Consider the following 64,393-nt stretch of genomic DNA (forward strand, 5'->3'; position numbering starts at 1 on the left):
AACCCATCTAGATAAGCGGTGGGGGAGTAATATATATGGAAAGACAGAAATCGCGCCTAAGACTAAATTTTTCAAATCCCGCTTCCCGAGACAACGGGCCATTTGTTTCAACAGGACACATATGTAAATATCATTTTATTTTACATATTTTGTGTCAAATATTTATCTGTTAGTAGAATTCTATATCTGGCGAGGTCTGGTATGTACATATATATTTGTTGATTTATTCCACACCTTATAAAAAAATCAACATTGAACTTCTTGCGTTTGAGTCACGTTTTATGCCAAAGAAAATCATTGTCGGATCTTATCATTTTAGCCTCGTTTCAATTTCCGCAATCCAAAAACCCTTATCAAATGCTTATCATACCTCACATAGACTCGCGTTTATATTTAGAATACAAAATATCTATATCAAATACATATCGTACTCCATCCAGCCTTACATGTAATTTCATTTTCAGGATTAAAATATCAATTCTTTTTTGTACTAGAAGTAAAACAGTTCTGGCAAAATATGAAGAAGAAAAAACAATGAAATTTATAGAGGTCATCATACATTGTTGAGAACAATACTGATATCTATATATTGGACTCGTATACAGCTGCAAAACCTATATCAGACTCGGCTCTCAGTATTGTACTCATCAATGTATAATATCCGCATGATATATAACAATGTAATAATGTGTAGGTATTTTATCACATCATCAGGTAGAATATTCTATGACTTCTGTATGTCACTATAGGCTTGAATCCCACCCTTGATTTATTGAATATATAGTAGCCATCCTCGAAACAGACTGAACTTATCGAAGTCTTATTTGAATAATCATTAGTAAGGCACTTCAACATAATGTAGATATCTCCCGGAACAGTATCATAATCTTATATACATGTTGGTGTTAGAAAACTGGACAACAGTTGACAACAACAGACGTTTTATAATTATACATGTAGCGCAATATCGGAGGACATTTTAATATCTATCTTCTTTTGTGATACACTTTACTTAACAGAAGTAAATTATTTATAGCGTGCCACTGCCGAACAAGCTAGAGATATCAGACATTCATTCTTAGATAACAACACTGAAATAGCATCAATAAAGACCTCCACATTGTATCTATATTGTTCAGTTAACATAAAACAGCTGAATCTATGAAATACTGACAATCTTGGAAGCTCCAACATGTAAAAAGCTATCCACATGATTATATATAAGTCTTTATCTAGACGGATTACAAACAAATCAACAACATTTCTTTCTTCAAGATTGTAGTTCTCTGCCAATTAAAAACAAAGTCAAATATATTGCTTATACATCGAACACTTTTAGGTTGACTTATAAAATAAACAAAATAGCCAAATAATTAGAACAATTTAGTCTAAGACTCATAACAGCAGTTAGGTTGGCTGCTTGGTAAATTACGATCTGCACAGGATAATAAAAACTTAACGAACTCTATATTAATTTCAGTGAGCTCTTAAGTATGATATAACTCATTTAACAACTATTAATGAATATATACAGAATTTTATGTTGTAGTAGCTTGCTGAGGCTATGTATTTTTCTACGAGCAGCGGTGGAAAATTGATATCTCGCGAGACCGAAGATCGAGCGAGATATCAATTTTCCAACGTTGCGAGTAGAAAAATACCCAGCCTCAGAAAGCTACTGCAACATAATTTTCCTTTTATTATATACATTTTCGTTTTATTCAGAAAATGAAATGTTGCTGTCAAGAAATAAATTCATGACTAACGGATGAATACGTATTTTTTTTGCAAAACCGGCAGGGGGGGGGGGGGGGGGCATAATTTTAAGAGGTGTAACGGTTCATCAATTAATTGTAACATTGTGATTGGCCTCGACGTCACTATACATTAACAAACGTTTAGATCCTTTATGACACGAAAAATTGGGTGTTAAATCAGTTGAATGTGTTTGTGAATCCCTTAGGTTCAAATGATCTGCCACCAGGGGATTCTTAAGCTTTTCTTTAAATAGTACCTATTTTATTTTTGATATAACGGGAATTCTTTTTGATGTCAGGAAACAATAACTTTAATCCGTCTCTTTGAAAAGGTATACAAACACGTGTTACAATTTCTAAAATTATTTTGCTTAAATTTATTTGATGAAAATAGCAGCATATATTATGACACAAACAACATAAACAATACATACTAGTATTATCCGTATAAATATAAGATCTACTCGTGACAAATATCAAGATACATGTGTACACGGTGCCAATACCACGTGACTTTATGTGATCTGCGTGAGGCAATACAAAATACGGTTCAATTAGTATTTTCTTTAAAATCTGTCAGAACTTTATATGTTTTTTTTAAAGAAAAGCTGTTTTTTCTTTCGTAAAGTGAAACTGCGTGTTTGAACATTCAGAAATTCACGCCGTTTTACTTTACTAAACAAATACTGATTTTTCTTAAGAAACAGAACAGAACATATACTTTATTTAGAATGACACAGATTACAATCTACAAGTATAATGTAATAACATGTGAGCAAAGTCAGTAAACAAAATCAAATCAAATGAATATGAACAAATGACAGTTATATCATGGAATGCAAATAATCTTTGAAGTTATTATTGTTATATGGGCATTGCAGTTAATAGTTTTATCAAATTGTTAAAGCATACGAAAACATGTATAGAGATTCGCACGAAAATTTCCCTTTTTTTTGGTAAATGGTAATAGACACGGGTTACTTGCTAAAATGAGCGGCTTCTACACTTTAACCCGAGTAAAATAATTTAACATTTACAAAGTTATAGAAGAAAATACTACCGTCATCCTATTTGTATTGGTTTCCGGTCACATATATAGATCACAGACTGTCACGTGGTATAAACATCGTGCGTTTATAAAAAGAAGAATATAGGAATATTCTGGACAAATATTTGGTAGAAGAAGAAGTTTAACTAAGGGTATTATTTTCAGATTGAAGTTCTCAGACATTTTTGTTATAACAATAAAGAAAAAGCGTTTTCATTGTGAATATAATATAACGTATATCGAAATTGTATTTAATATTTAAGATATTCTGATCTCAGTGAACCACATATGGAGTTCGCCAGCTATAGTCAAAGTCTCGTTCAATTTAATCAAATGTAAAAAGTTATATGATGTTCTATGAATGGGAAATTCTATATGTCACATGATCTATATCTGTATCATTATCGTGAATGTAACATTATCGTGAATGTATCGTTATCGTGAATGTATCATTATCGTGAATGTATTATAATGTTCTAATAGTTACACGAACATACTCGAGGAGGGCAAAATCCAAAACGACAATTTGTGTTACACCATTTTGCCATGAATGGATTATGAGCGAAACTAATCGACGCCGTACATAACATAATCTTTGGTTTAATCACTTCCTGTGATGGTAAATGAACAATCTTATCTGGATCTAAAGTCGACCTAAAGTCTAAACCCTTTGTTGTCATAAAATTGGTCAAATGTCTGTTTCCAATGTTGTGTTGTACACCGTACAATGGTAGGAAGCTACTCTCTTGTAAAGCTTTGGTTGACTTTCTATCATCATGAAAAATTGGCAAGTGATTTTCTGAATGTTTAAACACTTGCATTTTTCCTAGTCGAGGTATATTTGTCTGTCTCCCCTCAGATTCAGGATATACGTTATGCCCTCTGAAATCTTTTTCTATCACATCTGCTGGGAAATTTTCAACTAGTCTGTTTTTCGATATAAGCTCTCGTGCAAAATTCTTCAAATGATTTCTATCTAATTTGTGCTGCTTTATTTGGTAGGTTTGTCTATTTTCTGCCCTAGAATTAGTATTTTGTGAACAAGAACATAGAATATCAGGACATACTGTTAAATCATGCGAACACACTTTAATACAAAACTCATTGACGATTGGGTTTTTCTCATACTTTACTGTTGGTCTACAGCGAAAGGCTTTACTTTTATCTTTAGGTCCGTAATAACTAAACAATGCATTTAATGTTAATTCTTCCAGAAAATGTCTTAAAGTCGCCATATGTTTATTATGTCTGTGACTCAAGGTGCGCCGTGTATGGGATTCTATAACCACTTTTGTATCTTTGACAAGATTGCTTGTTTGATAGTTTGCTGGTACAGTCGGCTTGATACTCCAAATTACCGTATGTGATTTTTTGAAAGCCCCGAGATGGTTTTGTCCCTCTCCAGATTTTGTTTTCAAGTCGGGCTCATTGTAAATTATTTTTGACACATCTTGTATGGAAATATCCGAGCAGCCATAAAATTCTTCTTGCGGACCTATGCCTTTCCCGCATATCAAATTTGAGTCGCAACCCCAGCGAGTACCTGAATGATAAATGATATTCAAAGTACTTTACAATAATAAATCGTTGAGACAAATAAGTGATTTCTATTTTCATATATTTTATCTCAAATATAATAATTAACCTGCATATACATATACGAATACGTATAATGGACACTGTAACTGGCTCAGAACACTTAGAATTATTTGTTGAACATGTTTACTAATTACGACAAGAGTACTAGAAACACACGCTTTTCTCAAAATAACTATAAAACTTAAGAGAATACAACTGACAAGAGAAAAAAGAATGTACATATGTCGGGTTTTTTTTATATATGAAAGTGATAGAATAAATACAGGCCATAAGTCAATGTACTTGAGTCATACAGAATAAATCAACAAATTAAATATCTGAGATATGTACATAATGAAAATAATTTTTAATTAGAACCAATTCCGCTTTATTTATCAGAACTAAAGATGCGAACAATTTTACCAAAACAACAATTGACTTTAATACAGACTTTAGCATGAAATCTTAATAACTTACTTATATTAAAAAAGAGAAAAAAAGGTGTTTATCAATTTATTCACCAAACCTCAAAACTTTAAAAACATTCAAACTGATTTATAAATTCCAGTTCATAAAGACATTATTTGCAACACAACACGAGCATTTATTTATATTTTCAAGAAAATTAGATTAATGGCATAAATCAAAATAACAAGACATATACCAAATACATCAAGTTAACTGACTTACCAAATAAACCAAGGTCAGTAGAGATACCCAATAAATCAAGATAAATAGACAAACAAAATTAATAAAAAAACTAGACATACCAAATAAATCCAAGTAACTAGACATACAAAATAAATCAAGATAACAAGATATATAGAAAAAAAACCAACAAGATAACTAGATATAGGAAATAGATCACGATAACTGGAAATAACAAATTAATTAAGGTAAAATTAATTAATTAGATAAACCAAATAAATCAAGATAACTAGACATACTGAATAAAATAAGATAACTAGACATATAGAATAAATCAAGATAACTTGAGATATGAGTAAAACTACGGAAGCGTATCAGGGCCTACAGTTGGTGAGATGTTTTGCGCTAAGTCAACTTATTTTTATTCGCAATGATAAGATGTTTTTGCATTTCTCAATAAAATTTACTGATAAAGATGAGAAACTTTTAGGCATTGCAACTGAATTTTTCTCGATATGCTTAAAGTTTTTGTCTCTTCGACAAAAATCCTATCGACACTTCTTGATTTCACGACTTTGCTGTAATATTTAGTATGACGCAAAGACGTTACTCACATTGATAAAAAGCTCACGTAATTAAACAAAGTTTTTTTGAAATGATTAAAAACTTCTACGTATTACGTATTAATCATAACGTCTTCATGGAATGTGTTATGTTTTACGTATTAATCATAACGTCTTCATGAAATGATTTTGGTCAAAACGAGAAGAAACAAGTTGACATGACGTGAAACTTTCAGATAAGTGGAGGCCCTGATAAGCTTCCGTATAAATCAATGTTACTAAACATACTGAATAAAACATGATAACAAGACAACCCAAATAAATGTAGGTAACTAGACATACCGAATAAATGTAGGTAACTAGACATACCGAATAAATGTAGGTAACTAGACATACCGAATAAATGTAGGTAACTAGACATACCGAATAAATGTAGGTAACTAGACATACCGAATAAATGTAGGTAACTAGACATACCGAATAAATGTAGGTTACTAGACATACCGAATAAATGTAGGTAACTAGACATACCGAATAAATAAAAATAAATGAAAGCAAACAACAATAAATTGTATGTACCTGTATGATATTTCCATTGTAGTACACAATGTTTACAGAGAAAGTTTCGTGGAAGTTTTAGTGTCATGTCAATAAATCCATCTAGCTTCTGATCCCGGATGTAAAATCTATACCCGTTGTCTTCTGAAATGTTTATACATGTATTGACATAAATGATCTTATATAATTTTCAAATTTTTTATTGGCATAATTATTAATGAAGATTCTATAAAGAACTTTGTCTTGTTGCGAATAATGTTATATGAATGCCCTCTGATAATTTATGTCGTTACTGCTGCAACTAATTCGGATAGTTTGCTACCACCATGTACCAATTATCCACATGTGCAACAAAACAAAGGTCCAGAAAATACAGGGTCATATTGACATATAGGAAGTTTATTATATAATCCCTTATATTACCAAATTTGTAAAGACCAGTGTTTGGTAATTAACTACATAGTCGTATTTAATTTCATACAATGGTTTTGTTACACACATTTTTAAGTTTACTTCCGATTTATCACAAATTATAATAAACAAATTAACTCATGTTCGGGAGTTGAAAACGGTAAAATATCGTATTTTTACTATTTGTCAACGTCTGAAATTAACTATTAATTCCTGTTTAACCTGGATTGTGAAATATGCTTTTTCAACATATTATATAAAACTTCCGGTGCCAAACTAGATCTATACGATTGTCATGTTAGGAAACAATAGAAGATCCTTAAAGCTACTGCTTGAATTACAAAAAGAAAAAAAGAAGAAAAAAATAGATCTAATTCTAAGATTTTCTTTAAAAGAAAAGATGTTAAGAAATAGCTTGTTAGAAATAAATTTACCTCCATTTATTATTTTCAACTGATGTTTGTCCATGCAATATTGTGACTCGCCAGTTGCTGGGTCAAGTATAGGACATAATCTGAATTCAAAATATCCCATATGATTGGCTGTCAAACCTATTGTGACGTCAATTGTTCCACCAATCGGATAGGTTCTTGTGACGATACCAGAAGCATATTTCCCGCCAATTTCGTTATCACGTGGGTATTGTTGATATGGGTCTCCACACACACCACACAGTCCACCATATTTTATCCATTGATTCTTAAAATGATAAACGTGAAACAAACAATATATAAACTCATTGTAAATAATTTAGATATTTGCATAATAACAAATAGGTGCTTTTGGATATCTAAGTTAAAGGGCATATATAATATGAACGATTTTCATTATAAGAAGATAAACGATATTTTCACGAACAGCGGAAATAGCTTCAGCTTCTGCTGTTTATAAGATTAACCATTTACTTGCTGATATTTCAACGTATTTATTTTGCAACCCAATTTGTAAGCCTTATTTCTTGGTATGACATTGGCATGCTCAATTATTTTATTTTATTTACCACATCGTATAATATAACGATTTATATTACATGTACATTGTTCTATATATTACATATATGCTCCATTTTTGATATGATATAATTTAAAGCTCATTATGTCACAGAAACGTTTTGGTTTATTTCTTAAAAAACTTTTTAATCTTAGTCTCATGTAATAGTTTCAAAAATGTTACTAATTGACCAATTATCTCAACCATCTTTTGCTTCTGTTCCCTTTTGGCACTAAGTACAGTAACATTGTTTTAGTATCTTTTATGGAATAGATAAATACAGAATCCCTAAAGAAGGCCCAACACGGCTAAATTGAAAATGTTGTAGGCTCGGTTTGATTGAGCCTGTTCATGGACGGTACTGGAAAGTGCAAGTTACCGTCCACGCCCCTTAGCACCGGCTTAAGCAGAATTTAACATTTAAACATGAAATAGTAAAATTTTGAATTTAGAAACATCCGCAGAAGTCAAAATACTACTTTGTTAACATTCCATTACTTTAATTACTAATATCTTCACATTCAGTGCTACTTTCTTCTAAAAAAAGTGAGTTTAACGATTTCCGTTTCAATATACTTTTGGTTCAAGCAGGTGATGGGTGCAAATCGATAATTAGCTAATAATATCATTTTATTCTGTTTCCGAGAAGCCGTGTTCAGTTTTATGAACCTTTATAAAAAGGTGAGAAGGTAAGTGGTAGAAATGTAAGACAGATATATACAAGGTGAGAAGGTAAGACAGAAATGTACAAGATGAGAAGGTAAGACAGAAACGTACAAGGTGAGAAGGTAAGACAGAAATGTACAAGGTGAGAAGGTAAGACAGAAATGTACAAGGTGAGAAGGTAAGACCGAAATGTACAAGATGAGAAGGTAAGACAGAAACGTACAAGGTGAGAAGGTAAGACAAAAATGTACAAGGTGAGAAGGTAAGACAGAAATGTACAAGGTGAGAAAGTAAGACAGAAATGTACACAGTAAGAAAGTAAGACAGAAATGTACAAAGTGAGAAGGTATGACAGAAATGTACAAGGTAATAAGGTAAGACAGAAATGTACAAGATAATAAGGTAAGATAGAAATGTACAAGATGAGAAGGTAAGACAGAAATGTACAAGGTGAGAAGGTAAGACATAAATGTACAAAGTGAGAAGATAAGACAGAAATGTACAAGGTGAGAAAGTAAGACAGAAATGTACAAGGTGAGAAGGTAAGACAGAAATGTACACAGTAAGAAAGTAAGACAGAAATGTACAAAGTGAGAAGGTAAGACAGAAATGTACAAAGTGAGAAGGTAAGACAGAAATGTACACAGTAAGAAAGTAAGACAGAAATGTACAAAGTGAGAAGGTAAGACAGAAATGTACAAAGTGAGAAGGTAAGACAGAAATGTACACAGTAAGAAAGTAAGACAGAAATGTACAAATTGAGAAGGTAAGACAGAAATGTACAAGGTGAGAAGGTAAAACAGAAATGTATACAGTAAGAAAGTAAGACAGAAATGTACAAAGTGAGAAGGTAAGACAGAAATGTACAAGGTGAGAAGGTAAAACAGAAATGTACAAGGTGAGAAGGTAAAACAGAAATGTACACAGTAAGAAAGTAAGACAGAAATGTACAAAGTGAGAAGGTAAGACAGAAATGTACAAGGTGAGAATGTAAAACAGAAATATACACAGTAAGAAAGTAAGACAGAAATGTACAAAGTGAGAAGGTAAGACAGAAATGTACAAGATGAGAAGGTAAGAGAGAAATGTACAAGGTGATAAGTTAAGACAGAAATATACAAGATGAGAAAGTAAGACAGAAATGTACAAGATGAGAAAGTAATACAGAAACGTACAAAATGATAAGGTAAGACAGAAATGTACACAGTAAGAAAGTAAGACAGAAATGTACAAGGTGAGAAGGTAAAACAGAAACGTAAAGGATGAGAAGGTAAGACAGAAATGTACAAAGTGAAATGGTAAGACAGAAATGTACAAGGTGAGAAGGTAAGACAGAAATGTACACAGTAAGAAAGTAAGACAGAAATGTACAAAGTAAGAAGGTAAGACAGAAATGTACAAGGTGAGAAGGTAAAACAGAAATGTACACAGTAAGAAAGTAAGACAGAAATGTACAAAGTGAGAAGGTAAGACAGAAATGTACAAGGTGAGAAGGTAAAACAGAAACGTAAAGGATGAGAAGGTAAGACAGAAATGTACAAAGTGAAATGGTAAGACAGAAATGTACAAGGTGAGAAGGTAAGACAGAAATGTCATAACTGATAATTTGTGTCACGTTTATTTATATAAAAAACTAAAAAGAGTAAAAAACAATATAAACAGTTCATATAGAAAATAGTGTAGATAAATATAGGCTTATGCATGTATGAGTGGAAATGATCATTATTTTTTCCACATGTACCATGTTCATCATGTATTTACAATGTTTTGCTTTTTTCAAGACCAGTGTGAGCTAGGTTTTTTATGTGTTACTAAAGGCTATGTATGTGTTATAGTTTTATTTTCTTCTTTGTTAAAATACTGATTTCCGCAACAATAACAATGAATGTGAAGAAACTTTCATGACTTGACTGTGTTCTTAATCCTTAAGTACCTTAAAATTCTGTTTGAAACATACCACTCGATTATTATTCAACACTTAACCCTACCATGTTTTTACAGACAATGCACCATACCATATTTTACCAACAAAGCACCACACCACCATACCATGTTATTTTTTACCGAAAATGAACCATGTTATTTTTTACCGAAAATGAACCATGTTATTTTTTACCGAAAATGAACCATGTTATTTTTTACCGAAAATGAACCATACCATGTTTTTACCGACAATGTACCATGCCATATTTTATAGACAATGCATCATGCGTTTCAGTAATCAACATTAAACCTTAACACTAAAGTCTTCTAACACCAGGCATTCTCTTTAACGTGTTGACGAACAATAAACCTTATCACTAATCAAACTACACTGGTTCCTATTTCACGTTACCAAACGTAGACCCTCAACTATAATTGTATTATAGAGAATTTTATGCCCTTAAAATAAGCTTGAAGATACCATAACATGAACTTTGCTCTTCACCGTTTTGTAGTCAGTTGGAGAAGATTATAATAATAGTCCAGTCAATTTGTGAAAAAATACTTCAGAAAATGGGAAAAGCACCAAACTTGGTACAAATGAACTTTGATATATGTAAGAAAAATTGAGCATGGGACCCATTTTTTAAAATCCAATATGGCGGGAAAAATCCAAAATGGCCGCCATACGTGTTAAAAATTTCAAAAACGCTTGTTTTTACTAAGAGAACTTGATAAATAGCTGCATATTAGGGTATTGTAATCAGAAAAATAGTTGTTATTAGTATTTAAACATTGCTTTGTCTTTTTAAAGCTATTACACTTAACATATTTTATTATTTCTGTTTGTCATTAGTTTTCACGACCCTGGAAATCAGATGAAATAAAATATTGTAGAGGTCTGTCATCGCTGTCTCCTAAAGATGTTAAGACATCATTTTTTACAACATTTCTTTTTGTTTACAATGTTAATTTATCACAAGGAAATACTTATCAAACAGATTAAACAAAAGTATTTAAAACTTCTAGCATAACTCAAGCAAACGAAAATTAAATATCTGCCCATCAAGTCAGGTGTACGCCTTGCAATTTTATCTTGTTGATCGCTGTGAAAGGGATTAAGCAAAGAATGTGTGAATAACAGAATTATAAGCTAACATGTGTTAAATTTTAACAGTCATTTGGTATTTGAATTGTCATATCAAAAAAAGAAAAAGAAACTTTATAAAAGTGCATTTTTTTAGAATATGTGAAAGAGAAAAAACGAAAACCTGGCAGACATAATTATATAATGTACATTTTGTCAAAGCAGAGATGTAGATGTTATCTATGTCTCTGGTCAAAGTGTGCGTTACAAAAAATAAATTCATTCTAAACTATCCCTTTTCTTCATATGAAAGAACATGACTGTCAATTTGTTGATATGGAATGATAATTTTGTAGAAATTTGCAGTTTACAGGCTAAGATTTTGATACACCTTTGATGAAATAACTGCTTTTAAACACTACGCATTGGTTTTGATTGATTAACTGCTAACTTGACATCAACTTCAAGACTAATCTAGTTAGAAGTTACACTAAATCATTATTGTAAATAACATCAACCTTTATTTACCTTCGGGATGTATCAACAATTGATATATATATAATACCCCTCTTCCTTCTTTAATGCCACCACCACCCTTAAATATATGTCAACTTCCATTTTGGTGTTCCTAAAGGGTGCCCTGTGCCACAAAATTTTATATTTAGTTGCTGGGTTTCATTACGTTTGGCCTCCGTTTGCAATCATGTTTTCTCATATTTTTAAACAAAATTCCAAAAGGCATGTTTTTATAAGTTTTTATATTAGACATTACAAAGTCAACAGCCCTTTATGTGAAGACTCCGCATTTCCGTGCTATTATCAGATCAAGAAAAACAATAGACGAACGTGCTAGATAATTTGCTATATCTTAACACTGTTTTTCTTCTGAGGGCCTCAAATGTTTGTAAGATTCAAGATACGTTACCATGCACGTGTAAGGTTTAGAACGAATGGCACAGACATTGACAATAATATAAGTACACCTTGCTGCCCATAAAACATCAGATACCTAGGGTATTTCTCTCTTAATTCTGACAGCTCTTGGTCATGCTATTGAGAACAGACTTTGTTATGAATGTGTTGTTTGATATTATTGAGAGTCTCTGTCAGTATTTTGTGCTGGTTTTGTTGTAAAGCTCAGCAGTTTCCAGACTTGACAACAAAAGTGGCATTGACCTTGCTCCTAGATATCTAAATAGCAATCCAAAGATGCATCTTAATATAAGCTAATTTAAGTTTAGAGTCAATACGTGAAATCAAACTCAAATTATCACGTAAAAACTGAGTTTATTTCTTAAGCAACAGTGATCTTTACGTTGTGCCTGACGACTTCGCACACCTTGGTAGCAATACAAAGTTGCATCTTGATATAAGCTACCCACATACTAAATTTGATGTCAATAGGCCGTAGCAAACTCAAGTGATTGAGCGGAAACTGAATTTCTATTTTTGTGCAAAAGTGACCTTGACCTTAATCACAGACACCAAGGTAGCAACCCCAAGATGCCTCTTGATAAAACTACCCATACACCAAGTTTGTTGTCAATAGGCCAAAGCAAACTCGAACTATTGAGCGAAAACTGAATTTCATTTCTATTTTTAGCAGCAGTGAACTTGATCACAAACACCTGGGGAGCAATCCCACGCTGCCTCTTGATATAAGCTACCCAAAAAGCAAACTCAAGTTGAGCGGAAACCAAAAGTTGACGTCCGCTCACCTGCCCGCCTGACGACTTCGGCAAAACAATTACCGGTTTTCGTTGAAACCTGATAAACAAATTTATATGACTTACAATTTCAGGACTGCATTCCATGAACGTTGGTATCTGTTGTATTCATATTTTGAGATTACTGTGATTGATAAAGCATGTTAAGTCAGGTTGTTATTGTTGTCAAGTCTAAGGCTGTCAATCCTTTCAGGACTATGTTTAACATAAACTTCAGATAAAGTCTTACCTCAGACAGACTTCCGTCAACTAAAGAGATACTTGATATCATTATAATACATGAAATAGGACACTCAGAATAACCCATAAAATTTAAATATTCATAAAGCTTGCAAAGCGCAAACACTAAGATTTAATATTGAATGTAAATGATGAAATTAAAAAAAAAAACTTTAAGGAATACGCAGGCAAATTAATGACAATACCAAAATTATCTTATGTACTCAAATCACGCTAAAATAACATTTTGTAAAAGCCCAAGCATAAATTTTGGTATCAATTCTATTTATTTTGAGTTTGAAGCGTAAATATCAACAAAATTAAGCCGCCGGCAGAATCCTCGATGACTGTCAATTGTATATATTTTGAGGATTAACAGATTAATGAATGAAAAATTCAAAACTAAGAAATGAAAATGTTGCCTGTGTCTCCCTTTAAAAACATGAAAATAAATATTTGGGTTATATCTTTAAGGTTGTAATCACTCTCAAATTGAATTATGAATAATCCAACATGAAAATGGTGTTACATTTAATAGATCTGAGAGCTCAATGCCTACAGGACCGTCTGTGTATTCTATGCCTAATGAGGGTCAATCCATCCTTTCAGGCACTTTATAGTACCTTGGATACATACGCTTTTGTTCTTTCATTTTCATAGTATCATAAGATTTGTTTAACATGGAATTTAGGTAATATTTGGTGCTAGCAAAATATTGTTGATTAAACTGAAGGGAATATAAAATAATAATGGAATATGTTAAATCATCCTATTCTGTTTGTAAATTATGTAAATTCAGACATTACAATTTGAATACTTTTTATATGGTAAATTGCTCCCAATCTACACATAAAGCATGCATGATATCTCATAGTTATTTCACATGATCGTCTACTTAGGATTACAACAAATAAACTGAATATGAGAAAATAATCAAAAAATGTTTCAAAGTACAGAAATAGACTGTTTAGTAATTTCAGTAACTTGTTACCATATCAACAGAAACAATCAATAGCTTTATAATTGTAAACTTATATCTTTGATTATTAGTAATGCAAATATATCATGTTAAGTGTAAACTGGGGTAATTTCCAGTATAATTGTAACTATAAATAGCCTGTACTGGATTAGAAAGTTGATAATTCCATGTAATGGCGGCCATTTTGAAAAATGGCTGCCATGGCAACCATCTTGGCATATATGAAATGGGTCCCATGCCCAAAATGTTTCTTTTGCCTTTATTAACATCTGTGCCAAGTTTCATGCTTTTCCCATTTTCTGAAGTATTTTAGCACATTTTGTTACAAATTGACTAGACTAAAAGCTGAATGAAAAATTTAAATCATTAACAATTATTCCTCACGCCGATCATATGTGCCAAACACATTCATTGTCACGTCAACCTCTATATGCACACGTCTAGGCACGAGTTGACGCCTAATTTTCACGGATTGTTATATACACACGTCTAGGTATGTGATAACATTAAGTTTGTACTGACGTTCCATTACCTTTTATAAAAACAAAATATAAAGTCTGATGAACGAATTTACCTGTCAAATTTAGTATGCATAAAGCGTATATAAGAAAACAATTCTAAATTGATATATTGACTTTCGTAACATCGACAAAAGCCAAGACAATTTGAAGTTCAATAAAAGTGAAATGTCGTTTTTGATAAACGTATAATTGAATTTAATAACTTGTATAACTCCAGTATTGGTACAATGGCCAAACATAATCGCTGTCCTATCGGGGTATAGTTATAACACTATAGTTATATATTATAAGATATATTGTATATTTATAAGAGCAAGAGATTAAATGCGAGCTATGATTGTTGAGGGTGAGAATGGGTTTAGATCAGGTCAAGTACTGTAGATCACATAAAATCTTTAACCAGTATTATTGACACTAGAAAAAAAACAGCGTCTGTCTACTGTTCGCTGCCTTTATAGATTTTAAACAGGCATTTGTCTCAATCAGAAGATTGGCTTACATTGTCAACTGATAAATGCTGTTAAGTCAGTTTATCAAAATGTACTTTATTCTGTCAAATTGAATAACTTTAACACTGATTTGTTTTATGTTAAAACAGGGATGTTCCTTGTCACCTGAACGATTTAACTTGATTATAAATGACCTGACATCAAAATTGAAAGCCAAGTGCTGCGGGGTTGATATTGATGGTGAAAACGTACCAATCCTGGAAATTTTTTAAATGTAATAAAGAATATGTATAGTGAAATCAAGTCATGTGTATCTGTAAATGGCAAATTTTCAAATTTTTTTGGTTGTTATAGGGGCTTAAGACAAGGAGAAAATTTGTCACCGGTAATTTTTTCTCTGTACCTAAATGACTTAGAAAATTACATGTTATGTAATAACGATGTTTCAGTTATACTTGAAGATAATAACATTGAAATATTTTTGAAACTTGTTGTTTTGTTATATGCTGACGATACCATTCTTTTTGCTAAAACAGAACAAGATCTTATATCTGTGTTGAACACCTTTTCTAACTATTGTCATATCTGGAAATTAAATATAAACTTTGATAAAACAAAAGTAATGGTATTTGGTGATAAAAGAAATAGAAACAGGAATATTACGGTAGATAATCAAGTTTTAGAGATCGTAGACACGTTTAAATATCTTGGTGTAGTTTTTTCTAAGAACAGACAATTTGCGGTTGCAAAGAAACATATTGTTGATCAAGCAAGACGGGCAATGTTTGGTTTATATAAGAAAATAAGAAATCTAGATTTACCTATTGATTGTCAGTTAAAGTTATTCGATCATACAATTGTACCAATTTTAACTTATGGGTGTGAAGTGTGGGGTTATGGTGACTTGTCGCTTATAGAAAAAGTGCATACAGATTTCCTTAAATATGTATTACGTGTTAAGAAAAGTACACCGCATGTTATGGTTTATGGCGAACTTGGGCGATTTCCATTATCAATTATTATTAAGAAACGAATTGCTGGTTATTGGTATGATTTAGTTAACAGTAATTCACTACAAAAATTATCGTCAAATATTTATAAGCTTGTATATGAAGATTTTATAAGAAATGGTAAGGAGTACAAATGGTTATTGAATGTTAAGAGTATTTTTGACGAAACAGGTATGAGTTATATTTGGTTAAATCAGAAGTTTAGTGGTTCTAAATGCTTATTGTTAAAAACCATTGATATATCAATGTGTAACCAATATGTACAAAAATGGCGTAGTGATGTCGACTCAATGCCAAAATGTTTAAATTATAGAATGTACAAAACTGATCATTGCTTTGAACCGTACCTTTGTTTACTGTCAGACAAATATTTAAAAACATTTGTTAATTTTCGATTGTGTAACAATCTCCTCCCTATAGAAAGAGGAAGGTGGTTAGGTATTGTTAGAAATGAAAGAAAATGTAGTCTTTGTAACTCAAATGATATAGGTGATGAATTCCATTACATTTTTTCATGTAGTTATTTTGAAAATAAACGAAAACGACTTTTACCACAAATTAATCAACAAAACAAAAATATGTTTACGTTAAGAAAATTAATGAGTGAAACAGATCCACAAAAATTAAGCAACTTAGTTAAATATGTTTATGTTATACTTGAATACTTTAAGAACCCACCTGGCTAGTCACATTGTTTTTGTTTTTTTGTTGTTTTTTTTTAAATCTATAAATATTTTTCTATTTTGCAAAATATAGCATGTACACAATGACATAGTTACATTGTATGTTATGAAATATTGTAGTTATAAATACCTTTTTAAAACTACTGTAGTTCATTTAATTTGTATACACAACCTGATTACACATTTATTAATTTTGTTTATATATTATTGTACACCTCTTATCATATGTAAATATGCTGAGTGTATCAATAAAACTTGAAAAACTTGAAACTTGTTATATGCCGATGATATTGTACTTATAGCAAAAACTGAAAATGACCTTCAAGGTATGCTAAATGTTCTTCACAGAAAGTTAACCCACTAAAATCCAACATTCTACACTTTCGAAATCCATCATAAACTTGTTCAGATTATTTGTCCAGACTTTAATCTTAGTTACACAGTACAAATATATTGGTCTTATATATATTGACCGGATACCTTGATTATTCTATTTCTGCTAAAACTACAAATAATAATTCAACTTTTGAGTATCTTTTAAATCTAATAGACTGGCAATGTGGATTCATATTGTATTTTATATGATTGTATTTTAATTGTGTCAATTTGTGAAAATCTAATATTTTTTTCTTCTTTAAAATGTCAGTCACTTAGGCGAGGTTTATCTTATATATCAAATGAAATGTTAAAAATATGTTTTATGGTCAGCAAAACTAACCAGTATTCTGTTTTGACGTTGTATATATTAATATAAGTAATGTATTTGACATTTGTAGGGATAGGTAATTACACCAACAATGAAAAATGTAGTAAATGACAAATAGCTACAAGTCTTTCGTGTCATATCACACATTAATTACATATAGTATATCATATAGTAGAGGCGGACATATACAGTTGACCGATAATTAAATATATGCTTCTAACTTGATTTGATCTAACAATGTAAGAAACTACAAATTTCCAATATGCATTCTAATAATTATAGTTAAAACTAAATCAACAATTCAATGTTTGTTGTCGAGTGTTTTGATGTTCATCTTTGTATTATAGGCGAAAATAAAAACTCCCTCCCTGTCGACAAAATATGTAAACCTAAGAAAAATGAAATCGGGTACGAGCATATGGATATGACTTTTTTCATTATCCCTTTTCCTATCGTCACAATAAACGCCAATTAACGATCATGCTGTACTGTAACAGACCGAGTAGAGTACAATACTGATTCTATTGAACTAGTCCAATATAGGTTTTAAAGGTATACCGTCCAATATAATTCATTATTGTACTCAACAATGTATAATAACACCATAATGAATAACAACTTATTAATATTTGTTTTTATACTATAATGTTTTACATATAAGATTAATTCAAGTGTAAATCCTATTATATTTCTACAAGTAGTAATTATATAAATACATAAATTCTGTTCTCGAACATAAGCACGTGTCCATACAGCAATAATTTTATAATTATATCGACATTATACTTTCACTTGATGTTAACTGCACTTGAAGGAATAAAACTGCAATAAAATAATAATTAAATTATTGTTAAAGGGCATTATGCGATATTATATATGCAATAAAACTTTATGATAATTATTCCTTATTACCTACATGCAATTATTCAATATAAAAAATATAAATAAAAAATATAACTACAGCTGCAATTTTGTATTAAAGCTTGACGGCAGTAATTGCCCTAATGATATTTTATGTTAGAGGACATACCATTCTGTGTCCTGTGTCAACGTTATAAAACTTTTTATTGATATAGATATCAAAGATAAAAATTAAAAATAAATAAATAAATAAATAAATAAAATAAATAAATAAATAAATAAATAAATAAAAATAGATAAATAAATAAATAAATAAATAAATAAATAAATTAATATAATGGAATAAGTGAATGAATGAATGAATGAATGAATGATAAAACATAATAAATAAATAAATAAATAAATAAATAAATAAATAAATAAATAAATAAATAAATAAATAAAAATATTATATCGGAAACTGTAACAGGACACCAGAAATAAAAGGGCTTTTGGGAAATAGGAATTATATTTTATTTTGAGGCTTCATGTTATGGGCCTTTAACGAAATAGTTGTGTAATATTATAATGTTTTATAATTTTATCTTTTTTTATTTAAACATGACTTTAAATAACATTAAAAACTGTATCTAGACATGATAACATGATAAAGGTTTACCATCATCTTATTTGTATGCTACAGTTGACAATGTCGTGTAGAAATGTGCACAGTAAAACATGTTATCTTTTAAAGCTTCGTTTTTGCATAAAAATGGACTCATAAAATGTCTAAAGTAATTAGATTACAGCTGATATATGTGTGCATCTTGCGCTTTGTTCTAAATTTGAAAGTGGAAATTATAAACACAGAAAATTCATATTACTGCACAATAATGAGAACCTACAGAAATAACTCATAAAAAACAAAATAACTCATAACAAACAAAATAACTCATAACAAACAAAATAACTCATAACAAACAAAATAACTCATAACAAACAAAATAACTTATAACAAACAAAATAACTTATAACAAACAAAATAACTCATAACAAACAAAATAACTCATAACAAACAAAATAACTCATAACAAACAAAATAATGCATAACAAACAAAATAATGCATAACAAACAAAATAACTCATAACAAACAAAATAACTTATAACAAACAAAATAACTTATAACAAACAAAATAACTCATAACAAACAAAATAATGCATAACAAACAAAATAATGCATAACAAACAAAATAATGCACAATTTCGTTAAACTGAATGGCAAAATCGAACCTAAAGAACATTTTTAAATAATTATACTGTTTAGAATGCATCGACATTTATTACATGATTTTTATAAATTAAAATATAATGCTATAATTCTAAAACAAATCTTCGTTTTAAAGTGGTATTGATGTTTAAATATGGAGATAAAGTCTAGAAATAATGTTCCAATCGTCACAGTTTGTCATAAAGTAACGTACTTACTAATTGTATTTTAATTTGTTACACAAACACACCAGTACCTGTCCATCACTATGTCACTTTATTAAACTTGCTGACAAAACATAAACTTATCAAACTGTCATTTTCTTCTTTTTTTAGGAAAAAATAGAAAAGAATAATTTACAGCATGTCATCATAAAACGTTCTCTACTAAAATAAATATTTCACTCATAATTTTATAATATCTTGATTTTATTTAAATATATAAGAATGTCTTAAATATGTTAAAAATGACATTTTTTAACGTATAGATCTACAAACTTGACAAATTTCACCCAGAAACATCCCACTGTACCAGCACAATGTATGCCCAATGAACGCCCTATGTACCAGCACAATGTATACCCAATGTACTCCCTATGTACCAGCATTAACGCCCTATGTACCAGCACAATGTATGTCCAATTTACGCCCAATATACAAGCACAATGTATGTCCAATGTACGCCCAATATACCAGCACAATGTATGCCCAATGTACGCCCAATATACCAGCACAATGTATGCCCAATGTACGCCCAATATACCAGCACAATGTATGTCCAATGTACGCCCAATATACCAGCACAATGTATGCCCAATGTACGCCCAATATACCAGCACAATGTATGTCCAATGTACGCCCAATATACCAGCACAATGTATGCCCAATGTACGCCCGATGTACCAGCACAATGTACGCCTAATGTACCAGCACAATGTATGCCCAATGAACGCCCTATGTACCAGCACAATGTATACCCAATGTACTCCCTATGTACCAGCATTAACGCCCTATGTACCAGCACAATGTATGTCCAAAGTATGCCCAATATACCAGCACAATGTATGTCCAATGTACGCCCAATATACCAGCACAATGTATGTCCAATGTACGCCCAATATACCAGCACAATGTATGCCCAATGTACGCCCGATGTACCAGCACAATGTACGCCTAATGTACCAGCACAATGTATGCCCAATGAACGCCCTATGTACCAGCACAATGTATACCCAATGTACTCCCTATGTACCAGCATTAACGCCCTATGTACCAGCACAATGTATGTCCAAAGTATGCCCAATATACCAGCACAATGTATGTCCAATGTACGCCCAATATACCAGCACAATGTATGCACAATGTACGCCCGATGTACCAGCACAATGTACGCCTAATGTACCAGCACAATGTATACCCAATGAACGCCCTATGTACCAGCACAATGTACGCCCGATGTACCAGCACAATGTACGCCTAATGTACCAGCACAATGTATACCCAATGTACTCGCGATGTACCAGCACAATGTATACAGAATGTACGCCCAATGTACCAGCACAATGTATACCCAATGTACTCCCGATGTACCAGCACAATGTATACAGAATGTACGCCCAATGTACCAGCACAATGTATACCCAATGTACGCCCAATGTACCAGCACAACCATTAACAGTCAGCAAAGTGTTTCCAAAATTATGTATATTTATATAAACACGTATTCTCTTAGCCAATTTTCGGTCATCGTCACATTGTTTATCGATAGAAACTGAGCGATATAGTTGTATTGAACGTGATTATAGATATTGTCAATTTTGTGAATGTGTACAAGAAAACGAGTACCATTTTGTACTCATTGTTCACTCTACTCTGATATAAGACACAGTGATTATTTCTTGAAATCTTTCATATATAAATTTTATAAGCTAATGTCATCTGAACATATTGACACTATTAGGAAATTAACAACCTTTCTATATGTAGCGCTTAGGGAACGAATACTTTTTTTGACAATGTTAAGATAATAAGTACTGCTAAATGAATTCTATACTTTTTCTATTATATACTCTGTCATTTTGCTAAACGTAAATTTATTATGTCTTAAACATGTCTGATTTGTAACATCCATAGAAATGTATTTATATTATAATTATTTATGTGTGTATGGGTCTGTGGCCTTATAATTGCTGTCATTGTCTCTGCTGTCTCCATGTTTTGTTTGAAATATTTGCTTTAAAAAGAAAAATTCATGAAATACCTGTATGAAAGAAATTTGTTGATATATTTATGAGCGAATTGTGATTTCACGAGATCCTACTTAAAAAAACCTGCAAAATATTTTATTCTGGAAGATTTTATTCTATATAAGTACAGTAATCATGTGTGTTAAAAGCTTTACAGCTCAGCACCAAATATCTTACCACAAAATTCTGAAGAGTCAACTATTTATAAACACTCAAACCGCGAAACCCTAACAAGTTGTTAGTTGTTAGTCAACTCATTATAAAAAGTCTTATCACAAAATATCCACAACGCAACTCATTATTAACATTCTTACCAAAAACCCCACAACGCAACTAATTATAATAATTATTCTTACCAAAACCCCCACTACGTAACTCATTATTAACATCCTTACCACAACCCCCTTCCCCCCTACAACATAACTCATTATAAATATTTTTACCACAACCCCCATAACGTAACTCATTATTTACATTCTTACCAAAACCCCACAACGTAACTTATTTTAAACCATTACCAAAACCCCCACAACGTAGCTCACTATTAACATTCTTACCACAACCTCCACAACGTAACTCATTATTAACATTCTTACCACAACCCCCAAAACGAAACTGATTATTAACATTCTTACCACAACCCCCACAACGTAACTCATTATCAATATTCTTATCACAACCCCAGCGACATAACTCATTATTAACATACTTACCACAACCCCCACAACGTAACTCATTATTATCATTCTTACCACAACCCCCAAAACGAAACTCATTATTAACATTCTTACCACAACCCCTACAACATAACTCATTATTATCATTCTTACCACAACCCCAAAGACGAAACTGATTATTAACATTCTTACCACAACTCCTACAACGTAACTCATTATAATTATTCTTACCACAACCCCCCCCCCCCCCACAACATAACTCATTATGAATATTCTTACCACAACCCCCACAACATAACTCATTATTAACATTCTTACCGTGAATCCCCCACAGCTAAGCTCATTATCATTAATATTTATTGTTGTATTATATCCTCTTCTCCACATAGATGATCTAGACGGCGGCTCCCATAATCTCCCATGTCCACTTGTAAAGTCAAACACGCCAACTAGCAGCTGAATCACGTTCAGCACAGCCAGTCTTAACATCCGATGTCTACAACCACCCATGTTCATCATTGATACGTTTATAGATAGTCCAAAGTTAAAAACAGAAACATTCAATGTTCTGTTATCTTATAATCTTATTTTATTTTGTCACACTGTTTCAACTATATATAAATAGATTTCACTGTATTAACCCATTATTTCTTATTTTATATATTTATCTTTACTCTGTTAACTGCTGCGTATTTGTGTTTCCTGCATTTTCTCAGTTTGTTTAAATCAAACAAAACACTTTATTTAGACTTTATAGTAATTAAATGTAGTTTCTATATTATGATAAATTGTACAATTAATGTTAACTGTGCTGTCCAAAAAGTTTAAATTGCTTCGCAGTCTGTGGTCTTGAGGCTCTAAAGTTTCAACTAATGCAACGTCTGTTTGGTGTAATTGCAAAAAAACCTCTTTCCATAAATGTCTGTTGTTAATCAGGAAATATATCCTTACTTAAAAACCTGCAAACTTTTTTTTTTATAATTCATTCTGACACATGAAATAAAACAATATTATTTCCATGTTAAATCAATTTAAATTGTTATTAAATGTTTAACTATTATTCTAACAGTGAAATCAAAGTTTATAATTAAGAATATCATTTAAATGTTTTAAATAATCCATGTATATCATTATAAATCAATTAAGTTATAATGGTTTAATCAAGTCCTCGTATATACTGTGCTGAGATCACAAACGTTACAGATATAACTCACAAGTACTCGCCATAAAACAAAACAAATTAATGTAGTTGTAACGTTAAAGTCAGTCAACTTTTGTTTACGGGAGTAAACACTTTACGATAATTAACCCCACTATAAGTTAGTTCATTAGTGATGCTTAATTAACGTGGAGATTTTTTGTATAAGAGCTAACAATATTTGATTTATTGAGATACACGAGCCGAATACAGAACAAAAACAATAAAAATAGTAAAGAAAACAACAAAAAAACCGGTTACTTTTAAAGCATCATTCCTCCATATTCATGCTAATTTTAATGATTTTTTTTTGAAAATGTATTTATTTTTTAATGTATAATGCTGTGAAATATTCAAAGAAAGTAATTTATATATTGCAACAACTCTTACAATCAACATTAATTACCAGAAAGAGTTAAAATACGCAAAAATAGCCCAAACAGCGTTAGTCGCGAAGTAGAAATCCGGTGATGATTTCTACAATTTCATTAATCGCACACGACATGTAAATTATTACTTAAACTCATTTTTTAAATTTTTTTTCTCAAAATTTTAGTACATTTTTCTCAAGTTTGATTTTCTTCTCATAGAGGCGTGCGGTTTTAACTTTTTAAGGGAAATGTCAAAAGTAAATTATCCAGCATTTGTGAAATAATGGATAAAGAATTAAATTCCAATAATTATGATCATTTTAGAATTTATCTAAGGTACAAAACTTTCAATACTGATACGCAAGTTCATCCGGAAATTGTGTAACAAAATTGATGTGAACATATTATTGGTGAAATACATGCATATTTTCCAAGAAGAACAGGACTTGCAACAGTGCATGCTATTACTGCAGAACTTCAGTGATGTTTTCTTTCATATATTTATATTATTTTATATGTTTAAACATGTGAAGCCAGGATCTTTTTTGTATAGGTTTACGCCTGGTATTTCAAATGATATAAGTTTAACAGTAAATTTATATACATGTAGTTACAACGTATAACTTTGGGTAATATATATGATATAATTTTTTATGAAGGAGATACATTTCTTATTTTATACATGCACAAAGAAAAGAAATACTGAATGTAATATTCCTGAATATTAAAATTATTCCTAGCGTCTGATGTCCGTGTTTTAGACATTTTATATATTATTACTTATATTTCTTATAAGCCCAGTTTTATGTTTTATTTAAATAAACATTCGTATGCATTGGAGAACAGGGGTGTCTTATTTTTTAAGCATAAACCCTAACCATAAAAAATGTAAGCGTTTTAAAAAAAGTGAATAACGATGAAAGTATAAAAATAAGTCCCGATGGCTGTTTTAACGGTTATTTCTAGTAAATGTTTAAGTATCAGAAAGTAGCACTTTCTATTTTGTAAGGTACATTTATTGGTACATATTATATAAACTCGGGGAAATATGTATGAATATAATTTCAAAAAAGGAGAAAGAGATGAATTTCGTAATTTATTTTTGTAATGTTCGTAAACAAGAACACATTTATTTGACATGCTTTTCTAATGTGTGTGTTAAATTTATGATGTACATAAATCACGTATGCACGTTTTTGGCCGGACTGCCAAATATGACACTTGTTTGTTTAATAGATCATTTATCATTATAAAATATTTTACTGGCGGTGGTAGGGGGGAGGGGTGGATTTGTTTAGATACTAAAACCGCTTATATGAAGCTTCAGTAATTTAAATATTTTGTAAAATTTATATATCAAATGTTTCCAGAACCATTGCTAGACTTCACCTATCATGTGCGCAGTAACGTAATGGTCATGACACAAATTATCTTCTATGATTTGTCGAATTAATTGTTGTTGATGATGATCTTTATTATTGACCAGAACACCAAATTTTCAATACAGATATTTTATTTGTATTTTACTATGGTATATTTTCATATGCTACCTTCTTAAAATAAAGTATGACTAGATTAATGTTTAAATGGTATAATTAGGGGGCAGGGGACATATCCGAATGATGGCCCCGGTCAATTTTTTTTAATAAGTCAAACATGATGTTTTGAAGGTACTGGAAACTTCTGACATTTCTCTGTCATTGTAATTCTTTCTTGTTTGTGTGTAGGAAATGAGAAGGTTTTTTTTGGTTTTTACCCGAAACTAAGCATTTTGGTAGCTTTGTACGTATTTGTGACTCTCCGAATGGAGGTGAAAAAGTTAAAAATCAAGGTTTGACAGTTGGCACCAAACAAGTAAGAAATTTCGGATAAATTTTGTGAAAAATCTAAACATATGACAGACACTTTATTGGTCATTTTTGAAAATGCCATAGATTGCACAGCGTGTTAGTGATATTTTAAATGAATCGGGCGGATTCTGGAGTATGTTGCACCTTCATGAAGATTGCCCATATTGGCATATTTTAGGTGTGATTTTGGCTGGGTGGGGGTAAATATAAATTGCTGTCAGTCATTTATGTAAGGAGCAATGCATGCAAACAATTATTTCTTCAATATATGTCATATATCATTGAATAATGCTTTGCAACTGGTTATCTGCCTGTGAAACAGATTTTGAAATATTTGGAATTGTGTTTCTGGCAACACTGAAATACAAAAGTGTTAATATACGAGTAAATACAACGGCTTCAGGAATACTCATTCATGCCAATTCAGCTTCTGCAAAATTTGTAATTACTGGATAAAACTCCGTTCGCTTAAATCGCCATTTCAGCTGAAAGAATTGGTTAGAGGTTTTGTCTATTGGGATAATTTTTGTACCGTTTCTGTAATGGTTTATTCATGATATTTTGCCTTGGAGCACATATTTCAATAAATTTCCTCGGCTTTCGGTGCGGTTGCATATGTACAGGTGGTAAATTATAAATTCGCTATTATTAAATAAATTAACAAGATGGTTTTTATCTATTTTTTATTGTGAATATGTTTTACTTATTCAAAACTAAGAACTTCAGAATTTTGGAATATGGTGCAGACGTCATCTTTGAATTAACTGAATTACATATAACCGGATAAAATGTTGCTACCAAACACTCTTAAGGTATATTACGTTAAAACGCTATATTATTTTAATATTTGAATTAATACATTTTTCAACACCTAAGTTCCTTTAGTAAGTAAATAAATTACAAAATACATCTTTTATTACTAAATTCTACATTTTGTCGACAGTATCTGTTCATCAACTAGACATTTTTTATTTTAAACTTTCACTTTTAAATCAAGTTTTTGTTTTGTCAAACGACACCTGTGGAATAATGACAGAGCGTAAAGTATATAACTGGGTCACTAGATAAACTATTCTGTTTTATGTAAAGTTCCCGGACATTTAATTAATTAAACATTTACTGTCATAATGGAGGTAATGGGGTTAAACTTTAATTATTTGTACTTAATAACGTGACAATGTACACCTGATCACCACGAATAAAACTAGTTACAAGTTACAACAGTTTTAATTTTAGCTTTTTTTTATCAAACCAAGGCGTAGCCCCTGAGTATAAATCACATTGCCGAGTGTTTTGATGTTCTTTCTTTTTTGTATCATTGGCAAAAATAAAAGCACGTACCCTGTCGACACAATATGAAACTCGGTAGCCATTTTATCAAGTTTGCCACGAATTTTCTCGCTTGAACATTTCACGTCCTGTCCCTTGAATATCTGCATTCCTGTGTGGGACTCTGACACATTTTCAATAGCAAAAATCTCCAGACTATGATAAAATTTCCTATTACCTGCACTGTATTGATATGTTATTATATTTGATACATTGGGGAGCACTTGACCTCTTTTTGATACATGGAGGGAACATGAAATATGAAAACCGTACATGATTGGAAAATTGATATTATATAAGTTTCTTTTATAACTATTTGTAAATAATTCTATAGAGAAATATACACGGGGAAAATCTCTATAAGATAAAAGAATATAGTGCTGAAATAAAAGAAAATGAATAAAAATAAAATAAATACAGGAAATTTCATCTTAGTCTTATATATGAGTGGTCAATTCATCATGCCATTATTTTGATTTCTGATAATAAAGTTAAATAATAAAAACGGCTTTATTTATATAAATTTAGCTTTATCAATCACCCTCAGATTTATCAGACACCTCATTAATATTGAAATAAAATAAAGTGCATGGAATATGTTTACCTCTTACAAGTTTGGAAATATTAAACTGATAAACTTTGAATATACTAGAAGTTTTCAATATTAAAATCTCTCTTACATATGACTGAAAACATTTCGAATTATTACTTACTGATAAGACCTAGGCATATTACTGCGCGTGGCATTTTAAATAGATACGTTCTTGACAGGTATCGGTTTCATTTGAAATTCAAACGCATTTTGAAATTGAAAACATGATAAATAGAAGGACAGGACAGGACAGGGCTCTTTCTTTCAAATTTGCCTGACAAATTTTGTGCAAGGTATTCCCTACTTCTCCGGTAATTGATAGTTTACTTTCTCACGTTACCAATGTTTTCTTATCAGCGTTTGTATTTTATAATGTTATTTTTAACGTTATTTTTTTCGCTGCAAGAGACTTTTAGCTTGTTGTTAATAAGAAGCCGTTTCTTTGGTTTAATGGAGATGAGTCATATTGTAAATTATTGTGAAAAATGATGCATATACGACTGTAAAAAAGGTTATTTCATCGCAGAAATTACTAGATACATTCCAAAAATGTCAACGTAAATAAACTATACACAATTACATGTTGGATTCGCATCACATCAGAAAGAATTTGCATCACATAATATCATAATGGATTAATTATTGTTATATCATTTACATCATTTAAACGTGATTGGAAGTGAAATTTCTTATGTTAAAACTATTTAAATGTTTTACTTCCAGTCAATATTGTCCGCCTAAGTCTGCGAGCGACATTTACCTTATTCAAAACATCTTGCTAATTATCAATAATCTTCTCGGAAATAGAAGTTCAACCACGTGACTTTTTATGAAAAATGAGTAAAATATACGTATATTCTCATGACAATTGTTGAAAAAATGCGCCAAATCCGAAATATTGTAAACTCGTGTATGTAATTTATACTTTCGGACCTCTAAAGCACAATAATTAGCAAATAGATAATGTACTTGCAAAACTGTAACCCACTGACTCACTGCCATAACTATTTAGTTAGCTATAGGTTGGACCAATGATCCTCACGTGCCAGATCTATTTAATTAGTATTAAGTTTGTAGCTTGAAATACAGACTTGTACATTGAGAATTTGAAGCAATTCTGCTCATTAACGATGTTGTTTGAAATACAATATACGCATAACCTTTTTGCTTGATTTAAACTCAGTTAAAATAGGTCACGGAGTATATCCTCATCCATATTCTAGTATTCTGTGGTCTATATTCATTTTTGTCACAAACATCACTGGCCTTTATGATCTTTATTTACTGATTCCTTATGGTTTTATATATTGTATACCAAAATGGTATTTGTCTTACTACAACCTAGTTATGATTGCATATTTCAAGCACGGTCTACCAGTTATATATGTAATATTCTACTGTTGAAATTCTATCGTTTTAATATGTTTTCTGTTTTCCAATATGTTTATATTAAAATATTGTTTAATTCGTATATGAACTGAGAAACAAATTTTCCTTACATTTTTAAAATATTTCGTTGATGTACATTTGACCAGCTCTCCCATTTATCATATATAATTAGAGTGAAACAATTAAAGTCATGGGCTGGCAAACAAGGTCATTTATAGCGGCTATAAAGTTCAGATTCTGTTAGATACTATTACTCTTATAAATGTAGCTACTGTAATTATTTCTCTCGGATCACTTACCACAGTCAATATAATAACTCAGTATGATCATTAACAACACCTTTCTTATAAATCTTTATTGTTACAACTCATAAAAATGTACATAAATTATCATTTAAATATTCTAATATTAGACGTTAGAAATTTTTACAAAACCATCAAATATAACAAAAACTAAGACTACGTGTACAGCACAATAAGGTGAATAATCGTTATGTTGTAACTGACTTTACATCGTTCACACGAGAACTGGTCAAACTTTATATTAATATATTGTTATAATATAACACATTATCAAAGTAGGTTGCTGGATAACATTTCAGATAATAGGTCACTGGGCAATGCACGTCATAGCTAACTGGGTCACTATTCAGATAATAGGTCACTGGGTAATGCACGTCATAGCTAACTGGGTCACTATTCAGATAATATGTCACTGGGCAATGCACGTCATAGCTAACTGGGTCACTATTCAGATAATAGGTCACTGGGTAATGCGCGTCATAGATTACTGGGTCACATTTAGATAATAGGTCACTGGGTAATGCACGTTATAGGTAACTGGGTCACATTTAGAAAATAGGTCACTGGGTAATGCACGTCATAGCTAAATGGGTCACTATTCAGATAATAGGTCACTGGGCTAATGCACGTCATAGTTAACTGGGTCACTATTCAGATAATAGGTCACTGGCTAATGCACGTCATAGGTAACTGGGTCACATTCAGGTGATATGTTGTTTTATTTAGGTCAAAGGTTACTAGGTCACATTAAGGTCATCTAATTTCCAGTGTAATTCCCGTGACTTAGTTCGAGAACGTGATCTCAATTTGAAGGTCATAGATAGAATTCTCTATGTTATTAGAACATACTCACGTGATCTATTCAAGATTCATTTACACGTTTAAAAATGCATCTGATTACCAACGTTAACCATCCATAAAGATTTTCCAGCTTTGATAAAAGACAATAATACAGGCATAAATGACTCCTGTGAAATTTTTGACCCCGGGGACTTCCGGAGAAGAGTTTAATTTGACCTAAGTGACAATATTAGAAATCAAGCCCCTACTTCTTTCGTTTTACATGTTTTAGATTCTCAAGTCAAGATAATACAAAACAAAATGACCACGGGAAAGAAACGATTTGGACCCGATAATCATGTTCCAAAATTTGTAGGTGATTGTTAGATGAATCAAGTCCTGGTTGATGCGGTTCAAATAGTTCTATATAGTTCTATAGGAAAGAATAACCGACGCTTTTGGTAATACAAAATTTCATTTCAGTTGCAAATTAATAAATTTGGTAGACAAGAACAATGCCAATTATGAAACTTTTTGACAGTGGTTTAAGACAAAAATAAATTCTTGAAAGATTTTCAACTTTTAAGTATATTCAAACTGTTTACCTTCGTCGATGTGTCAATATAGACATTGCTGACCGTCGTGGCCGGAACATATTAGAAACTTGTGATCCTCGTTGCAGAATCTTTATAGAAATAACGGAACCACGATGATGAAAACACGACATTATATCGAGTTTTCACCATTGCGGTCTCGTTATTTCGACTTTTCATCATCGTACTCTCGACTTTTCCTCATCGTATATCCGATTTTTCACCATTGTGGTTTCGTTATTTCAATTTTTCACCATCGTATCTTAGTTGCTCCCAGTTATGTATGTGTCGCGATGGCCCTAACGAGACAACTTACACAACATGATTAAAAATACAATGTTCTTAATAGTTATGACATCATTCTGCTGTGAAAATTTCGTATAACTGATAATAACACGATTTGAAAAGATGCAGGACCAATATATATGTTATATTATACATATCATAGCTGTAATACTGTTTAACTGAGAATATTTTTCTTCAGATTTTATCTATATTAATCTACATTAATCAGGTAACCCTCGGGACTGGTGCCGGGCGGGGTGTGTATTTAAAAAACTTTTTGAAGATGTTGAGAAAATTCACATTTTCACCGATAAAGGTGACTGACCTTTACCTTTTTGGACAGCCTTATTTCATATTCATGCACGTTACATGCTGGGGAAATTTATCAGGTTTGTCCGAGAAATGTAACAGTAAATATCATTTGAAGTAATCGAGTATTATCTCCGATATAATATAATTTTATATTACTTTATATGATAATAATTAAGACTGTTTGAATGCATGTACCCATGGATAAAGGAACGTATACCCGAGAAATGATAGCATATTTCACAAACTAGTATGTCACCAATTCCTTTTAATGATGTATTTTGTATTATTTTCGTCATAATATTTTTCCTGTTGAGATAGATATGATATTTATTTGAAAGTGATTAAATGATATACACAAACGTACATTTATTTTTTGTGAATGGGTCAATGCACAGACTGCGCTATTAACGAAAAAAAGTTTATTATACAATTCATAAAATAATACAATTTTTTTCCTTTGTTCGATATACTCCTTTTATTTTGTACATCTTATATAGGTCCAATGTATACGACACAGTACTTGTACACCTTACACTTTAATTGTCGATTGTACACCTACTAGTTTCATTGTATACAACGTCGTACTGGTGTATACCACATCGTACTGGTGTATACCACATCGTACTGGTGTGTACCATATCGTACTGGTGTATACAACATCGTACTGGTGTATACCACATCGTACTGGTGTGTACCACATCGTACTGGGTGTATACCACATCGTACTGGTGTATACCACATCGTACTGGTGTATACCACATCGTACTGGTGTGTACCACATCGTACTGTATATACCACATCGTACTGGTGTATACCACATCGTACTGGTGAATACCACATCGTACTGGTGTGTACCACATCGTACTGGTGTGTACCACATCGTACTGTATATACAACATCGTACTGGTGTATACCACATCGTACTGGTGTATACCACATCGTACTGTATATACAACATCGTACTGGTGTGTACCACATCATACTGGTGTATACCACATCGTACTGGTGTGTACCATATCGTACTGGTGTATACCACATCGTACTGGTGTATACCAAATCGTACTGTATATACAACATCGTACTGGTGTGTACCACATCGTACTGGTGTATACCACATCGTACTGGTGTGTACCATATCGTACTGTATACCACATCGTACTGGTGTATACCACATCGTACTGTATATACAACATCGTACTGGTGTTTACCACATCGTACTGGTGTGTACCACATCGTACTGGTGTGTACCACATCGTACTGTATATACAACATCGTACTGGTGTATACCACATCGTACTGGTGTATACCACATCGTACTGGTGAATACCACATCGTACTGGTGTGTACCACATCGTACTGGTGTATACCACATCGTACTGTATATACCACATCGTACTGGTGTATACCACATCGTACTGGTGTATACCACATCGTACTGGTGTATACCACATCGTACTGGTGTATACCATATCGTACTGGTGTATACCACATCGTACTGGTGTATACCACATCGTACTGGTGTGTACCATATCGTACTGTACACCCTAACTCATAACATAACCGTTCAAGTGTACACGGTAGTGTACTATTGTACACCTAACAATTCTATCATATACCACAACTAATGTCACCTCACAGTAAAAAACACTGTCCTAATTTCACCTCACAGAATACGTCACTTCCCATGGTTCATGAACTCAGAGTTTTTGCATATCAAACTCCTACACAATGCATGTTTTACTTATTTACAAAGTATACAGGTATAATGGATAGTAAAAATATATCTTTCAACAATATAACAAATATAAATAAATGACAAATAATGGTTTAAAAATATGAAATGTTGTAAAAACATTTGGCATAGTTATCATATCTAAAACAAGTAACAACAAATAAATACGAACAAAACATGGTTATAGGATAACATATCTCAATTTAATAATTCATTGCTGCCCCTCTTCCTTGATCTCAAGTTTTTCTCTGAAACCAGAAACAACAATAATGTTATTGCCATTTCCATAGAAGATTTGCAAATAAAAATCTGTAAAAAAAGTCATAAACATGATATGTGAAACATTCAAACTGCTTCATGTACAAAAAAAACGGAAATATATCACATTACAAAAACTCTATATATTACAGAAACTCTTTAAATTACAGAAACGCTTTACATTAGAGAAACGCTTTAAATTACAGAACCACTTTACATTAAAAACCTCTATAAATAACAGAAAACTATATATATTATATAAACTCTATATTTTACAGAAACTCTACATTACAGAAACTTTATATATTACAGAAACTCTATACATTACATAAAGTAGAGGAACTCTTTATATTAAGAAACTGACAACTTTGATTGACGTGTAATAGGGAACACTGCTTCCCACACATAGTTTCTTCATTCAGATCAAAAATATTTTGTAAGATTTGCAATAAATATTCGTGATTAAATTACTTTACTTAAGGATGAGCATAGTACATCTTTATAGGTGTACTTAGTTAAAATGTTATATATCTTGAGTGAACAGATAAGTCGAGATGTTATATAAGTGTACAGATAAGTTAAGATGTTTTATAATACTGCACGTTTGTAACGTCATTTTTCATTGGATAATCGTGACGTTTATATGGTTTTATATACACGGCTGCTGTTGATTCATGAACAAATCTTACTTTTTTCTCAAAAAAATGATGCTTGCTGTATTATAAATTCGTTATAAAGATTGTTGACAGGTTATATGGCCGTATATAAACGGCTGTTTGCAATATAACCCTCGCCTTACGGCTCGGGTTATCTTTACAAATAGCCGTTTATATAGGGCCATATAACCTGTCAACGATGTTTATAACTAATAATATATATATGTACAGATAAGTTAAGAAGCTTTATGCCTGTTCATATAAGTTGTTATATAAGTTAAGGTGTTATACACCTGTACGGATAAGTTAATATGTTATATACCTGTACATATAGGACAACATTCTCCTGACGGTCTGTATTGTTGTTTACAATCTAAAGGTTGACATCTTTGTTTTCTACATCGAGCTTTTCCATTCTAGAATGTATGATGGGTAGATTACTTTATAATTATAACTGTGACTAAAGGTTGATTATCTTAAGGTAATTCCTATGTCGATCTTATAACCATATAACTAACTAGTTAATTAAGAGGTTACCTTGTTACGTAACTAGTTAACCACTTAATATCAAGCTGGTAAAATAATAAAAGGATGGCAGTTGGAGGCAATAACATGTATTTATTTCCCGTTATGATCTTTTATTTATTGAAAAAAATAACTAGTAACGGAACTAGTCAACCACATAACTAACTAGTTAATTAAGTGGTTAACTAGATACGCAACTAGTTAAACTCTTAATTAACTAGTTAGTTATATGGTTTTCTGGTGGCAGAAATATGCCACCATACGATCTGGCACATCTGTAAATAAAGATTGTACGTAACGACACAATAAACGTACTGTAATTTTTGCGCCATTAATTACTGATGAATTGAATAAATTAATTGACTGATTTACATATGTTATATACGTTTATATACGTTAGTGTAGATTATATATGCGGCGGTAGAATAATCATATCCGTGAGTGTAAAATATATGTTATTAGGGTAGTAGAAAATATATTTTAATAAAGATTATGTTTACTGGTAAAATATAATAGTACACTTAAATATTACTTTGCATGAACATGTATAACATTTCATCTCTCCAAACGGTTGCAAAGATGGGTGCCATTTGTCGCCATGCTGATATATACTGTCTCCAAACGTACAAGCTGCAATATATAATTATAATATGCAGGGTATCAAAAAGATGTTAGGTGTATGACGGCTAGTGTAATGTGTATGACGGCTAGTGTAATGTGCATGACGGCTAGTGTAATGTGTTTGACGGCAAGTGATATGTGTATGACGGTTAGTGTAATGTGTATGACGGCTAGTGTAATGTGTATGACGGCTAGTGTAATGTGTATGACGGCTAGTGTAATGTGTATGACGGCTAGTGTAATGTGTATGACGGCTAGTGTAATGTGTTTGACGCCTAGTGTAATGTGTATGACGGCTAGTGTAATGTGTATGAAGGCTAGTGTAATGTGTATGACGGCTAGTGAAATGTGTATGACGGCTAGTGTAATGTGTATGACGGCTAGAGAAGTGTGCTTGACGGCTAGTGTAATGTGCATGAACGGCTAGTGTAATGTGTATGACGGCTAGTGTAATGTGTATGACGGCTAGTGTAATGTGTATGACGGCTAGAGTAGTGTGCTTGACGGCTAGTGTAATGTGCATGACGGCTAGTGTAATGTGCATGACGGCTAGTGTAATTTGCATGACGGCTATTGTAATGTGTATGACGGCTAGTGTAAAGTGTATGACGACTAGTGTAATGTGCATGACGGCTAGTGTAATGTGTATGACGGCTAGTGTAATGTGTATGACGGCTAGTGTAATGTGTATGACGGCTAGTGTAATGTGTATGACGGCTAGTGTTATGTGTATGATGACTAGTGTAATGTGTATGACGGCTAGTGTAATGTGTATGACGGCTAGTGTAATGTGTATGATGACTAGTGTAATGTGCATGACGGCTAGTGTAATGTGTATGACGGCTAGTGTAATGTGTATGATGACTAGTGTAATGTGCATGACGGCTAGTGTAATGTGTATGATGACTAGTGTAATGTGTATGACGGCTAGTGTAATGTGTATGACGGCTAGTGTAATGTGTATGAGGACTAGTGTAATGTGTATGACGGCTAGTGTAATGTGTATGAACGGCTAGTGTTATGTGTATGACGGCTAGTGTAATGTGTATGACGACTAGTGTAATGTGTATGACGGCTAGTGTAATGTGTATGATGACTAGTGTAATGTGTTTGACGGCTAGTGTAATGTGTATGACGGCTAGTGTAATGTGCATGACAACTAGTGTAATGTGTATGACGGCTAGTGATGTGTATGACGGCTAGTGTAATGTGTATGACGGCTAGTGTAATGTGTATGACGGCTAGTGTAATGTGTATGACGGCTAGTGTAATGTGTATGACGGCTAGTGTAATGTGTATGACAACCAGTGTAATGTGTATGACAACCAGTGTAATGTGTATGACATACAGTGTAATGTGTATGACAACCAGTGTAATGTGTATGACAACTAGTGTAATGTGCAAGACAACCAGTGTAATGTGTATGACAACTAGTGTAATATGTATGATTACTAGTGTAATGTGTATGACGACTAGTGTAATGTTATGACGACTTGTGTAATGTGTATGACGACTAGTGTAATGTGTATGACAACTAGTGTAATGTGTATGACAACTAGTGTAATGTGCAAGACGACTAGTGTAATGTGCAAGACAACCAGTGTAATGTGTATGACAACTAGTGTAATGTGTATGACGACTAGTATAATGTGTATGACAACTAGTGTAATGTGCAAGACAACCAGTGTAATGTGTATGACAACCAGTGTAATGTGTATGACAACCAGTGTAATGTGTATGACAACCAGTGTAATGTGTATGACAACTAGTGTAATGTGTATGACAACTAGTGTAATGTGTATGACAACTAGTGTAATGTGTATGACGACTTGTGTAATGTGTATGACAACCAGTGTAATGTGTATGACGACTAGTGTAATGTGTATGACAACTAGTGTAAAGTGTATGACGACTAATGTAATGTGCAAAACGACTAGTGTAATGTGCAAGACGACTTGTGTAATGTGTATGACAACTAGTGTAATGTGTATGACGACTAATGTAATGTGCAAAACGACTAGTGTAATGTGCAAGACGACTAGTGTAATGTGCAAGACGACTTGTGTAATGTGCAAGACGACTAGTGTAATGTGCAAGACGACTAGTGTAATGTGCAAGACGACTAGTGTAATGTGCTTGATGGCTACACCACAATGTGCTGTACAAACATGTCCGTGTACAGGATATCAAGCTAATGTGAAGGCCAATCAAATAATGTACATTACAAATTTACAATAACGTTAACATGAAGAAAAGTCAAGTAAATCTGCTGCATAATCGACGTGGTATGCAGGGCACTCAATATAATGTACAGAGAATTTAAGTTTATGTGAATGACAATCAATATAATGTACAGATAATATAAGTTTATGTGAAGTTCAATCAATTTAATGTACAGATGATATAAGTTTATGTGAACGAGAAACAACTTAATGTACAGACGATTTAAGTTTATGTGAATGAAAATAGATTTTACGTACAGAGTATTTTACTTAATGTATTTATGATATAGATCTAAATAAACTACTTTATGCGTGTATTAATATACTTTACTATTAGTAAAATTACAATAATGTAAAAAATATACCCACCTTCTTTGCCTTTTATTTTTGTCGTCATTAAAATGTCTTCAAAACCAGAAGCAACATTATTAATACCTAAAAATAAATCGCCAAAAGTTTTCTTTTTATTCAAAACAAATATTACACAGAATAAGGAAATACAGTAAAAACCCGCTTTACGACCACCCCGTTTTCGAGACCAACCCGCTAATACGAACGATTTTTTAAAGACCCGATTTTTTTATTCTTTATTTTAATGGTCGCTAACCCCGATTTTGAGACCACCCCGTTATTCCGTAATACGACCAGTAAATTCAGTCCCATTTCGTAAATTCTGTACATTTGGAAACCCATAAATACGACCGCAGGCACTTTCTCACCTTGATATTGACAGGCATGTATATTGCTGAAATCTTTTTGACACGTGATGTAAACAACAGTTGTCCTAGTTTTACGACATTTAACGACATCCAATTTACGGCAGAGGTCAAGGTTACTTTGTATCCAACCCGTAAATGATCAATAATATTGTCGATAATTTCTTAATTTCACACCTTTAATGTCATAACTGGAGGATTAAAACAACAAAATATTGAACAGAAAACTTTCAATAAGTTTTTTAGAGGTGTTGCTGCTATCATTATCTCTTTCGTTCAATAATTTTAAACAAACATAAACATGATACGATTAGGTTTTTGAAGTTGTTATCGGCAATGAAAACTGTGAAAATAATTAAAGGTTAATTGTTCGGTGTGCTTTGTAGTAAAATGGTGATTTAATTGAGTAAGTCATGTCATTCTTTTAACAAGAATGTAAAAATATGTTTGTGTTTAAAGACATTCATAATACATTTTGTACCTCTAAAGAAGTTTAAAATTTTAATTATGTTAAAAAGTAAAAGAAAATAATAGTGTATGCTTTATATCTTCTCATTTGAAATAGGTTAGCCCAGAATTAAACATGTGTACAGTACATGGTATCCCTTAATATATTGCCCGGCTTTCTGTTTGACCAAACTCATTAATGAGACCAACCCGCTATTAAGACCAGATTTGTAAAGTCCCTTCATTGGTCTCATTAGCGAGTTTTTACTGTATTTCTCAGCGTCTGTTAATTGATAACGTAAAAATATGGAGAAATTGTGACCTTCTTGATTGTTTATCCCAGTATATAGCTATATATAAAGTATTTAAATCCAAATGTTTAGTTTAAAAACTATATAAAAATAAGTGTAAGATAACAATTAGAAACAACAATATACCTTTACACGTTTGACAACAGTCGTCGGTATTCACTCTTACTCGCTCATGTTTCGGACATTTCAATTCCGGACATGGTGCTCTTGTACAATTTACTTCTAGCGTTAATTGCTGAAAACATAAACTATTACTGTTTTAGGTAGAAAATATGATCCATGGGTTTAACATTAACATATTGAAATTATCATGACTATCAAATTGAATTTTTACTCTCATTTTAAAGCCCTGGTGTTAATGTCTGATAACAAATACACTGTTATCATTTGGATGATTTTTTTACAATTAATCATTACAACATTTTGTATAATACACAGTACTGGATTAGACAAGATCTTTTTATCAATAAAAGATCTGATAAATACAAAATAATGTCAGCTATTTTTGTTAAATAACTCACAGTATCAGCTATAACATGTCTGCCATTTAAAATACAAACACATGGTAACTTCCTATATATATAACTAGTCTCTAATCTAAATCAAAATAATTATTTCAGTTACTTACTATACATGTACATATCGCACATTTTGAGTATCCAAATGGTGGAACATACGGATGCCAAAATGATCCAGCCGGGTGCCACCGTTTGTCGCCTTCAAAATAGCAACTTCCCGAATGTTTCTTCTCAGTATCGTTGTCGTCTTAGATAAATTCATATGAAAATAAGAAAATGGTACATTAACATAAAACAGAGTACTTTATTTAAAACAAATCTTGTTAAAGGGTAAGGGATCACAAAGACTGCTAACTGAACAATAAATTATTGAATTATGGACATCATCATTTTCAGGAACATGTAACTCTCTCCAAATTTTTAATACACGACTTTATTTGATTACTTCCCCTAGTCAACCCACTACACTTTACAGTTTTCAATATTGTCTAATTTATTGACTATAAAATAAACAATAGTTACTGCAGTTTTCGTACATTGAATGTACATTAAAATGTTCCTTTGAATTATATTTTAATGATGAAATCTTAAAAAAGTACAAAGTTTGAATGTTTTAAGTAAAGATTGATAAAGAAACTCACCATTACAGACAGGACAGCACTCCCCTTCCTGTTTGATTGGATATTGACATGACGTGGGCGGGCAGAGTAATCTGTCACAATAAACGTTACCTCTCTGTAATTTACATAAACATATTATACACGTAAATTATACATAAAATAAATGAAAACGAGGATGCTGCTACCTTTACTTTGGTCGTTTAAGACAATGTTTAAAAATCGACATTGCCTGATGCATACTTAGCACGTGTAAAATGACGTAGGGATATTTTTCCTTCAAAATATTGTATAATATTATGTATTACTCCAGTTCTCTCTATTCTATTATATAATTTTCTATTATGTTACAACTTTTCTAATTGGTACATTGTCTACCATAAAAACAATAGATGAAAACTTTGTTTGTATCCTTTGATAATAAATAAATAAATAAATAAATAAATAAATAAATAAATAAATAAATAAATAAATAAATAAATTAAAATAAATAAATAAATAAAGGAAATTTTATGCCTCTTCTATAATAAGACAATGTCGACGTTTTTCAACAGTTTATTATTTTTGATGCCTTTATTATCTTTGATTGATAGCTAGACTTTTTACATGAAAATAAATGTTTGTATTTTATAACGTGGTAAACTGACGACTAGTAGTGAAGAGTCTGATAAATTTTATATAATATCAGACACTTGTGTCGCAGGTTAATATTCTATTAACATGTTTGCAATTTTAATATGCGTTTCTTTCTGTAAATTTCAATTCAATGAAACAAAAACATGTCAAGAACCTCTCTAGTCTATATTTCAATATGTATTGATGAGGGATCTGATAAAACTGAGGGTGATTCATGAAACTAAATATATCAGACTTACATTTTCTAAATAGATATCAATGTAAAGGCATCATAAAACGTTTTTATACCTTCACTGTGTTTAATGTGTGTACTATAAAGGGCTACTTTTAGAATAAATCGTCATTGAGTTATTTCTGTGCGAATTCTCGCATCTAATTCTATATATCAAATCCATATCCAAATATGAGAAAATAACCAAAACCGTGCAGACACCTTGTTCGGGTGTCAAACTTTCGTATTCTCTTTTAATTTCTTAATTTCATTTTCAGGTCAAATACCTTCAAATGCCCTCTAAACGAATGCAATTTCAATGTTATACACTTAGTCATTTTCTTTCGCGTGATGTATTGGCATATGGCTTTTAAAAAATGCTCCTTTTTGAAAAAGAAAAAAAACAAAAAAAAACCATAATGAGCCCTAAAGGATAGTTTTGAGGATATAAAACTGATGCATTTTCAATTTTCATTATAGTTATCTAAAAGTACAAATTATACAATTTTGTTTTCAGAAACTGTTAATTTCAAAATAAAGTAGTTGAAATCATTGTGACCTCGTCATGTTAATTTAAGTCTTTAAAGGCTCGGCTAAAAAAACAAAAATTAGTCTGTGCCAATTCAGCTAGGCAGTGTTCATATTCGTTCACTCAGTCACGTGATCTGACTTGAACTAAAATCAGCAGTATAACGCTATATTTGCTACGACTAAATCTTCACAGAAAAACACCATTTAGGGTAATTCTCTTATTTGACTTTGATTTGACATTTTTTCAATGTTGCAAATAATTAAATTAAAAAAGTGAACTTCCAGAGATAATCAAGAAGAATGCAAATTCTTTCATTATTTAGTAAATTTAATTTTCTCCGTTTAAACTAATTTATAAGATTCAAAGCCATTACAGATAGTTTGCATATGAAGTAATGAACTTAGGTTGCTCATGGCAATCTCCGGAAATGTTCTTTTCGTGTTTTCCCTCTAAATTCAGCAAAAACACATCTCTAAATTCTTTGTTACTAATATGACACTAACTTTAAGTACCGGAAGCATTTCCTGAAGTCTTTTCAAATTAAAGATTCGTTTTTATCATGTAAGATTGTAATGAATTCATTCTTAAATTCAAACATTTTCTTGGCATCTGCAGTCGTACTCCATTTTAAACTTTTTAATCTCAAAGCCATATAATAACACGAATTTCGTGACAAAAATTCCGAGTATAAAAAAAATAACGACCAACATGTGTGTACATTACTTGCTACACGTCACATATTTCTAGATACAATATAACTACCATTACCCAGTAAAAGAAAATGAAACAAATACATTAAGATATTTATAAAACTCTGAGCTTATAATGAACCTGTATGTTTTATATAAACAGATACATTTAACACATCTAAACATAAGCGGAGCATTGAAAAAAATGTAAATGTTGATATTAAAAAAATATACTTCGACAATGTAAAGATTCGTTTCGACTTTAGTGTAACATATTTATAAAATTGTGACCTATACATGTATATATATACGCGGGGTTAATTCATAATGGGTAGTCTTACCGATAGGTTTTTATTACTTACATCTACATATGTTGTATTACAACGATTTATGTATGTTAATAAATTGAATGCTATAGCCTCTATAACAATGTATATTTTTAAGTTTCATTAAGACTTGTAAAATTAAGATGTAGTGATGCTATTATTGTTTATGATCCTGACTTATTTAATTGTTTTATAGATCTACACATTAAAGTCGATTGGTCTACAATGAGCAAATGTTTAAAATATTGACAAAAACAATAGCAATGTATCATTTGGACATTCTAAAAAGATATTTCTCGAACAAAAAATATTGGTCTACTTGATTGAGTGATTGAGTATGAACATTAACATAGTGGGAAATAATATTTTGTTCTAGAATATTTTGAATATTCTATTTATCGGTATGTTATATCGGCCCATGTACCCAATACCAACAACATCAACATTTGATTCGTTTCTAAGTTGTTTTTGTAACGTATGATCAACATAATTATTTAGGGTACTGGATATTTTCCATTATGGACAATTTCACTTTAATAACGATATGAATTTGAAAAACACATTTTAAATAGTATTTTTATATAATATAATAAACAGGTATAATGCTTACGTTACATCTGCAAGTTACGCATGGATTATCGTCTGCTGGAATCCAAGACCGCGCATGCGCATAGAACTGTCCTTCATAATAACATCTAAAATTATCAACACCGCCAACTTCTAGCTCATTTTCCTCCGAATTCGTTGCTGTTGTTGTTGTAAATTGTTTTAACCAACAATTGTTTCTCAGTTGTAACTAACAGTATATATAAACACAAGTGTTATCTCTTAGATCCCAATTCTCATTTTGATTTATAGTATACATTAAATATCAGAATCAATCGATGTCGTGTTTTCATTTAATGATTAGCCCTTACCACGCAAAAAATCTTAATTGGGCTAGAAAATCTTTAAATCTGGACAAAACCATTAGTAATTTAGGGAGAATGTTAAAATAAGTATGGACTGGGTAGCAAAGAGTGACGACCATTATCATCACGGTATAGGAATATGCCAGCTGCACTGGTTGAATGGACAGAAACAGTTGCGACTAGCAGGCCACTGATTGAGTGTTTTGAAAACCAGAAAAATAAAACAATAAATACATAATGATGGACATTTTGAGTCTGCCCTGATGACAAGCACTGTACGTATTTCTTAAATCCCCAAAACTAAGTCAAGTTGTGTAGAAGTATGCACAAGTTGAACAAGTATACTTTGCAAATACAAAACAAATGTTTAAATACGAGTGTATGGGGGCAAAACATAAGTCTTTTTACAAAGTACAATGCAAATATAAATGTTACATTATTTCGATAAAGTTACGGCACTGATATGATAAGATAATAATTATTGTTCAATATCAACACTGGATGTTTGATGATAGTGGGTCAATTACTAACTTGTCCCTGGTATTGTTCACACACATCATCGGACACTCTCAGGTTTACCATGGCTCTCCCATGATTTATATCTCTAAACACGCTATCTCCAATCCCAGTAATTGTTCCCAATGGCTACAAATACAGCAAAAAACAAATGAACCGTTGATTAAAAACATATTTCATACATTTGATATGATAGGTTGCCGTATTTTATTCCATGAAAAAACAATCCCGTTTGTTTGATAAAGCCCGTTCTGGTTAATGACCATTACAATTTATATCGTCTGCTTTATGAATAATCATTAATTATTATCCCTGGGAAGTAATTTCCGGCATTGTAAAATGATTCTAACACACCGTGCAAATGTTGTTTTATTTGACACCAGAGATCAAACGTTCACGGTGTCATGGGAGAACAAAAAATAAAATGTATCTGAAAAAGACCGGACAATTGTTATAGTTGTACCTTTGTTGAGGTTATACCCGTGAATAAAACAAATTACATTTCAGATTAATGTGTGAACAGAATATGTGAACTAACTTGAATACAGTTATTATAATAAAATGTTATAAAGATAAAATGTTTAGTCCCTAGTGTTCAAATACATCTAATATAATGTTATAATTTCCCCCTTATACTTGCGTAGATTTTCAAACGATTTCATGGAAGAATTGACACATTAAATACCTTCACAACACTGAGGATTGAATCTATTTTATGCCTCGTTTGATTTCTCTTTAAATCAAGTCATAAATATTCTGAATGGAAATATTATAAATTCGTTTATTTTTGAAGCCATTATTCCTGTGATGCTGTATTGTAAATAGTTCATACCATGTTTAACGACATTTCTATGATCTCTTAATCGCGTTATTTATATAAAACGTTTGGCACGCCATATATGACGTCAATTACGCAAAATGACGCTAGATAAACCACTCAATGTTAACGTTACACTATCAAAGCGTCAATGAACATTTTTTTTCAGTAGACACTTTTTACTTTTGGTATGTGATATAAGCGTAATGTGTTATATCATATTTATGCAGCTTCAGTACTGTCTTTATTGAACTCGTTGAATGAAGTAACATTAAGCCCGCCAGAGGCTAGCATAATAAAATTCAATTCAAATTATTCATAAAATAAAGTGTCGTATCGACACTCTATCTTCCATCTATTTAATCGAACAACATTAAAGACGCTTGTCTGTATAATAAAGTTTGTTGACAAAAAAGTTTTATCTCTAAGTGTATTAAAATGTTCGTTTTCTTGTTTATGATAAATAAAAGACTAAACTTTTAAAAACTTGGTTGAGCATAGGAAAAGTGGATTTTATTTCCCATAAAATCTGTAACTATGAAGAAAGAAATCTATAATTAAGCCAATTACAAAGTTAATGAAAGGAAGAACTAGAGAAGTTCTTGTTAATTAGATTTCCTGGCGCACGAAATGTCTCCAGTAACTTGGAGAAGACAACAACTTATTTTAATGGCTAGCGTTTTAACCTTTGTACCACGTGCCATTTTTCCGGTAAACGCATATTTCCAGAGATGTATTCTATGAACTTACATTTAGGAAATAGTTATAAAACGCAACAAACTTTCAAAAACATAAACAACTATGAATAAGAAAAATCCACGACAAACATTTATATTAGATATTAAAATGTCATGTAGGGACTAGTACCTGTATAATTTCTTGTCATCATTGAAAACCAAGATCATAAGTGATTTATTTGCCTGATTATATATTTTTAAATAAAATCTTTGCTTTTTTAAGAGACTTGTAAAACTGTATGTAAGACTGTTTGTTTTTAATTAATATGTATAAATGTAAACGTTTACCTCTGCCAGTTTTCTAACTAATGTTCCCGCGTTTTTTGTCTCTATGGTAAATGTCATATCAAGGCTATCGTCACGGGCACCCGTCGCAATGACGTAATAATCCAAACTTGAACAATTTTTGGTGACATCATAAAACACAAACGCTGGTGATTCACAATATGCCGACTTTAATGTTATATCTGAAGCTGAATTGAAAGTAAAAACATATCATCGTCGTAACAAATCAATCAAATAACTATAGATGTCACGGTTCAGAACTGTTCACTATTTAGGGGAGAAGATGTGTAGGCGACCGGTAAGCGCAGTAGTACGGTATTCCGAGGGTCCCGGGTTCGAGTCTCGGTCATGCTGCACATTTTTCTCAGCCTATGACATAGACCGACAATGTCTCTAGTAAAACACACACTAACAATTTATAGGTCTAGATCTATGTATACAATCTAGCTTTGTAAGTATAATGTTCTTACTAAACCTATAGTTATATATAGACGCTAACCATCATGCCATAAAAACCTTTTCTCTCATGAAAGAAACAATTGAGATCTAGAAATCTAGTAATTTTAGCATACCTGTAAACATGAAGTCTGTAGTCGTTTTCAGCAGATAGAATCTAGCATACATTTCCTCATCATTTATTACTATTTTGATACGAACAGCTGAGTTCTGAATCAGCACAATGTCTCGTGCTCGTAACTTTTTAAACAGCCCACTTTCCTACAAATACATGTACATTTTTACATGCGTTTTTCTATTAAGTTTATAACATAATAATATTTATACTCTAAACAAAATACAAACTTTCAAAAAGTTTGTACATAGATCTATACGAAATACGATTCATAGTATCTAAAATACAGGTTTATATGACAAATTTGTATCATAGTTTGGGGACCTTTCTGTTGAAAATGCGTCAGAGTTAAATCGTATACATATACATGCACAGTGCGTTAACTGGAGTGCAGGTATTAGTTACCCGCACTCCTGAGCACGCCCATTGATTGGTTCATTTTTGCTGGGGTTTACTTATTGTGACGGCAGAGAAAGGAAACGCGACAGAAATATGATATTCAGATGCTCGTTCATTGGTTACTTTTTTCTGGGGTTTCATATTGTGACAACAAGGAACGTGTTTTTATGTTTGACTATGATACAAAAGAGAAAGAACACCAAAACACTCGGCAATCTGATTAATACTCGGGGGCTACGCCCCCTCGTACAAATCAGATAGCCTCGTGTTTCGGTGCTCTTTCTATTACTTGTTTGTTTTCTATCAAAGATTTCATTGATACAGTAGAAAAAAGATTGTTATCAACAGATCAATGACCGGGTAATTTCACAATTAAAAGATATAATTGGTATAAATGTCACTAGACTATAAGAGTATTTAGTCCTGCTTCAAGTGATTCGGGAAATTTTCAGAGACAAATGATAGCACTTAAAAGCATTCATATACATTAAATATTGCCATGTTCAATACAGTGCTGTACTTTAAAGTTGTTTTTCATTGTTTTACATACAAACATTAACAAGTTGTTAAATACTAGATCTACAAGTTCAGTGTTTTACATACAAACATCAACAAGTTGTTAAATACTAGATCTACAAGTATGTTTGTGGTATATAGACTAAATAAATTGATCATTTTAATTGAGAGGTAAACAAAAGGCTACACCATGCCGTAATCTATCTGTACTTCTGCGAGCAAATACTGTGCGAGTCGTGGCCATTTATTCAAACTGAAAAACCGCATCTAATATAAAACAAAACTTTACTGCATTAAAACATGTCATACTTGAAATGGAGGCTTCTTATAGGCTTCTATCTTCTGTAAAATCGTGGCGAAATCTCTCCATTCACTGCTACTTTTTATATGCCGCTGTATTGCTACACTAATGGAAGCAGTATGTTGTAAATTAAGTGAAACCTGAAAAGTTTATCATCGTTTTCTTTTATAAAGTGAGATTACTTAGGAAGTTGTTGTCATTTTAGGTTAATGGAACTTTCGCTTATTTACAAAAAAAGTTCGTCAACGCTGAATTTAAAAGACCGCGTGTATTTTTGAACAATAAGAGTAATATTTCTTTTGTATATTTTACACTCATTGGTTTAGATAAGTAAAACAAGAATAGTTTAAACTTTTGTTTGCCTAAATAATGAAAACAAACATGCATTTTATCTGACGACATTGAATTCATTAGAGTTGCGGTAACACAAAGATGGTATGACAGCATTATCAACTAAAACATGACATGATCACACATATACACGGTATGTTCACTCTATCCCTGTGTTGGCTTAAACTTATATAATATATTCACATTCTTCCCGTGTTGCGGTAACAGTAACATGATGTGTAAACACTTTCCCCTTGCTGTGGTAACACTAACATGAAATGTTCACACACTCCATGTTTGCGGTAACACTAACATGAAGTTTTCACACTTTCCCCGTGTTGCGGTTACACTTACATGATATGTTCACACTCTCCCCGTGTTGCGGTTACACTTACATGATATGTTCACAATCTCTCCGTGTTGCGGTTACACTTACATGATATAACGTTGAATGTTCACACTCTCCCCGTGTTGCGATAACACTAACATGATATGTTCACACTCTCCCCGTGTTGCGGTTACACTTACATGCTATGTTCACACTCTCCCCGTGTTGCGGTTTCACTTACATGATATGTTCACACTCTCTCCGTGTTGCGGTTACACTTACATGATATAACGTTGAATGTTCACACTCTCCCCGTGTTACGGTAACACTTACATGATATGTACACACTCTCCCCGTGTTTGGATACGATACAACACATTTTCAAAGTGGCGAAGAAGTAATTACCTTGTATTTTAGACTTCCATTATCTTCTAGTGACATTAAAACATAACCAGTGCTGATATCTGTAGATGTATATGTAGCTATCATTCCTGTAACAAAGACATTAACTTTACATTTACCTTATAGTTTCTAGTTTTCCAATATTTAAAAAAGAGTTGTACTATGTTTACAGATATAAATAATTTAACAACTTAATTAATAACTGATATAATATTACGTCCGGAAATCGAACCCTGTTTCCCGATGTACAGACCAACGCTCTATCAACTGAGCTAACCAGATGGTGCTAGTAAATATTTATGTGTGCGTGTGTGCGCGATAGTTTATACTCGACACCGGTTGCCCATATAGGATAGTGCTGGAGAAGTACATGTCATTTTAGATTTTGGAGGATAGTGCAATATACAGAAACAAACTTCTTTAGCTGTTAAAAGTGCTTATGCATTTATAAATAGGGCCACTTTTTAAAGGGATATTTAGGCAAAATAATGACAAAACTATCCAAATGATCTTATGTACTCAAATAACGCTAAAATGACATTTCTTAAAGTTCCAGCATGAATTTCTGTTTAAATTCTACATATTTTGGGTTTGAAGCATAAATATATCTATTTTATTGATTAAAATTTAGACGTCAATAAAATCACCAAATAGTTTTAAAACAAGTCATGTCACTTGAATAAACCCTTGAAGTTAAAATAAAGATATTGTGGATATTGTAAGATTGAAACAAGTCTAAGTCATTCATTTGACATGTTCTCAAACGTTTCCAGAGTTCACCGTGACAACTTTTGTGAAATCCTAGTGCTCTAACCTGACCCACGCGGGTCAAGTTAGGAAACCACCATTTTATTTTTTATACGGAGAAAAGTTTTGTTCTTTTGACTGCCTAATGTATTCACTTCGGTGGCATTAACAGAATAATGAATGAAAAATCCAAAACTTAGAAATAAAAATTTTGCCTGTGTCTCCCTTTAAAGTCTCATCCGAGAGAATGTTTAGTAAATTTAGTAGGCCAGCCCGGGAATCGAACCCAAAATGTCGAGATTACAAGTCTTACACTCTAACCAATTGATCTATGCAGGCTGGGATATTTAAATATTACTATTTGTGGATAAACATATTACCTGTACGTAACAGCCTCGGTCTGAGTACACCAATCATCGTCTCACCAGTTCTTGACGTCACTCTTACATGTAACCTTCCGCGCGCTATTTGCTTGGACATTTTACCGTTAACGCTTACCTTTCCAACCATCTGGTATTTCTTGAAATAAAGTGAACAAATGATGTACTTTGAAATAAATGTAGATCATATTTTATCATGCAAAGTAACTAAGTAGGATAACAGGAAAAGTTAATTGTCACGTTTAAATGTAAACAATTTTATATTTCCCTTGTCAACAGATATTTCGGGAAGTACACATTTAGAAATGCACTTCAAGTATGTATAATGTTCGCCAAATTTGACTTTAAAGTATGTTTTTGAGAACTTTAACTTTTCTTAGAAATTAAAGTAGTCTTAATAGAAAGTTTACCAATTTAGCATATATGCTTATTTTAGAATACAGTGAAGTTTTAGAGAAATTGTAATTACCGACCTGGTGTGAAGTTCTTAAAACATGCTGATGAATTATTTCTGTGTCCTTTTCAAACGTCACAAAGTACTCCTCTGAAACTAGCATTAAAGATAGAAATTAGATCATTAATAAAGAATAACTACGTAACTAATACATTCAATACGTTGACGATAATTTAAGACAAGCAAATTTTCAAAGGTTATTTTCAGTATGCCCAAAATGCTTTAAAAAATTTTTATTTTTGATTTACTCTTACATATTCCAAAAAGTTGATCATTGGCCAGTTACCTGAACCATCATTTTTGTTGTTGCTTCTTTTGGTAATAAGTACACTTAGAATGATTTAATATTTTGCATTGTTTACATTTTACTTCTTTTATGGCATTTTTGTTAACATTTGGTGCTACATTTTTCAGGTTACAAGCGTCTTACATGCTCAAAAACGAATTTTTAAACGTTATAATAGTCATTTTTGCATTTGTTAAAGAAATCAAAATGTATTCGTTTCTCAAGTATAATGTACGCATTTTAGTTTTCCTAAGTTTTTGTAAGTAGACATAAAACATTGCCAACGAAATGGATATTGTAATACAATGTGAAATGCACTATAAGAAACAAAAATATTTCACAAGAACACGAGCAAATGTTAAATATTCTTGAACAATTATGATAGGGACACCACTGAGATCCGTGTAGCCATGACATGACTATATTATCATGTTTTGTGTGATTATCGTAGAATTTGATGATGGTTTAAACAAAAAACTTGTGTGCAAAATTTCAGAACGTTTTCTCAGTCCGTATTTTCCTATCAGTTTTCTGATTTATGAAAAATGACTCAAAAAGAAAAGCGTTTAATCGCTTTAACATAGAATCGGGAAAATAATCCCGCAAATTTATCATTTTCGGTTTAAGTCTGAGCAGATTTCTTTGCCATCTTTTGCATATCTATTCGTTGTGCTGCAAAATATCTTTGTCACCTACCTGCCTGCCTACCTACCTACCTAACTGCCTGCCTGCCAACCAACCTGCCTAACTATCTACCTAGCTGCCTGTCTACCTAACTACCTGCCTGTCTGCCTACCTTCCTGCCTGCCTGTCTATGTTACCTACTAACATACCTACTTGCCTGCCTACCTACCTGCCCGCCTGTCTGACTACCTTCCTACCTACCTGCCTGTCTGTCTCTGCCTGTCTGCCTACCTATACTTACCTACTAATCTACCTACCTAACTACGATATTGTAAATTTTAAACTTTAGGCGTTTGGACACAGTGGGTTTTCTATAACATATTCTTACTCATTTTAGAATGACGATAACCGTCAACTTGTATAACGTATGACGTCATTTTGGTTGTTACATCATAAAACATGGTGACCAGAGCGCCAATTCCAGATCTATCCGGTGGATTCAATAGGGCTTCAAACGATGCTAAAATACAAAAAAGTAATACCACTGAAATAGTAATAGAAAATGTAATAGAATTATTAATTAAAATAGTAATTTTATTAGTAATTCAAATAATAATAATAATAATAATATTAATAATAATAATAATAATAATGATAATATAAATAGTAATTCAAAAAGTTTTACAAATAGTAATTCAAATACAAATTTAGTAATATTTTTTGTAAATGTACGTTATTTAAAACATTCTTATCAACAAACAAGAGAACAGGAAACTGGTGCCGTTAATTCACTGAACAAAAGTGCTCATACAATAAAACAGACATGGATTATGTTCTAATAGGAAAGTGGAAGTCAAGTATTCCACAAATTGCTGGAGGAAGATTACACAGGGTTGATAGGTTAAATAGACCTACCGAATTTGTCATCGTCGTTTTCATGTTTAAACATTTATAACATGTAGTGTACCCGTTAGGAAAACATAACTTAAAGTTAAGTGAACCAGTCAGGAAACATTAATGATAGGTAAGTGAACCAGTCAGGACACACATCTATTTTATGTAAGTGAACCAGTCGGGAAACATTTATAATTAGTAAGTGTACCAGTCGGGAAACACTTATAATAGACAAGTAAACCAGTCGGGAAAACTGTCATAATAGGTAAGTGAACCAGTCGGGAAACATCTATAATAGGTCAGTGAACCAGTCGATAAACATAAAAAAGGTAAGTAAACCAGTCGGAAAACATCTATAATATGTAAGTGAACCAGTCGGGAAACATCTATAATAGGTCAGTGAACCAGTCGAGAAACATTTATTATAAGTACGTGAACCAGTCGGAAAACATTTAAATAGGTAAGTGAACCAGTCGGGAAACATCTATAGTAGGTCAGTGAACCAGTCGGGAAACATCTATAATATGTAAGTGAACCAGTCGGGAATCATCTATAATATGTAAGTGAACCAGTCGGGAAACATCTATAATAGGTCAGTGAACCATTCGATAAACATATAAAATAAGTAAGTAAACCAGTCGGAAAACATCTATAATTTATTATGTAAGTGAAACAGTCGGGAAACATATAAAATAAGTAAGTAAACCAGTCGGAAAACATCTATAATAGGTCAGTGAACCAGTCGGGAAACATCTATAATATGTAAGTGAACCATTCAATAAACATATAAAATAAGTAAGTAAACCAGTCGGAAAACATCTATAATATGTAACAGAACCAGTCGGGAAAGTTCTGTAATAGGTTAGTGAACCAGTAGGGAAAGATTTAATCATATGTTAGTGAACCAGTCGGGAAATATTTATAATAAGTAAGTGAACCAGTCGAGAAGCATCTTTAATATGTAAGTGAACCAGTCGGGAAACATCTATTACAGGCAAGTGAACCAGTCGAAAAACATTTAAAATAAGTAAGTGAACCAGTCGGGAAAGATCTATAATATGTAAGTGAACAAGTCGGGAAAGGTCTATAATAAGTAAGTGAACCAGTCGGGAAACACCTATCATATGTAAGTGAACCAGTCGGGAAATATTTTTTATAGGTACGTGAACCAGTCAGGAAACATCTATAATATGTAACTGAACCAGTCGGGAAAGTTCTGTAATAGGTTAGTGAACCAGTAGGGAAAGATTTAATCATATGTTAGTGAACCAGTCGGGAAATATTTATAATAAGTAAGTGAACCAGTCGAGAAGCATCTATAATATGTAAGTGAACCAGTCGGGAAACATCTATTATAGGCAAGTGAACCAGTCGAAAAACATTTAAAATAAGTAAGTGAACCAGTCGGGAAAGATCTATAATATGTAAGTGAACCAGTCGGGAAAGATCTATAATAGGTAAGTGAACCAGTCGGGAAACATCTATCATATGTAAGTGAACCAGTCGGGAAACATTTAAATAGGTAAGTGAACCAGTCGGAAACATATATAATATGTAAGTGAACCAGTCAGGAAACATTTATAATATGTAAGTGAACCAGTCGGGAAACATTTATAATAGGAAAGTGAACCAGTCGGGAAACATCTATAACATGTAAGTGAACCAGTCGGGAAACTTTTATAATAGGTAAGTGAACCAGTCAGGACAGTCAGTTTATTGGTTATAGGATATCTAATATTTCAGCATGGTATCTGATTGACCATCATTTAATGCTTTGGTACTTAATATAATCTACATTTATCTCATTCATTTACATTTATACGAAATTTCCATAAAGATTTTGATTTAGTATGAGATGTGATATACTTAAGTTTAGTACAAACCAATGGCAGCTATTGTATTTGTCCGAAGTAATCCGAATATCTCCCCTTTTTTGTACCTCGATGTGGTCAGTGTGACGTATGCAGTATTTTGTAATATATATCTAACATAGTTCTTTGGTATAGCTTCAATTTTATCGTAGAACTGTTGTAGATATGATAAAAATATAAAACAATAAATAAATGATAAATGATTTACAGAAATAAAAATTATTATATACCGTTTACTGTTTTGACTATTTTTACATATCAACTTACTATGACACTCCTTGTGATTAAGGGCTTGCTTTAAGGGCTGAGGCATCAGAATTATAGGCATACATTTACACAAATGTAAACTTTTGAAATTTCCAAGCGCAAAACTTTAGCCGAACTATATTTGTAATTCTCTCAAAATAAAATTGTTTTCTATGTATAAAGTATAGCTATATATAGGGAAAGTTTTCTTTTTTTACAGGCAACCAAACGGTATTCATCTTTGAACAGTATTTGCCACATTATAATATACTAAACTGTTTTTAAGTCTGCACAATTTTAGGGTCTGCTTTAAGAATTACACTGTACAATGTATAAGATTTCAGCAGTTAAAAAGAGGTGGGAATAAATAAGTTATGTAGATAGAATCATACCACACCGGTCCTTGATGTCTGCGGCGGAAGTTGACGTTCTATCACCGTGTTACCATACTCATCCGTTATATATAGATACACGGTTCCTTTAATCTGTGAGACATAAATGAGAATATACATTTAAATGAACCGTTAAATCATGATTAGAAATGAAAATTAATATTATAAACGTTAAAAAAAATCACAAAGATCAACTGGTTAATAACATTTTTTGTGAAAAAATATACTCAGATATTTCATATTTCAAACGTATTACGTTCAACTGTTTAGTAACTAGTGACAACAAAGTACATCTAGCAGTAAACTGTTGTAACCTTTGGAATTGAATTAATCACAGTTTATACAATGAGACCAGTCGTTCAAGTTCTTGAATTCTGTTTTATCTTTCAATATTTCTTCGTGTAATGGCCTCTTTATAAATTGTCATTGCAACTTAATTAGTAAGGAAAAAAACTACACGTGACAATCCCTCGTGAAAATCTAATTTACTGAAATCATCCTTGTAGAAAAAAATACGAGAGATATTGTCTAAAAGATAATTGAAAATAATAGTTAAAAAACAACACCGGTGGTGGAAACCATTCATTACACTGATAGAAAATAAAACTATGATTACAAAAAGCAAGCTTTTATTTTCAAAGCGTGACAAATTAAGCTTCAAGAGATTTTCATTCGTGCCATTTTTATAATGTTTAGAGAAGTTTAAATGTATGGTTTTTCTTCAAGAATTTTTAATTTGTTGCTCGTTTTTTATTCTTTTTCTTGTTTTTTCCCTGTCATTATGATATTCTAATATAAAGATACAAACACACTTGTATTTGGTATTATGAAAGCAAAGTAATTTAATTTAATAGATTTACAGTTCTTGTATCAGAATTGAAAGCAATCTGAATAGAATAAAATGAATGAATGAATGAATGAATGAATACATAAATAAATAATGATTTAATAATTAATTAGATAAATAAATAAATAAAGCCAGAATTGAACACAATCAGAATGGCGTATATTCATTTCATTATTAATAAACCAAAAGAAATGAAATGAACCGTATGTATTTAAGGGAATTCTCTACAAATGAGGTATGATAGTCCCTAGTGTTGTGATGGTATCATGTTAATTTTGGAATAAACAATGTAGGTGGTTCCGTTTTCTTGTGTGATTAGAACGATTTCAATCAAATTTTCTTCAGAATTTGGACGTTAAGACAAACAGATAGACAATATTTTTGGTGACGTAAACTTCCATTTTGTCATTCATTTTACATAAACATGTAAAATTATTTTGTCAGGTAATTTAACAAACAGTGAATCCAATTTACATAACTAACATTTTTTGTTAGCTTAATAGCGGTTGGTCTTTTATAGAAATATATTTTTTTTCTTCTTATATTTACGTACAACTGGTATACACAAGTACACAACATCGCTCATTTTCAAATTGTTTCTAGAATAATGTCCAGTATCAACAGCTAGATTATTCAAAGATAAACTTAACTTAAAAGGAAATATATATAAATAGTGTTCATAAAAAACAACGAAATTTTGTCTCAAAATGCTGATACAGAATTGAATAGAATAACTATTATTTTCTATCAAGGGTCCTGTAAAAGTATAACCGCCCTACCCCCACTACAGGAACTGTAAAATTGACAACATACGTTCGCTACATGCTTTAAAAGACACATGTATGCCCACAAACAAAATTTACTGTTCGGTTTACGAGTTATGTGTACTTTTTCTAATATAAAGCTGGGCTATTGAAAAGGCTCTTTTAGGAAATGAGGAAACTCTAAATAATCTATAATACCATCGTAATGAAAAATATTGTTTATTTATCATTGTTAAAGGGATACTCAGGCAAAATTTTGACAAAATATTAAATGATTTTATGTACTCAAATCACGCTTAAATGACATTTTTTAAAGTCCCAGCATGAATTTCTGTATAAATTCTATATATTTTGGGTTTGAAGCGTAGATATATCTATATGTTTTGAACGAAATTTAAACGCCGACAGAATCATCGAGTAGCTTTAAAACAAGATATGTGACTTGAACAAACTTTGGGAGTTACAATAACAGACATTGTGGATATTGTATGATCAAAACAAGTGTAAGTCATTCATTTCAACCTACCCCACCCATTTCAAACACTTGTTTTGCCCTGTTTCCTACTTTGAGAGCCTTATTTAAAATATCCCTAAACTATACCAAAACGTGGGGCTGTTTTCAAAAATTGCCTACATTTTCTAAAAAGTGATGGTTAATCTTGAGAATATAAAACACTTTTACCGCTTTTATTTTATTAGACTTTGAAAATATCTGGTATCATATTTGTTATTAAATTTTATATCATTAGCCAAGAAATATCCTATGGCAACAGTTCTAAATGCCATTTCTGATCTTGAGTTTCGACTGTTCAATTGATACAAGTGAAATAACTGTATAATAACGAATTATCTTTATAGAAGACATAAGGTAATCATACAATTGGCATATAGCACTAGGTTTTTACTTTTATCATTTTATATATCATGACATGTAGGGCCTTAAAACTTCTACAAGTCTTCTAGCCTGCTCATCTGCGCAGTCTGATCAGGATCCATGCTGTTCTTACCAACCCTATTACAAGTTTAGAAACAGTTCGCGAACAGCATGGATCCTGATCACACTGCGCGGATGAGCAGGCTGGTCTGGATCCATGCTGGTCGCAAACGCACTATGTTGGTTTTGTCGTGACGCGGGTTATATATTTAAATATTCCTACCTTGAATATCTTACTGCGTAATTAAATGAATCCTCAGTTATATTAGTCAAATGTATCATAGCAACCGCACGTGTCCGAACAACACGTGCCCCGTGATTCTGTCTGCCACCACCAACTAATAGAGCAGTCATATCTGTAACAGAAAAAATAAAAGATAATTAAGATTTTTAATAATATTCCAAACATTTTTTTCAACAAAATAGCCTTTTATAGGAAATAATCACACGTTTTGTTATGAATGAGATAGCTATTCATTGGCTATAATTAAAATCAGTGGTTGAAACATTAAACCAACTTTCATGGGAAATTTTTACATGACAAAACAATGATTTAATTTTCTACACGAAAAACCCTAAACTGTAAACGTAATATTATTTTAATTTTTGCTAATTACAGTTTTTGACACTTTTAAATATAATGAAATATTTCATCTTACGTATAATTATAATAAATATTAGAAAATAAAACTGAATATATACCTGAATTTATAAATGAATAAAATTTTAGTTATTAAGATTTTGACAGGCTATATGGCCCTATATAAACGGTTGTTCGTATATATAACCCGATCCGCAAGGCTGAATTTATAACTGGCAAGAAATAGAAATGTAAAAAAATATCAAATATTATCAGATGTTTTTAGAGAAAAAAACAAAGTATAAAAGGATCGACAAAGCGCTTAACGTAACGTATTATCAAATAAAACTCTCTTTACGGGTTCTGTAAGAGTTAATACTACTAAAAATTGTTAGCCAGTGTATTTTACAATACTAAAGTTTTCTGCTACAGTAAAAATGTTGTTGTTTGGCACAATGTGCTTTGTTAAAAATGCGTTCATATTAGAAGAGATACAAATAAGGTTGTATGAAGGTAATATAACGATTCGCCCCACTGACGTTTCGCCTCATAACGACTCGCTCCATGACGATTCGCCGCACTGAAGATTCGTCCTTGACGACACGCCCCACTTTATATTAAACATTGTTTGATTGAAAATGTATATTAATTTATGTTTTGGGTATTTAAAGCATATATTTGTTATAATTTTGATTATAGACAAAATTTTATTTAGAGATTGAATGAAAAATTTCGTTTTAATAGAACTTATAATTACTAATGCCATTTGTGTTATTTTTTAATTTATCTTCCAGAATATATAATATTTCAATACATGCCTTCAGGTAGAAAAATGCATGATTTTTTACTACTCAGCAAACACAGAGGATATACATATATATTATACAACAGATTTTTATTAAATCTTATTTCTTTTTGGAATTATATCTGAGACAGATTGTCATTTGATAAAGATATAAAGATATAAAGATATAAAGATATAAAGATATAAAGATATAAAGATATAAAGATATAAAGATATAAAGATGATCAGATAAACAATCACACATATATACATTATATCTGCATTTACATTCTTCAGTTTTTTAAGACATTGTGATGCCTTGTTTGTTTGTTTTCTACCTTTCTCAGGAACATCGCTGTCTTCATGTCTAGGATAAGGCTGTCCACCATTACCTATTGTATCAAACTGATCCTCGAATGATGTGTCTAAAATATAAATTATTTAGTTTGATAAGTCAAGTATTTCTTTTTAGAAGTGTTCAAAATGAAATATATGCTGATCAATATACAAAGCTCGAAAACTGACAAGAAAACCCCTCATAGTTTGAATTTCTCAATGATTTTAATACGAAAAATGTTAATTATAAAACACAACGTAATATTTGGTTTAAAAGGATACAAATACCACCTCTATGTAGAGTTGTACATTTAATGAGTGTTGTTTACCATCTCATCTAATAAGAGGTTTATATCTAATGCGTGTTGTTTACCATGTCCTCTAATCAGAGGTGTACATTTAATGAGTGTTGTTTACCATGTCCTTTAATGAGAGGTGTACCTTTAATGCGTGTTGTTTACCATGTCCTCTATATAATAAGTGATGTACTTTTAATGAACGTTGTTTAACATGTTCTCTAAAGAGAGGTTAACCTTTAATGAGTGTTGTTTACCATGTCCTCGAATAAGAAGTGCACCTATAGTCTATAGTTTACCTTGTCAAGGTTTATCTTTAACAAGTGTTATTTACCTGGCCCTCTAAGGAGAGGTGGACCTTTAACAAGTGTCATTTATTTACCTTGTCCTCGACATATTTTACAGCACGTATTGGGTCTAAGAATTGGCTTTGCACAATTTGGTTTTGGACAATCTCTCTTGATATTTGTACAAACAACTTTTCCTTCTAACTGAACACGATGATGTTTTACAACCTGGACATAAAAAAAACAAAAACATTTTTCTTAGTTTTGATTTCGTCAATACAAATTTCATGGTCTTATGAAATAGTGTAATACGATTTGATCTTTTGTTTTTAGTGTGAAACTAAGAATACAAAATCATATATGTATTACTTTTGAGACATAAACATATATTTAAACACACCTGAAGATTATTACATGTATATGTTTATGATTTATAATATTTATAATGCTCTAATTGAAATACATTCATGCCAACTGTGAATAAATATTAACAGAGCGTTTATATCGTTTTATATACATGCAGTTTAATAAAAGGGAGCATTTACTATATGTAGTGTTCACGAAAGGTTCACATATGCTATACCTAGTGCTTAGTATCACACAGCAGATACATGAGATGTAACAATTACATATTGATTTAAAATCTTAAATACTTAATAATTCTTTGTCTGAATACATACAAACCGATAACTTCATGAGTCTGTACCTCAACACATTGACAATAAATTGACAAGTTAACAAGTAGGTGCCTGAGAACACTGATAATCAGGGACAAGCTAGTATGTCTGTACCTGAACATATTTACAACAAATTGACAACTATACTGTACCTGAGCACACTGGCATTTAACACACACCATTAAACCATGTGGACTGATGAAAGGGTTCCATCTATCACCGACCATATAAAACTGACTACCCAGCCAACAGCCTGAAATACAGTATGTTTGTCGTGTTAGTATGATATAAATATAGTATGATTGTCGAGTTAGTATGATAGAGTATGAATGTTGTGTTAGTATGAAAGAAATAGAGTATGAATGTCGTGTTAGTATGATAGAAATAGAGTATAATTGTCTAGTTAGTATGATAGAGTATGAGTGTTGTGTTAGTATGATAGAAATAGAGTATGAATGTCGTGTTAGTATGATATAAATATAGTATAATTGTCTAGTTAGTATGATAGAGTATGAGTGTTGTGTTAGTATGATAGAAATAGAGTATGAATGTCGTGTTAGTATGATAGAAATAGAGTATGAATGTCGTGTTAGTTTGATAGAGTACGAGTGTCGTGTTAGTATGATATAAATAGGGTATGAATGTCGTGTTAGTATAAGAGAGTACGAGTTTCGTGTGAGTATGATATAGATAGAATATGAATGTCGAGTTGGTATGATAGAGTATGAATGTGGTGTTAGTATGACACTCGTATTAGTCTGATATAAATAGATTATGAATGTCGATTTAGTATGAAAGATTACGAGTCTCGTGTTTGTATGATATAAAGAGAGTATGAATGTCGAGTAAGTATGATAGAGCAAGAGTGTCGTGTAAGTATGATAGTGTACGAGTGTCGTGTTGGTAAGATAAAAAAATAGCATGAATGTCGAGTTAGAATGATAGAGTATGAGTGATGTGTTAGTATTATATAAATATAGTATGCATGACTTGTTTGTATGATATAAATATGAATAGAGTATATATGCCATGTAAGTATGCAGTTGTTAAAATACAAGCAAATTTAGTTCAAACATCAGAGGATCATTTGTTCAATTTTTATTTGTCAGATTATACAAAAGTAAAAGTATCACGCAAACCTATAATTATTACAACTTAATCATATTACAATGACGATCTAAACATAAAATAATGTCATCCTTAACATGAAATACTGGTGCTCTAAACCTATAATACTATCGTTATCAACAAAATTAATGACATTCTTAACATATAATAACGACACATTTTACCTATAATAACGAAATATAAAAAACAAAATCAACAAGGAAGGGCGGCGTTCGATGAACGCACACCCTAAACATATAATAATGACACCCTGAACATTATGCCCCCTAACAAATGACACCTATAATATATTGACACACTAAAAATTTATAACTTAAAAAACCCTTAACATTAAGAACCTTAATTAATGACACCTAAACCATATAATATGGGCATTCCCTTAATTAATGACCAAAAAATTTATGACACAGTTAATAAAAATGACCCCAAATGAAACCCTAAACAATAAGGCACCTTAATTAAAATACCCCCAAACTATATTGAAAACCCTTTAAAAATAAACATACCCTTTAGGGAATAGCAGTTTAGGGAACTGGTTTAGACAGGATTATTTTGCCCAAAGGACAGCTAAACTTTTTAAAGGTTTGAACCCAAAAAACTTTTTTTCCTAAAAGGGCCATCATTTTTTGTTATAAACGAATTAATTACCCTTTTTGTTTTTGCCCTTCCATTTTTACTAAATTATTTGCTTTAAATAATCATTTTATATTCATTTTAAAATTTTAAAACCCCCTTTCATTTTGTTTAATTTATTTTCAAAACATAAGAAAAAACGGTTCTTTTTTTAAATACATTTTTTTAATCAAAATTAAATAATTTAAAAAAAAATTTACCAAAAAATAAGAAACCACTTAAAAAAATTTACAAACATATAATAAAATTTAAATTAAACTAAACAATATGACTTTTATAACATTAAAACATTAATGCCTAAACAAAAGGGAACCCTGAATTGAAAATTACCTTTTTTCCCCTTTAAATTCGCACCTAAAATTTACGAAAAACCTTAAAAAAATTTAGGGCCCCCCCTTTTAGGTTTGGGACCAACCTAAAAATATAAAAAGGCTTAAAAGGTATAATATTTACCTAAAATGACACCAAAACATATATGACACCTTTTACATTAATACACCAAAATAAAATGACACCCAAAAATTTAAAAGACACCCTAAACATATAATGACACCCCTTTACTTAATATAATGACACCCTGGGCGCTTTAATGACACCTTAACCATATAATAATGACACCATAAACCTATTAATCTATATTGATAACAACATGACTCGAAAGCTTTAAACTGTCACTATTTCTTACGCTTTTAATATGTTTCATGCATATTTTGGTGGAACAACAATCACTTGATTTTAGACATGAATGAGACACGGTCTGCTGGGAACCGTCAAAACCACTTCAGACAGATATGTATATAATAATGACTTTAAAATATGATAATAATACTGATTTCAGTAGAATGGTGAAGTATCTATATATATATTCCTATTGCATTTTTTGTTTGTTTTACACGAGTAAAAAATAAAGAAAGACAGAACAGCACAAGTCAATTTATGTCCTAAAAATGAAAAAAAAACACCTTTAACAACTAGATTTTCAGCTCAGGCTTCCAAAGATAGTGTGACGATTACACATGTCCTCTCTATAAGTTACAACTTAATAATTACGTGACTAACTGTTTTCATTTTAATGCTGAAAGTAATATATAAATACATACAAGTATAATTGAATATAAAAAAAAAGTGTAAAAGTGTATTTACTACAATTTTAAGATATAGACACACCTTTTTGTCAGTGCAATTAGTTATTTGTTTGACTATATTGACATTGAAACTTGAATAATCAGTTACCCTCGGAAACTGAAGTAATTTATACGGGTTTGAATGTACATGGGGTTTAAATTAATCGTATTTTAGGTCCGAATCATTATACAACTTTATACATGTACATATACATGTACTTTATTTCTATATTTTTCTAAATTTAACCTCTATGTTTTGTGTATGTGAAATCACTCATTGTACGGCTTTACATATTGAAATTGATAAACAAAATATAATAATCATCAAAGTTTGTTGACATTTGAATATGAAATTTATTAAAAAAAACAGCGCCAGATTTATGTAAATTATTTATCCACGTGCTGCATAAAGTAATAATACGTTTATAGAGAAATATTAAACAAGATTTGTCAGAATTCCGAACTTGTTCCTAGGCAGTTTACAATCCCGTCGTAATTACACTGTTCCACCGGTCTCGTATTAAGAACAGAACAGAACAGAACAGAGCTGAACAGAAGCGTTAATCGTAATAAAATACTGAGAAAAAAAGAGAAATAACTCCAGAAATTAATCAATCTCAGGTAAATATTGCCATATACTACATGTTTATCTACAAGCTATGATATACCTGGGTAAGTCTGATTAAACAGTGTCTGGGATCACGTGACTTTTGAGCACATCGGGTCCTGTTGATTCCAAGTTGAAGGTCAATACTGAATGTTGGCATAAAGTAAAAACAACAATATAAATACAACACTTGTACAGAATTACCCCAACACTTTGGGTAAATCGTGCTGTAATATTTCATAACTGTACGCATTTGTTAAGACTGGTCATAATGATTTTTTGTTTCTCCTTTATTTATTTTTTTTAATTTTTATATGTAAAATCACCCTAATAAAATTATTTTACAATTAACAAATCAACACTGTCTTGAAATATTAAGAAGTTCAGATTGATAACTATCTTAAACAAAACCGAAGCTGATCAACATTATATTATGTTTCATTAATAAATAATTGTTTTATTGTCTTTCAGCCAAATGCTATATAACATTATTGAGCATATAAAATATATGCTCTGTTCTGATGGTAATGTTGTTATTTTATAAATTTCTTAATAATAAATAAATAAATCCTTTCAATATATGATATGTCACAATCACGTTAATTTCACGCTCTGACTTCTATATTTTGGAAATTGTATAACGTAAATCCAGTTTGGTTTATTCGAACAAATTACAATCTCAATTTATATAATTATTTCACGTTCTTTATAAGTTATTTTCCTAGAATTTATAAAGTTTATAACTCATTCAATATTCAATACAAAGTATAAATAAATAAAACAAAAATTTCTTAAATTCTTAAATCAGCGTTTATATG

General features: G+C 31.5%; 3 protein-coding genes across 3 annotated transcripts; all 3 read right to left on the reverse strand.

The window, feature by feature from the left end:
• Nucleotides 1-2,079: 2,079 nt before the first annotated feature.
• LOC132725634 (uncharacterized) lies at nt 2,080-23,766 on the reverse strand. Its single transcript, XM_060710807.1, has 4 exons — nt 22,872-23,766; nt 6,998-7,262; nt 6,174-6,296; nt 2,080-4,348 (listed from the first exon to the last, which is right to left on the reverse strand). Exons 1-4 carry the CDS (start codon nt 23,070-23,072, stop codon nt 3,282-3,284), a joined length of 1,656 nt encoding a protein of 551 aa, XP_060566790.1. The 5' UTR covers nt 23,073-23,766; the 3' UTR covers nt 2,080-3,281.
• A 9,474-nt stretch (nt 23,767-33,240) lies between these two features.
• On the reverse strand, nt 33,241-54,640 carry LOC132725630 (chordin-like). Its single transcript, XM_060710799.1, has 18 exons — nt 54,632-54,640; nt 53,953-54,094; nt 51,564-51,695; nt 50,285-50,361; nt 49,812-49,950; nt 48,688-48,773; nt 47,633-47,764; nt 46,410-46,554; nt 45,841-46,025; nt 44,014-44,127; nt 43,182-43,367; nt 40,202-40,295; nt 39,671-39,807; nt 39,169-39,277; nt 37,938-38,003; nt 35,258-35,355; nt 34,523-34,616; nt 33,241-33,534 (listed from the first exon to the last, which is right to left on the reverse strand). The coding sequence occupies exons 1-18, from the start codon at nt 54,638-54,640 to the stop codon at nt 33,485-33,487; spliced, it is 1,995 nt and encodes a 664-aa protein (XP_060566782.1). The 3' UTR covers nt 33,241-33,484.
• LOC132725633 (chordin-like) lies at nt 53,960-60,373 on the reverse strand. The gene is made up of 6 exons (XM_060710806.1): nt 60,236-60,373; nt 59,502-59,634; nt 58,826-58,912; nt 57,347-57,479; nt 54,579-54,671; nt 53,960-54,094 (listed from the first exon to the last, which is right to left on the reverse strand). Exons 1-5 carry the CDS (start codon nt 60,308-60,310, stop codon nt 54,644-54,646), a joined length of 456 nt encoding a protein of 151 aa, XP_060566789.1. The 5' UTR covers nt 60,311-60,373; the 3' UTR covers nt 53,960-54,094; nt 54,579-54,643.
• Between the last annotated feature and the right edge of the window lie 4,020 nt (nt 60,374-64,393).

This window comes from Ruditapes philippinarum, unplaced genomic scaffold (genome assembly GCF_026571515.1).
Source record: "Ruditapes philippinarum isolate M1 unplaced genomic scaffold, ASM2657151v2 ctg3299_1_1_1_1, whole genome shotgun sequence".
Classification (NCBI taxonomy): Eukaryota; Metazoa; Mollusca; class Bivalvia; order Venerida; family Veneridae; genus Ruditapes; species Ruditapes philippinarum.

What these genes read in the sequence shown, in the direction of transcription:
- LOC132725633 (XM_060710806.1), bottom strand. Translation starts at nt 60,310, where the DNA reads ATGGTCGGTGATAGATGGAACCCTTTCATCAGTCCACATGGTTTAATG. An exon ending in TTAAATGCCAGTGTGCTCAG is followed by an intron (nt 59,635 to 60,235) that starts GTACAGTATAGT and finishes TTTTATGTCCAG; the next exon opens with GTTGTAAAACATCATCGTGT. An exon ending in TAAAATATGTCGAGGACAAG is followed by an intron (nt 58,913 to 59,501) that starts GTAAATAAATGA and finishes TTTATATTTTAG; the next exon opens with ACACATCATTCGAGGATCAG.
- LOC132725634 (XM_060710807.1), bottom strand. Translation starts at nt 23,072, where the DNA reads ATGATGAACATGGGTGGTTGTAGACATCGGATGTTAAGACTGGCTGTG. An exon ending in TTAGCTGTGGGGGATTCACG is followed by an intron (nt 7,263 to 22,871) that starts GTAAGAATGTTA and finishes TATCATTTTAAG; the next exon opens with AATCAATGGATAAAATATGG. An exon ending in GTTGAAAATAATAAATGGAG is followed by an intron (nt 6,297 to 6,997) that starts GTAAATTTATTT and finishes TAAACATTTCAG; the next exon opens with AAGACAACGGGTATAGATTT.
- LOC132725630 (XM_060710799.1), bottom strand. An exon ending in AAATACAATAGCTGCCATTG is followed by an intron (nt 51,696 to 53,952) that starts GTTTGTACTAAA and finishes TTTGTATTTTAG; the next exon opens with CATCGTTTGAAGCCCTATTG. An exon ending in GTGCTGTCCTGTCTGTAATG is followed by an intron (nt 39,808 to 40,201) that starts GTGAGTTTCTTT and finishes AATTTATCTAAG; the next exon opens with ACGACAACGATACTGAGAAG.